Raw genomic sequence first — 72,089 nt, 5'->3', positions numbered from 1 at the left:
TATGTTCTTTTAGATGCCAGTGAGCTGTGTGAAGTTTCACAGAATTTAGAACTAAAACTTGAAAGATAAGGCATTGGATCAATTCTGTAGGAAGATGTGGATTCAGACACACACCAAACATGTCAACTCAAACCGTGACCAGATCCAAAGCTAAATCCAAGTCTATAACCCACTACTTAATTTATTTTGAAGAAATTTTGATAATGCCCCTCAAGATGGCACCAATTATGGAAAAAGAAATATAGGGGCATTTTGCAGAGAAGTTTATAACTATCATGGGTAACAAATGACTAAAACACCCATGCTACTTAAATGAAAGCCGCTTCCTCTATTGAACTCGAAAAAAGATCAGCAAAATTACCAAAATACTCATCTATTAAAATTTGGGGAACATGTCTTCCCACGTTAGTCGTTAACGACATGACATGGAAGTGCCTTTCGCATTTTGAGTGTTTTTGCAAATTTCAAGGAATCTGACTCCCATTTTGTGAATTTAATGAAGCATTGGACGTTAATAAATAAAGCAGCACAAAACCGTCTCTTTTCACCGTATACTAGAACTCCCCTGTTTCTCTTCATTTCCATCCTCGTATCATAAAGCCATTTTAAGTTTTTATTTTTATTATTTTTAATTTTTTTTTTTGCATGTTTGGTTCCGGTTTTTGAAGGTTGCAGCAAGGATGAAGTGATCTTAATTAACAGAATTTTGGTGGTTCAATGCCCGATTCTAAATGTTTCTCCTCTTTCCATCTTAATTGTCTCTCTCTTGTCCTTCTACTAAATCTCTATCTTTTTCCATAGCTCACATCGACTTGCTGCTGTCTTGTAGGAGTCACTTCAAGGTTGGATTATTTATCTTTCTAATCATAGCAGTGAATAGTAGGGCTGCACACGAGCCGAGTCGAGCCCGAGCTTGGCCAGCTCGAACTCGACTCGGCTCAAAGAGCTCGAGCTCGAACTCGAACTCGAACTCGAGTGAGTTTCCTAACACGAGCTCGAGCTCGACTCGACTATATATAGTCGAGCTCGAGCTCGACTCGTTTAACTCATTTAGTTAGGCATTGTCCCAGAGCGTCGGCAATGAGGTTGAGTCCTTCGCCGGTTTGGAGGTCGAGTTTGAAGGCGCGTGGTGGTGAAGGGAGCAGCGCCTCAAGGAGAGACAGACGGAGGGTAGCACTGTGGTATGTGAAAGCTACGTCACCTGTTCCCCCCACCAAGCTGCGAGGGTTTGAGGGAGAAGAGAGAGAGAGAAGGAGCAAGGCTGGAAGTGTTTGAGGGACAAGAGACAGAGCGAGGGTTTGAGGGAGAAGAGAGAGAGAGAAGGAGAGAAGAGAAGGGGCGAGGCTGCGAGGAAGGAGCGAGGCTGCAAGCGAGGGTTTGAGGGAGAAGAGAGAGAGAGAAGGAGAGAAGAGAAGGGGCGAGGCTGTGAGGGTTTGAGGAGAGGGGGAGAGAGAGAAGGAGGGAGGCTGCGAGGGTTTGAGGGAGAACCAATTTCTCGCTTGGTCTTCTTCACAGAGCCATGATTTTTGGGCGCCTTCTTCTCCAAAAAAAAAAAAAATCGGACGCTTCTTTCTCCTTCTTCTTCTTCTTCTTCTTCTCTTCTGCAAAATAAAGTTAGAAATCATTCTGTTCTTGAGACCCTCTCTCGTTTGAGGGAGAGGGTTTCAGTTCTCTGATTTAGGGAGAGAGGGGGAGAGAGAGATAGAGAGGGAGAGAGAGAGAAGAGAAGGAAGGAGGGTTTGAGGATTCCACCGATCGCCAGAAGGAGGAAGAGAGTGAAGAGAGAGAAAAAAAAGATGAGAAATGAATATGCGCGAATGAAAAAAAAAAAATATCATTTCTCGAGTTAAGCGAGCCGAGTTGGGTTAAACGAGCTTCTTAACGGAACTCGTACTCGGCTCGATAAAATAAACGAGTTGAACGGATAACTCGAGCTCGGCTCGTTGAGTATAAAAGCTGGCTCGAATTCAAATTCGAGCCGAGCTTTAACGAGCCGAGTTCGAGTTACTCGGCTCGTTGTTCAGCCCTAGTGAATAGAGGTGAAGCCAGAAATTTTTCTGTTAAGTGACAGTAGTAATGAATTTTAAAATTTTAAGGGGCATCAACGTGTAAATGAGAAAAATTAGCCTAAGTATTAATATAATAATAAGTATTTTTTATGGTTTCATGTGGGTAATTATCTAAATGTCGTCCACACCTGCTTCTGCCCTGGAGGTGAATAAGATTGCAAGTATATACCTCACAGTGATTTGCTTCACCCTATAGGTAAGAAAAATTCCAAATTGGTTCACAATTTTCCAACAATGGAGAGTGAAAGCCATTGCATCATGGCGACTGGATGACTAAGGGGTGTGACCCTTGGCAAGGCCTGTTCAATGAGTCACTCGACAAACTTGACTCGAGCTTGACTTGTTTATTAAACGAGTTGAGTTCAAATTAAGAAATAAGCTCGACGACATAAACGAGTTGAGTTCGAGTAAGTGAGCTCGACTCGGTTAAGCTCAAACAAGAAAATATATAAAAGAAGTGTCATAAAGTTATCAGAAAAGTTAGACTGCTCAAATGGGCATGCATGTGATTGGTAGCTGACAACACCCAAAATAAGTTTCATGAAGTTATAAAATTTTCAAATGCCCAAGACACTTCTTTCTTTAAAAAAGTTAATTTTTAATGAAATGTTCGGCTCGGCTCAAGCCAATCATCAGCTCGAGCTTAATTGAGTCAAGCTCAAGTTTTAAGAGCTGTAGTGGATTCAAGTTTTTCTCAAGATAGTAAAGCTAAGCTGGTTCCAGCTGACCCAGCTAAGTTTGAACTCGGCTTGTGAACAGCCCTACCCTTGGCCTGTCAGCGGCATACCTGAGGGATGTTACAAAAGTAAGAGGTGTCACAACGTTGCCTAAAAGATGCTACTCATAGCTGGCAAACTTGTCAGGCTGACTCAAGAATTGCCTGACTCAGCTTGATCGCCTACAAATTTGGCCTGAGGCCAAGGTTTGGGCAATGTGGAACCTGACTCAATTGACTCGCTCAAAATCAGTCTGACTCGCTCGATTCTGCTGTAGTAAAAAAACATTATGGTTATTTGACCGAGCTGACTTATTGACTGAATCGATGAGTCAATTGAGACGAGGAGTGAACTCGCTGACCAAGTGACCTTATCATCTAGCGATCTGAGGTCGAGACACGAGTTTGCCAACTATTTGTTTTGTATAAATAGGGAGCTGAGCCTTAGCCCATGCATGTCTGGAAGTCTGGCAAGCACACAAGTGAGAAAAACTTGTACAAAGGAAAGATTTAAGAGTTGGATTAATCCATTACAATTGTATATTTGAATAAGTTAATGAAAAAGAGCCTCTAGATGTAAGTTGGTAGGACCATTTATACGCTTGCGAATGTTGGATTGAGACCTTAGTGCTCAGGGTCACTAAGCGTTTGAATGCCACAGACAAATATCTGTGGATGGACATCCATAGATTTGTGTCCATGTCCAGGGACCAGAAAAATACATCCGTGCATGAATCGCATGGACCTGTGTCATTGGTAACTTCTTCCCGTGTTCGACAAAACAAAGATAAAATTTTTGGAGACAAAAATCGGATCCATTTTTTCTCACCACAAATCTTAATGGTAAATGATCAATTCTGATTCTTTGAACATTCCCAATCTTGATGGTGTGCATGTAGCATCAGCGGTAATCAAACGCCTCCTAAGAGACTTGTATGGAGGACTTGGGTCAAACAAATATGCTGTTACCAAGAAATAAATGTGTGACACTTGGCTGCAGCAGGGCTTCCTACATCCTAAAAAAGATGGTATAAAAAATTTGACCTCATAATAGCATGCATCACGGTGGGCACCGATAGTGAAACTAATGAATGTGACCTTTGTCGCTGGTCCACAGCAGAGAGAAACACTAAGGGAGATAAGCAAGTAATACAAAAAATTATACTTAATTACTTTTCACATAGATTCACATAGGTTCAGGCTCACTTACTTAGACATATTAATAATCAAATATATCAAATTAGTAACGCAAAAATAAAAACTTTGTGAAGCTGGTGTCCATCATGCACCTCCGCCACAAACTGGAGTGATGTCCCTCAGTCTATTGCCGACAAAGCGTTCAATTCACGACAAGAGTAGTTGACCCGGCGGTTTAGTCTACTCAATAGAAGTTATAAAAAGAAGATCACAGGCAGGCAGCACATGCACCACTGTCCTTAACTTCCCTTCATTCCCTGCTTCCTTCTCTCTCTTCCTTTGAGAGAGCGGGACATACTGACATTAATTCTCATCATGGTGAGCATTACGTTGGTGCGATTCACTCTCTTCTTTCTCGTGCTAATATCTCTTCCCTTCATCCTTAATGCCGCCTTTAGGCCTTCTAATGCTCTCTACCGAGGCGGCTCTCTTTCTGTGGAGAGGCCTTCCGTGGATGTCCTTATTTCAGAGCAAGGAACGTTCAAGGCGGGGTTCTACCAAGTGGGCCAGAATGCATTCTTCTTTGCCATCTGGTATGCGGAGACTCTCAGCCATCCGACGACTGTCGTCTGGATGGCTAACAGGGACTGGCCGGTAAACAGCAGAACCTCTCGTCTATCCTTCCGGAGAAGAGGCGACCTAGCCCTGCTGGACACAGACGACAGCGTCGTGTGGACGAGCACGAACACGGACAGCACCGGTGCCGGGGTGGTTGCGGAGTTGTCGGAAACGGGAAACCTGGTAGTGCTGGACGGGGAGGGAAGGATGGTGTGGCAGAGCTTCGACCAGCCGACGGACACTTTGCTGCCTGGGCAGCCATTAACGAGGGCCATACGCTTAGTGTCCAGAGCCGCTGAGGGCATTTACAGTAGCGGGTATTACGCTGCCCATTTCAATGACGACAACGTGCTGAGTTTCATTTATGATGGGCCCAACACGTCCAGCGTCTACTGGCCCAACCCTGACTACGATGTCTTCAAGAATGGCAGGACCAAGTACGTACTTAATTTGGAGTCATACCTCTGGCAATTTTTGTACGTGGTTTATTTGTCAAATACTAAGTCATTACTAAATTAATTTGGGGTCAATCTACCAAAGAACTAACATTACCTTCCAGACAAGTTCTACTTCATTAGCTTATATGGCTTGATAATATTAATATACGGCTAATCATGTCCAAATCAGTTTGTTTTTGTTGGCATTGAAAATTATTATGAAATTTTTCCTTTTGTCAACGTCTATTCATTTAGTCTATATAAAAATTTGAAACATCATATTTCTGCTGCTGATAAAATTTTGGAACTATACAAGGGTGAAGCTAGAAAATTTTAGCTAAAGGTCAATGTAACATTTTAAATTTTAAGGAGCACCGAGTAATTGAAAAAATTACCCAAAAATACTAATACAGAATTTAAAAGAAATTGGGTTCCATGTGGACAACTGCCCACACTTAGCCTACACCTCTCTGTGCCCTTGGATCTATAGTTTGACTCCCTTAATGAAAATGTGCCCTTGGATCTATAGTTTGACTCCCTTAATGAAAATTTTGAAAACTCCGCCCATGCATATAACTGTTGCATGGGCATGGAAGCCAGCACTAAATAAATTGTTATGTATGTGATATAATTAATCTTTTAGCAAAAAAGTTTGATTGGTTAGTTTTTATAGTGTTTCAACCTTTTAGTCTGCAATTCAAAATTTTAGTTAATTATCTAAATGTTTTACTTTTGTTTAATTTAGTCGATCATACTATACCAACTCGACCCACTCCTGGGCTCGGGCCCCTGGTTCGATGGATCCCAACCCACCCCGTAACAGTTTCGGCTCCAACCTCAAAAAGGCTAGGAACCAGAACAATCATCTCATTAAAGCCTCCCTTTATAAGTCCTTGAAGATTCCTCACAATCTTCAATACGGGACTAAACTTCGGGGGTGTTACCATCCACCCCCCTTAAGGTACACGCGTCCGCGCGTGTGGGACCCCAGGTCCGAGTGTTGAACCGGCTCTGATACCACTATAACAACCCGACCCACTTACGGGCTCAGGCCCCTGGTTCGACGGATCCCAACCCACCCCCTATCAGTTTCGGCTCCAACCTCAAAAAGGCTAAGAACCAGAACAATCATCTCATTAAAGCCTCCCTTTATAAGTCTTTGAAGATCCATCACAATCTTCGATACGAGACTAAACTTCGGGGGTGTTACACGTACTCTCGCTCTCCCTGCTGTGGAAAATAATATTGTGAAGATGGTTGTTCCTAATTTATGCTTCTACAGTTTATTATGTCAAATTTTGCTTGGAATTCTTTTACAGGTATAATAGTTCAAGGTATGCAGTGCTCGATGACATGGGAATGTTAACTTCAAGTGATAGGTTGCAATTTTCTGCAATAGATTCTGGCTTAGGAGTCAAAAGAAGATTAACAATGGATTTTGACGGCATTCTCAGACTTTATAGCCTCAACCATACAACAAAAAACTGGGAAGTTTCATGGATGCCAAAATTGCAAAGATGTAGAGTCCATGGCCTTTGTGGGGAAAATGGAATTTGTTTTTATAAACCAAACCCTACATGCACTTGTCCTCCGGGTTTTCGGATGAAGGACCAAGTTGACTGGACTCAAGGATGCCAACCAGAATTCGATATTGTTTGCAACAAGACAGAAGTGAAGTTTATGAAGCTTCCACATACAGATTTCTATGGATATGATTTAAACTATCAAACAAAAATATCATTTGAAGCTTGTGAAAACATCTGCAGAAGTGACTGCAACTGTCGTGGATTTGGATATAGGTTGAATGGAGAAGGAAATTGCTACCCAAAGAGTATTCTCCTTAGTGGCCAATCTAGTCTTCTCTTTATTGGCGACATGCATATCAAAATTCCCATACTGATGAACTTTAGTGCCAGCACTGTTGACCAAATCAATCTAGACTGTTCAAAAGTATATTCACCAAAGAAACTGAATAGAGCTTATGCAGAAGGCAAAGCAAAGGGAGACTATTTAAAGTATCCAATCAGTTTTGTTATAGCTTTTGGCGTAGCAGAAATAATATGTGTGGCATTTGGATGGGCTTATTTTCATAAAAAAACAGTTGACCTCCGCAATCAAAATCAAAGCTATGTGGCTATTACAGCAGGTTTTAGAAGGTTTACTTTTGAAGAGTTGAAGAAAGCTACAAACAATTTCATCGAGGAAATCGGAAGGGGAGGATCCGGGGTGGTTTATAAGGGAGTCCTAGAGGATAAAAGAGTTGTGGCTGTGAAAAACCTAGAGGGTTTGAGCCATGGATCAGAAGCACAATTTTGGAGCGAGGTAAGCACAATTGGAAGAATCAATCACATGAATTTAGTCACTATGTTTGGATTTTGCGCTGAAAAAGCAAAAAGGCTGTTAGTTTATGAGTACTTGGAAAATGGGTCCTTAGAAAAGAACCTCTTTAGCAATGGTGCTATGCTTGCTTGGGAAAATCGGTTTAATATTGCGCTAGGTACAGCAAAGGCTCTTGCTTATCTTCATGAGGAGTGCTTAGAATGGGTTCTTCACTGTGATGTAAAACCACAAAATATTCTTCTGGACAAGGACTTTCAGCCAAAAGTGGCCGATTTTGGTCTGTCCAAGCTTTTTGACAGAGGTGGAAATAACATCTCTCAATTTTCTAGGGTGAGAGGAACAAGAGGTTACATGGCTCCTGAGTGGATTTTGAACCTACCCATTACATCCAAGGTTGATGTTTACAGCTATGGCATTTTGGTGTTGGAGTTAGTTACTGGCCAAAGTTCCATTGGATTTCAACGGATCAGTGAAAATGGAGAACTTGGAAACAAAAAATTGATCCCATGGATTAGAGAAATGGTGAGAATGAATCAGAACTGGGTGGAAGAAATAGCAGATCCACAGTTGTTTGGAATGTATGACCACTCAAGCATGGAAATTCTAATTAAGGTGGCTTTGCAATGCATTGAAGAAGAAAGGGATGTAAGACCAAGCATGAGCCAAGTTGTGGATTCCATCACCGTTGCTTGCCTTCTTGATAGAGAAATGCATGACGAAATTGAGTAATCCCAATCATCTGATCATTGCTTGCTTCAGCCACTGCCTTTTGTTCTTTCATTTGTACCTATGTCGTCTCTTACGTTATTGTGGGTTTATTTGGGCAATTGTAATATGCTTAGTGTTTTAATAATTCATAGATGGTTTTATGTATGTGAGGATTGGAAGTGTTTGATTTACCCTTCTGCCGATTAAGTGTTTGAACTTTACGTTTTATTGAGCATTTCCAAATTTACCATTTAAAATTTTTGAAAATAACAATTCATACCATCACTCAGAAAGAAAGTCACGCTTTAAAAACGATGCAAAAAGCGTGTTTTTTTTCGTGTTTTTTAGTTTTTGACGTTTTTTTTAAACGACTTTTTTCCTTTTCTATGGTGTTTCATTTTCATGCATTTTTTTTTGCTTTTTTCGAAAATAATGTATTTTCTGTGACACTGGTCTTACTTTAAACGGAAATTTCCTGATTGATGAAATTACCCATGAAAAAATGAAGAACTCAAAAAAATTAAAGACATCTGCCCCCTTCTACCCAAGTCAAGCACTAAACTTAAGCGATAATTCCGCTTAACAAACATCACTTTCATCTTTGTGGCTCCAACACCATCATCATTGTTTACGGGTTCTAAGTAAGGCCGCACATGAGTCAAGCTAGAGCTGGACCAGGTTGATTTCAACTTGACTCAAAAAACTCGAGCTTGGTTCAAACTCATGTCATGCTTTATAGAATGGGCTAAGCTCGAAACGATAATATAGCTTCAATCTCAATCTTGATTTGGTTAACTCGTTTTTGTGGTTAACTTTACAGTGTAAGTGGTTTAAAAAAAATTAATTCAACTATGAACAACCATCTTATGGAAAATTCCCGAAAAAATGCACATATTCTGCATCCAAATGTCCCCAAAAGAAAGATTTAACGACAAAAAACCTCTCATTCATGACACATTTATGTAGTCAGAGTTGAGCTGAGTTCAAGGGTCGATTTATTACAACGCGAAGTCCACTCATTTAGCATGTCAAGCATAAATTTACACTTAGATCTGGAGATTCCTTTATAAACAGGTCGAGCTTTTATGAGAAAGTTCAAGTTGAGCCCGTTGGTGCAACTTGCTGTGCAGCTCTATTTTTGAGAAGCCTGATTAGACTACTTGGGGATCATTATTTTCAATTTATTTTCCATTACAAAGAAGCACGTGATGTTTGTTTCAATTGTCACTTTTCATCAAATTTCTGCCAACCATACATTTTGGTGGATATGTTTTCCCTATCCATATCGTAACAAAAGCTTATCAAATTTCCAAGAACTCAAGAAGCCAGCGTATTCATGACAAAATTGGTGGCCGTCACCTCAGCTGACGAAATATATTTCCAAAGTAGATATTTCCCCAGCAATATCAATATGAGTAGTTGGTGTTTTTATTGTGATTTTTTGGAGTATTCGATTGATGGGTCTTTCAAAATCTTTTCAACCAAAACCTAAACCTAATAAATGGAAATGCATATACCCAATGCAAACACCCTGTCTGCAAAGATAGATAAATGAAACACTTCCTAATGATCCATATTTACTGATCATATTCTATATTTGCAATAAAGATGGGCTGGTCTTTCAATGATTCAAATCAGTAAGCGCGTGTATCGAATTTTTTTTCTCATAACCACAGTGAAACTGAAACTTTAGAAAAAAACATGTCAAGACGTGATTGTCACAACCAACCAGTCGTCTTTGTTTGGGTTTACATTATGAGACAGTGTCTAGCCTAACAAACTCAGCTTTTTGCTTGCACACATGCCAACATCCAAGCCTTGAACACTCTCAGGCAAGATGCTGGTAAACCAGAATTTTAACAGCATTTTCAATCTTCCCACGTGAAATATAAGCTGGATATGGGTTACGCTTCTGCGCATCAACCCGCTACTTCCTCCTAATCTTCAACATGAGCAATAAAACCTTGAAAGGTCCTGACTTTCTATCAAGGCTAGAGTCTGATTTTTTCAAAGCGGGAAATTCTCTTGGTTAAGGTGAAGAGCAATGAATTTAGAAATTTTGAGAATGAAGGAATAAATTGCAGCAGATATCTAGCTTGGATACGGTGAGAAAAACATAGAAGACGACAGTTCTTTTACAACCTACGTCTATGGAAAACATACAGTTATGGTCATCCTCATTAGGATAGAAAGCATAAAGAGAAAAAATTAATTGTATCCATCAGCAACTTCAAATACTGATGGATTTACACACAAAAGCATTTGCCTATCATTTAATATTTTAGTGTTTCGAGATTGAGTTTGATAATTCTTTTTTTATCAAACTGATAATGGACAATTGGTTACCATCTAGACAAGAGACCTACCCATGGGCCAAAAGCCAAAACCCCCACTCAACCCTTTGTTCCCTAGGATACGAGGCTTGTTTCTAGTGTTTCGGAGTTACCTTCGTTGTACTTCAACTTGCTCGTTGATGGCTACCATTTTTTACAACATGTACAGAGAGTTGATCCCTTCATTTCAACAGCTTGTTTAATAATTATCATGCAAAACTATCATTTCCTTCGACAATAATTTTTATTTCAGAAAGGCTCGTTTGTCTTTGATTTCTGATCATCAATATTAAAACTTTGGAAAAAGCTTTCTTGTTATTCTATGCTTATGTGGTTGTGGTCCCTGGTCTAGCAAACATTCCGTTCCTGAACCTTGGAAAACTAATGACTATGCATTGCTTTCTCCATTGGAAAACGACTCTTGGAACAAATTAAGCTTTCATCATATTTTGACACTTTAATCAGTGGTGTCTCCAAATTAAGTTGCCATCCAAATTAACTTCGTCTTTAAAGGTTATGTGCCGTGTATGTCACGGTTGATAGTGAAACCAGTCAACTCCACCCGACTCGGGTCCATAGCTGAGAGACGCCGTAGGAGAAGAGCAAGTCACAGAAAACACAAATTATACTTATTTTAATTTCACAGAGATTTAAAGTCTCTGCCGATGGATACCTCCATTATTGTCATTATTTTCTTTGAAAATGGTTGGATCGTATTGATTGAGATTGAGGACCGAGAAAAGGTTAAGATTTGATAGATTGTGTGGCACTTGGCCGACCGGAATGACGCCCCAGTACACAGCGTTCTTCAAAATTACTTTATGCAAAAAGGTACAAAGAGATCTTTTAGATGCCTAACCCAAATATCATTTATAGTTGGCTTCACAGGGATCGATCCCTGTATCCAATCATACCCTTACATCAAAGTGAGATTAATTTTCGGTAATCAGGAAGATTAATCTCACTGTCTGAGGAAGAGCCGAAGCCCTCAAGGTCTAAAAGATATGTCCGTAGTCGAAGGTGAAAACTTCACATGATTCAACTTGCACGTAGGAACTCACCCTTTTCACAATTCACAATAGAAGAGAAAAGGTGATAGGACCTCGCTGCCGAGGCGCTATCGCTATCCAAGATCACGCTCAGCAGGGCGGATTGGTCTCATCTTTGTGATCTGCCACAGCTTCTCTTTCTATCGCAGAATCAGGGGAGGCAGATGTTCCTTCGGCCGATTGGGGAGAAGAAGAAAAGAGTATTGAGGACGGGAGGAGGATTCACGCCGTCAGATCGAAGAAAGACACCAGCTGTCGCTGGTCAATGGTGATAAGAAATCAATCCAGCCGCCGCCTGGAAGACGAGTAGACTTGGTTGAAAAGAAGATGTGATGAGAGAGAAAGTGACGCCCAAAATGAAAATTAATTCATTCTTCATTCAAGCGTAATCCCCTAAACCCTAATTACAAAGCTTATATACATGAGAAGTGTCTCGGTTCACTTAACTCCTAACCCAAGACGGTACAAAGAACTTAAAGTAAAGCGATTCTAACACGTCTCAAACCGAGACAATACAAAAGAGTAAATAAATATAGGCAAAATGGGCACCTGGATTGGATCTAGTTGCGCCCGCTCTCTCTACGAATCCGGACCCTGTGGGTCGTTTCTTGGGCTTGCGCCCATCCTTGGCCGCGCGTAGTGCTGCGGCCTACTGCTCTCGGCAATCCTTGCCAAGGTTAACCTCACTAGAAAGAGAGGGTGTAGGCCGGTCAGGTGGTAATCGTCGTGCCCAGCTACACCCTACTCCGCTCGTCTGTTCTGCTCTATGACTCTCGGCCATGCCTTCAGCAGTCATCGACAGTGCCAAAATTAGACACGTATCAGATCCACCCTCCTTAGATCGAGCTTGACCCCAAGCTCGTATGAGACTATCTTCTTGGATGATCTGACCATGCCCTCAATTCCAAGGCATTGGAACAAGCTCCTTCTTTGTATAGGCCAGAATCTCTTCGACCTGCTCTCCTTGGTCACTTATCAAACTCGTGACCATCTTCCACGTTGCTGCCCTTTGTAGACTGCTCAACAAGCTTTCCGAAGTACCACTACCACCCTCCTTAGGCTCGACCATACACTGAGGAGTGAAGGACCGTAGTAACAATGGCCTTCTTATGGCTGTGGTGTCATTCTCAACCGTCGAACCCATGGCCACTTCAGCTTGCTTCCATTTTGCTTGCAGCCGGTTGATGGCCCCAATGATTTTCTCACAAAGCTGCTGCATTGCTTTTGCTTTTTGGCTTTCCTCGTAAGACTCTTTTTGCTCACAGCCATGACCTTCTTCTTCTTAGTTTGAGATCGAGGGTATCACCTCCAGCTTGTAGCACCAGTTTGAGTCTCCGACATTGAGGATCTCACCCGGGTAGAATGGCTCGGTGTGCGAGGGTCTTATTACATACCCAACAACACTCAGCTTTCCCGTTAGCGTCACGTTTGTTACCCAAGCTCGCCGACTCACCTTGTCGACCTCGAGTTCAAAGTGGAACCCACGGATGCTAGGTTGTTGGAACACCAAGTCGCAATTAGGGTTTCTTCCTACCGTCCAGACCTCCCTTCTCGGTTCTTGGTTGATTTTCGAACCCGGAATCAACACTATATCTTCTAGGTGCTTGTCCCCCACGTAGACGCCAAGAACTAAGTCCATTGCACTCTTATTCTCTGTTAGCCGCTTCATAGACCTTTGCTTCTTCAAAAATCAATATCTTCTCACAGGATGGTCCAAAATTCACGAAACTTGAACCAAAAAAAAGAAGACATCTGTAGGAATCCAGCGCCTCCAAGATCGCTATCGGTGTCATCTCCTATCCAGATCCATTGAGCCCCAAAGTCACGCCTCAGGCCAAGTTCTCAGTCATAGGGTACTACTCAGAACAGGTTCTTGGTCAAACATTCACTGTGCGTCGTGGTGCACTCACTAAAAAATCTAAAAATTGGTGTGCAGATAGCCAACACGAAGACGATTCCAACACATATCTACTCGACCAAATCAGAGTTTGGAGCTGAAAACGCTTGCCATTTGAAGTTGATAAAGATTCGGGCCTCTTCGTCTTCTGAAAAGAGAAGAGCAATGTAGAATCGGGTGGTGTCCCAATCAGACACGTGTGAAAATCTCTGAGGACACGCTGACACGACGGCGCCCTGTTTTAATCTTCCCAACTCGTGTGAAGCGGGACTCATCAAATGTCAGGACGCGTGTAGAGTGGGATTCTTTGCGAGACACGACGATGAACGCCGCTAATGTTGCGTGAGACACAATGAGACACATGTGTCTGTGCGTGTCTGCTTTTGTTCTGACACGAAACAGCTGACACCACTGGGGACTGAAGAACACGGTGCTGGAATTCGTCGGATTCGCTGGATTTTTCCTTCTACAGCCAGAAAAACGACAGAATTTCTGGAGATCTTCAAATAGTTATATCTTCCTCATTTGTCAACGGATTTTGACATTCTTGGGCTCGATTTGCTCGAAAATTTGTCAGGAATCTTATGAAGGGATCATCAACACTTTTTGAATCTGAAATCGGTCGGAATGGATGCCGGAACGCTCAGTTGTCACCAGAATTGGGGAAATCTGTGCCTGAGATACAACCCGCTCTTCAAAAATCGATTTCTTGTCAATGACTGCCTCATAAATTCTGAAAAATTGCCTGAGCGTGCTTCAGACGCAAGCGATTCCGATGGTATATTGCCTGACAGACGAATTTCCCCAGAAAAACAATGCCGACAGTTTTCGTTCCAGAGTCTGGTCTGCCAGAAAACGGCTGCTAGCATCAAACTGATCCTGCGCTTTTTGCTCCGCCGCAGTGAGCGTCGGCTCTGATACCAAATTGATAGGACCTCGCTGCCGAGACACTATCACTACCCAAGATCACGCTCAGCAGGGCAGATTGGTCTTAGCTTTGTGATCTGCCACAACTTACCTTTCTATCGCATAATCAGGGGAGGCAGATGTTCCTTCGGCCGATTGGGGAGAAGAAAGAAAAGAGTATTGAAGACGGGAGGAGGATTGACGCCATCGGATCGAAGAAAGACACCAGCCGTTGCTGGTCAATGGTGAGAAGAAATCAATCCGGCTGCCGCCGGGAAGACAAGTAGACTTGGTTGAGAAGAAGATGTGATGGGAGAGAAAGTGATGCCCAAAGTGAAAATCAATTCATTCTTCATCCAAGCGTAATCCCCTAAACCCTAATTACAAAGCTTATATACATGAGAAGCGTCTCAGTTCACTTAACTCCTAACCCGGGACGGTACAAAGAACTTAAAGTAAAACGATTCCAACACGTCTCAAACGAAGACAATACAAAAGAGTAAATAAATATAGGCAAAATGGGCACCTGGACTGGATCTAGTTGCACCCGCTCTCTCTACGAATCCGGACCCTGTGGGTCGTTTCTTGGGCTTGCGCCCATCTTTCGCCGCGCGTAGTGCTGCTGCCTGATGCTCTCGGCAATCCCTGCCAAGGTTAACCTCACCAGAAAGAGAGGGTGTAGGCCGGTCAGGTGGTAATCGGAGTGCCCAGCTACACCCTACTCCGCTCGTCCGTTCTGCTCTATGATTCTCGGCCATGCCTTCGGCAGTCCAAGACGTATCAAAAGCCCACACAAGAGTTAAAATTTAAAACATTATCTCTCAAACCACCCATTTGAGCTATGCCCCACTAGACAAGGTGAAGTAAATTTCTTCAAACCCAAAATCATGATACTATATAGAATGTGATTTTTTTCTACGTTAAAAATCCTGTAAAGCATTTCTTCAAACCCAGAATAATGACACTATATAGAATGTGATTTTTTTCTATGGTAAAAATCATGTAAAACATTTCTGGTGGTTCCAGGCAACTGAAACGTGGGTTCCTGTCAAATCAATTGCATGATGCACTTACATCATTAGATTAGTGAAAAGAAAACAGGCCATCGAGTTTTGAGAACTTTTCTTTTGCATCCCATTTCCCACAACAGAAGAACGGTGAGTTGATTTCCTCCAATTTCCATGAACTCAGAGTCACGGAATGGAAACATTAAACTCCTTATCTGTCGATCGAGGCGTTCATTCACGTCAAGAATAGTCGGCCCGACTGTTAGTCCACTCAACACAAATGGTAAGGACAAGATCACCGGTCTCCTCCACGAGCCGCCAGCATTCTTTACTTGCCTTTCGTTGGGTTTTTTTTCCTTTTTCTGCTATTTCTTTTCCTTAAAAGGATGTAGCATAGTTGGTAAAAAAAAAAAAACTTAACTTGTCAAAATAGTCAGTTTGATTTTAGTGGATGGTATTTTAAATGATAGATGTGCGACAATTAAGTTGGTCACAGCCCTAAACCATCGTTCGGAGAGCTTCAGCCGTTCTCATCATGAGGATCATTGTGTCGGTAGGATGCAGCTATTCCTTTCATCCTTGCCTTGAACGTCCCTTTCTCTGAAACAAGGACATTCACGGACATTCGGAGGCCGAGACGAGGCAAGGATGAAAGGAATAGCTGTTACCATGACAAAGAGCAGACCTCTCCTTGGTGGACGCAGATGGCAGCGTCATGTGGACGACCACCAACACGGATGGCACGAGTGCGGGAGTGGTTGCAGAGTCGCAGGAAACGGGCAACCTGTTACTGTTGGACGGCGAGAGGAGGGTCGTGTGGCAGAGGTTCCACCACCCGATGGATACGTTGCTGCCAGGGCAGCCATTAACGAGGTCCTTGAGATTAGTGTCGATAGCAGGAAAAGGCATTTCCACAAGGGTTATTACGTTGCCCACTTCAATGACGACAATGTGCTGAGTTTCATTTACGATTTTCAGGATGTGGACAGAGTTAACATAAAAACAGAGTATGAAAAGTTAAAGGCGAGTGAAAAACAGAGCCTCTCGCTCATTCATTCATTTGATCAATGGATATTTATACACTTTTGAGAAATAATGAATGGAAAATAAAATTTTCTATATTTGAATACAAAAAATTACAATAAGATTCCAAGATAAACAGAATAGTTCTAGAACCTTCCGCAATCTGCCACATCGTCAATTCTGCTAGGGATATTTTGAGGCAGCCTTACAAGACGGCAGGTCATCTAATATTCCAGCATGGAGGCTGAGTCGTATAAGCATAATTTGTATATTCATGATGAATAATCTTCAACATAGGAAACAAGCCAATCTGAATCACATATTAATAGTACTGTTTGGAAAATATATTACAAAATCCGATTCTCCTCCCTTTTCAAAGTTGTCCAATGAATAAACAACAAAATCATGTCGACCCACCAAAGTAAACTAAAGTTCAGTGGTTGGCTTTTCTTATTTTTTTACTTTTCTACTTTTTAATTTTTGTAATTCAAACTTAATCCATTAAAATTTTCAATTTTATTTGACTTAGCTGACTTCTTCATCTTTAGGCTAAAATGATTCAATAAAAAAGACCATGATCTCAACAACATTATCGGTCTTTCATGTAAAGTGAAAAGAAGTAACAAAACAGAGCCACTCGCTTCAACAAGACTATTCGTCTTGGATCAACGTCATAGGTGTTTTTACTGGAGTCTGGCCCCACAAATTGCCTATACCGGACTCTATATATATATATATAGATATATACAGTGCAGGTCCTATCCTTTCATAGACTGACCCACTCGCGTGCTTAACCTTTATATTTGGGAGCTTTGCGGATCTAACAACTGTGGCCTAGATTAACAACTGTGGCGTAGATGAAGAGCAAGCTACGCAAGGAACAAGCCTGCGGCCAAAGAATTTGACTCCTTCCCTTCACCAAACTTCAAACACCATTGACCTCCGATACAGCGCCCCGACTTACATCACAACCAAGGCGTAGAGCTCCCCTGCGGAAATGAAAGGCCATTCGTTCTCCCGCCAACCTCAACAGCCACTCTGCTTGCTCATGACTTCAACCAGCCAGTGTAGCCTAGCTTTATTAATTAAGACACATTCAATATGTCACGGCCTATAATCCTGCACCAAATGGCCTGGCAAAAGCCTTCAACAGGACTCTTGCCAATCTTCTGAAGAAGACTACCGGAAGCACTATGGGCTTGCCGAACTCTACACACACACACATATATAACAGAGAGAGAGAGAGAGAGAGAGAGTTAAATACAATTATTAGTTCTTTTCAACACTTTGATAACTCTTCCAAGTCACATGCTAAGTCTTATATAAAACACCCAAATAATTACTCTAGCATGGCCATTAATGACGATAAGTAGCACTAATCACTCTGCAAGTTGTTCATTTCTAACATTAATTATCAAGACAATGAACCTAATTTATACTACGCAATTCTTGATGACATGGGTCGATTTACCACAAGCGATAAGCTGGAATTTTCGGCATCACATGTTGGTTTAGGAGTCAAGAGAAGATTAACAATGGATCTTGATGGTATGCTCAAGGCCTCAAGCTATATAGCCTTAATCCTACAACAAAAGACTGGCAAATTTCGTGGTTGCTGAATTTGGACAGATATGACGTCCACGGCCTTTGTGGGCAAAATTGAATCTGTGTTTATAGAGCAAACCCTACATGCACTTGTCCTGGTGGCTTTCAAATGAAAGATCCAGCTGACTGGAATCAAGTATGCAAACCAGAATTAGATATTGTTTGTAATAGGACAGAAGTGAAGTTTATTAAGCTTCCATAGACAGATTTCTATGACTACGAACTAAACTACCAGCCAAAAATATCACTTGAAGATTGCCAAAAGATCTGCAAAAGTGACTGTAACTGTCATGGTTTTGCATATAGGCTGGATGGAGAAGGAAATTGCTACCCAAAGGGCATCCTCCTCAGTGTCCAATCTAGTCCTCACATTTTTTGCGACATGTATGTCAAAATTCCAATACAGATAAACTTTAGCACCAGCACTATTGGCCAATCCAATTTAGATTGTTCATATGTACGTTCACCTAAAGTCGGCAAAGCACATGGAGATTATTTAAAGTATCTGACCCGTTTTGCTTTTGCATCTGGGATTGCAGAAATAATATGTGTGGCATTTGCTTGTGCTTATCTTCATAATAAAACCATCGACCTCCACAATCTCAATCAAGGCTATGTGGCTGTTACAATGGGATTTAGAAGGTTCACTTTCAAAGAGTTTAAGAAAGCCACAGACAATTTCAGCAATGAAATCGGAAGGGGAGGATCAGGGGTGGTCAATAAGGGAGTCCTAGAGGATATGAAGGTTGTGACTGAAGAAGCTAGAGGGTCTGAGTCATGGATCAGAAGCACAATTTTGGAGTGAGGTAAGCACCGTTGGAAGAATCAATCATATGAATTTAGTGACTATGTTTGGATTTTGGGCTGAAAACAGAAAAGGCTATTAGTTCTTGAGTACTTGGAAAATGGGTCCTTGGAAAAGAACTTGTTTAGCAATGGCGGTACGCTCACATGGGAAAATCAGTTCAATATTGTGCTTGGTACAGCAAAGGCTATAGCTTATCCTCATGAGGAGGGTTTGGAATGGGTTCTTCATTGTGATGTGAAGCCACCAAGATTTTCACCCAAAAGTAGCTGACTTTAGTATGTCAAAATTTTTTGATAGAGGTGGAAATAATATTTCCAAATTTTCAATAGGGTGAGAGGAACATGAGGCTATATGGCTCTTGAATGGATTTTGAATCTACCCATCACATCCAAGGTTGATGCATACAACTTTGGCATTTTGGCACTAGAGTTGGTGACTGGCCGAAATTCCACTGGATTTCAACAGATAAGTGAAAATGGAGAAGTTGGATGCAAACAACTAATTCCATGGATTAGAGAAATGGTGAGAACAAATCAGAACTGGGTGGAAGAAATAGCAGATCCAATGTTGTCTGGAATGTATGACAACTCAAGCATGGGAATTCTAATCAAAATGGGTTTGCAGTGTGTTAAAGATGAAACGGATGTAAGACCAAGCTGTGGATTCCATTGCAGTTGCAAGTGCATGAAGAAATTTAGTAATCCCAATCATCTGATTGCTTGCTTCAACAACTATCATTTGTTCTTTGTTATATACCTATGATATCTCTTAACATTATTGTACATTTATTTTGGCAGTAGTATTATGCTTAGTCTTGTCGAAAGAAGCATATATGATCGTAATATATATATATATATATATATATATATATTATTGGTCAAGAGAGAGAGAGAGGAGATGGGTCAAGAGAGAGAGAGAGGAGATGGGGGAAGAGGGAGGGACAAGAAACAGTCCACTTAGCCTCCATAATGGCACACTTTAATCCCAAGCTCAACATTCATCAATACCATCAAGCGATCGGTCAACCATATGATCTCCTTATGGTTAGATAGCCTTGTTTTTAGGAAGTTTTAACAAAAAATTCTCAAATATCTGTCAAGTTCAGTCAAGAACCTATTTTTCTTTCTTCCCTCACCGGATTTTCGAACCAAAAAAGTCCTTCTCCTCCCCCTCAACCTCACACACTGTAGGCTTACCTCCAATTTCAGGGCATCAGAGCCACTGCCACTATTGACTCAAAAGAGCCATTGTCGGTGCTTATCAATGCTGGTCAACTGCCGGAAAAGCCGTCACCAACCACCACCTTTACCCTAAAAATCACGTATATAGCTCAACCGTGTCTCCCTCCTCTTTCTATCTGTCTTATTGCCTGTTTGGACAGTATGAGTTGAGTGCATAACTTAGGTATGCAGTAAAATAAAGGTGATATTTTAGCAATTTAAAAAAAACATGTCCCTTATAGTCATTTTACTTTTTTGATTTCTATTTCTATCTTGCCAAAAAAGTTATCTTTTTGTGTGAAAGGAAGGTACTTTTGTCATTAACCATATTGAAGCATGAAATTTCGTGCACCACTAGGGCCCATATAACCAGTAGCCTGTTTCCATGAAGAAAGAGGAAAGGAAAGAATGAAAAGGATAGCTAATATTCTAGTTGGATGGTCAATTAAATAGGAGGGGAAGGAAAAAAATGTTAAAAATTGTGTTTGGATGTGACAGAAAGGACAAAGAATAAAGAGAAAGGATCGGATTTCTTAATGTATTTCAATCCCTCAAAAAAGGGAAGAGATTGGAAAAGGAAAAGACTTTTTTGCTATCAATATTGCCCTCTAACAAGACCATAGTATGTGGAATCTATTTCTCATTCTCTCTCTTTCTCTCTACTATAGTAGTAAGTGGATGAGAATAGAATAACTTGATAATCTGTGAAATAAAAGTCTGGGTAAACTTTCTGATCCTACGACTCATATCTTGGCCTTTATATATGGAGTTCATATCACATACATAAGTAGAAGACCCTGGTTTTCATCCATACATTCATGCAGACATAGTTGACGTGTGAGTGGTTCTACTTCTAAGTGCTCTAACAATTACATCTGCGGCACCTGGCATTTAATTGGAGACAACCAAACTCTTAACTTATATTGTAAGATGTTCATATATCTTTAGGGAGTTAGTGCAGTTAGTTTTCCTTTGTTTGTTTAATGAGATTATGATTTGAAAGTAGCCTTTTGTGAGTTTGTGATGCTCTGAGGCCTCGTTGTCATTGACTAATGTATGGGCTAGAGCATGGATGGTTGTTGAGTTTGCTACTTCTCTGTAGTTTTCAGGAAGAATATATAGGTAGTGCATCATCCCTTTATTTTGTAGATAGGCAGGTAAAAGTTAAGATTTCAATCCAATTATAGACTTATTGTATTATTATCATTTATATAGATTTATGTTCTTGTTTATTGATTTAATCTTTCCTACAGGTTTTGTATTTGCTAAGCTATAATGTAGGTATGGGTTCAGGAGAATGTGACTTAGTGTTTGAACTTTGATAAATTTCTAGTTACTAAGTTGCCATCAAATTCTTTGAGATTGTTGTTTGCAATTTGATTAGTAACCATGGAGCATATGCGATCTGTGGCAGGAAATTATTCTTGCTCTCATGAGGCTTGGTGCTGAGATTGGACTGTCATCGCGAATTTAGTGAAGACATCATAACAAACTATCTAGAGGACTTGAGCACTAAAATTAAGGTTTGAAGTAATAAATACTTGGATATTACTTTAGATTCAACATATTTTTAATGCTCTATAATATTTTCTTGATAGCTGAAATATTCTAGTTATACTGTATTGCTTCGTTCAAACTTGTTGGAGGCCTACTAAATTATTCATTTGGATTTCAGGCTTTCCTTCTTGTTTGTGGTCTGAACTACTTCTAGCATTGTGATATGAAGTATTACTCCTTTTCAGGCTTATGGGCATTGTGGTGTAAACTACTTGTTTGTCACACATGTGAGGTGTTATTTCAATATGAATTAATAATTTATTGTTTATACATGGTTGCAAGAAGGTCATCAGTGATATTCCACAGTTATAACTCAACTGCTTGTAATATTACAAAGAAACTTGACATGTTTGATGACACAATTGAGTATGTGTCTTTACAAAAGGTTATTGAAGAGCAAACATGGATGAAGAAGAGATGAAATTGGAGGAAGTGATTAATATGAAGGAAGCAATTACTTGGGAGTGGAAACTGATGTGGACAAAGATATTCATGTGATGTGACAGATGAATGGAGAGATCACCCCCACAGCTGAAAAAAATTGGTAAAATAAGCTAACGCGTGGACAAAAGTTTTACCATCATCCAAATCAGTCAACGGTGAAGCAAATGTTGATGAAAACTATCACTGACATTCCAGCACATGCGTTGGTGTAGAATCAAGCACCGACTAGTCATGTGTGTAGGTAAATAAAATTATTAGCGACACATGATGGTGTTAGTGATAATACTTTACCCGACATGTAATGGTCATGAGTCAAACTTTTTATCGACACAATTTTATGCATCGGTGAAGATTTGTGAGTTTCTTTTCTTAACCAGTGAATGACATAACTAGTATTCAATATAGGTAAAGATCTATAATTGACGAGAAGAAACATTAATTACAAACAATAAAAAGTATTGTGCTCAATCTATCAAATAAAACCTGATACATAGAATCTGATGGAGAAACACAGTAATAAGCAAAATCGTTACTAATTTCTGTCATCATTGTTAAGTTTGTTCGTATGGAGGATCGGGTCTGTTCAGACCCGATCCACTTCTCTTATATCCACACACCTAAACATACTAGGCGGTGGCATTCTTGTAAATGTTCATATATTTTTGTACATTTTTGTTGTAACCTAATTAGGTTAATTTTATAATAGAGATTAAGGAACGCAGGGCTGTATTGGCCGACTGCTCCCTTTCCTCCATTGTCTTCTCTCCTATCCTCTCTTCTCAATCTATCTGATTTTCAGACGGAGAGACCTGATTTTGTGAAGATTCTTACACGGTATCAGAGCCAGGTTGCATCGTCCTCCTCCGATGAGTGATTTCAGTTTGATGTGATTATCCCTAATATGCCCTAAATCCTCTTTTCTGGCGTGGTTATCCCTCATTTCAGTTTCTGCCCTAAATCTTGCGTGATTTGCCCTAATCGATTAGCCCTAATCTGTCGTTGCCCTAAATCTTGCCTCACGCCTGCCCTAATCATCTCCTTTTTAGTTATGGATCAGCCGACTCCCTCTCTTCTATTGTCCAGCTTTTTCTCTCAACTTATCTCTCACAAACTGAATCATAGTAACTATTTGACTTGGAAACATCAAATTGTCCCATTTATTAAAAGTCATAGACTCTACGGGCATATCGATGACACAACTCCAGCACCTCCAAAGTATATTGACCATGAAGTGAAGAAGACCGTAGTGGGACATCAAGTTGCTGGGGCTTCGCCTGTGAGTGAAATCAGATTTGAATATGAAACTCTTACTGAAAACAATCCTGAATATGAAGTTTGGCTGGCTCACGACCAGTCTCTTATTTCCTATATTACTTCTACCTTGTTAGAGGAGGTATTAGGAGGCATTGATGATGATTTAACAGCCCTAGAGTTGTGGTCTACCCTTGCCACAACGTATTCTCAAGTATCGGAAGCACGGTTTCTGCATTTAAGAAGGCAATTTCAGGACATCAAGCGTGGGATGCGTACAGTTTTGAAATATTTGAATGAAATTAAAAGTATAAGTGATCAGCTTGCTGCCATTGGACATCCCGTCAGCGACAATGACAAAGTGCAACAAGCTTTGAGTAGACTGGGAACAAATTTTGACATCTTTTGCATAGCCTTGGAAGTCCTACCTGTCCTCCCATCTTTTGAAGATCTGAAGGCCAAGCTTTTTCAACACGAAGCTAGTTGTGTTCAGCGACAAAATTTGATTCCTTCCAACAGCCACAATGTACTGATAACAGGGACACATGCACTGCAAGGGAATCGCACTCGTCCTTGGACTTCTGAGGCAGGAATGGGAAAAGGGATTCTCCCAATACCACCAAGCATGAATACTACCTCTGCCACATCTAGAAGGGTTCCAACTTGTTTCTATTGCAACAAGAGGGGATATGTAAAATCAGAATGTTGGCACAACCCTCAGAACAAAAATAATCAGGTTAGGCATGAGAACAAGGCAGCAGCGGACTCAGCTTCATCATCATCTGGCTCAAATCAGACATCAAATGTTTCAGCAGACGAGCAGCAACTTCTCATGACGGTCCTATCTAAGCTCCACTTGAAACAAAACGAGCAAGGAGAGTGTTATGTGGATTCCAAAGCAACAGCCCATGTTACTGGTGACACATGTAATCTTTCTAGTGTTTTCCCTTATTTAGATCAAGGCTCAGTTGTCACGGGAGATGGTTCCGATCACACAATAGCGCACATTGGAAATGCACAAATATCTATGGGCTCTTCTTCCATTCCATTAAAGAATGTCCTTGTTGTTCCAAGTGTCAAGAAAAATATTATCTCAGTGTCTAAACTTATTGATGATACTCACTCCTCTATTGAATTCACAACGTCTTCTGTTTATGTTAAGGATGCTCGAACCAAGAAGACATTCGCTGAGGGCACTCGCAAAGGAAATATGTATGTCCTTGAAGAAGCCCCATAGCTGTCAAAACCTCACCCTTCAGATTCATGTTTTCCAAATCATAGTGAAGTCAATGTCGCAGAGTATAATAAGCCATCCATTTGACATGGTCGGTTAGCTCATTGTGGTCAGTCTTTTGTTCGAAGTCTTGTTGCAGACGGACTCTTAGATAAGTTCAGACTAAGTTCAGTTAGTGAGTCCAGCATGTGCTCAAGTTGTCATATTTGTAAGAGCCATGCCCTTCCCCTTCAATTAATCAATAAAAGAGCTTCAAAGGTTTTTGACACTATATATTCCGATGTTTGGGGGCCTGCTCCAATTCCTTCTTCTTCTAGGAGTAGATACTATGTCATTTTTGTTGATTCATATTCCCGATATACTTGGATCCATTTCATGAAACACAAATCAGAAGTTTTCCGCTTGTTCACTCAATTTCATGCCTTGGTTCAGAATAAATACTCCAGTAATATTGTGCATTTTCAATGTGATAGTGGTGGTGAATTTATTTCTAATGAATTTACTGAGTACTTACTAGATAATGGGATCACTAAACAAATTTCATGCTTGCATACACCTCAGCAAAACGGAATTGCTGAAAGAAAATATAGGCATATTGTTGAAAGCACGCTCAGCATGATGCATGAAACAGACTTACCTATGACATTGTGGACCAAGGCTTTTCATACGGCTGTCTATGTTATAAATCGACTGCCATTGGCGTTGCTTGATGGAAAGTCACCATGTTTTCTATTACATCAAGAACAACCACATTATGAGGAGTTGCTTGTTTTTGGATGTGTATGCTATGTGCATGTTGATGTTTCCTTACGAAACAAATTTCAAGATCGTGCTGTTTTATGCAAATTTATAGGGTATGCAGAAAACTACAAGGGTTATAGGTGTTATAACCCTAAAACTGGGCGTGTACATATTTCACGGCATGTTGTTTTTGATGAAAGCAGGTTACAGGATTTCAAGGCTACTTCTGTGACACTCAAGGACAAAAATGAGGTTTATGATACTTGGCTACATGCTGAAATCTTAAGACAAGGGGCAGAAATGTTGACTGAGCACAAGGAGGAAGCTGTTAACGAGCCCGAGACACTTGTAAGCAGTTCCTCGAACAACACTACTTCCTTGAACAGCATACCTTCATCTTCTCAGCCCAATGATCCACCTACACGTAATCGGTTCTCAGGCCTGGTGTATTCTAGGCGATCAGTTTCTACTGCAGTTCCATGCCAATCACAACGCGTGCGACATCCTATTGATAGATGGGTGAGCTATAACAATTTTTCTTTGGATTTTTAGTTGTTTATGACAAAAGTCAGCAAAAAGGTGGAACCAAAATTGTATCACCATGCCAGTAAGGAAAAATGTTTGGTTGAAGCTATGAATGAGGAAATGGCAGCCTTGCATGAGTGTCAGACGTGGCAGATTGTCCATCGTCCAGCTGATAAGAATGTTGTGGGGTCCAAATGAGTTTACAAACTGAAATATAAGCCAGATGGTAGCATTGATGGACATAAAGCATGTCTTATGCGCGCGGTTTCACTCAGCAATATGAGGAAGATTATGATGAAACATTCAGTCCGGTCATCAAGATGGGAACAATACATGTGATTATTTCTCTTGCAGTCTCATATAGATGGCCTCTTTATCAGTTAGATGTCAAAAATGTCTTTCTTCATGAGATTCTTAGGGAAGATGTATACATGGAGCAACCTCCCGGCTATACTACTCATGATCCTCAAAAATGGGTTTGTAAATTACACAAGTCTTTATATGGGTTGAAGCAAGCTTCTAGATTATGATTCGATTGGTTTTCTCATCATATACGACAAGTTGGTTTTCTCCGAAGCTACCTCGATCACTCCTTGTTTATCTATCATACCGGAGAAGCTACCACTTGGTTACTTATATATGTTGATGATATTGTTATAACTGGAAATTCTTCTTCACATATATCTTATGTTAGAGACATGTTGAAACAAGAATTCAAGATGAAGGATCTCAGCGAATTACGGTATTTTTTGGATGTTGAACTTGATAGAACGAATGATAGATTTACTATTACACAACACAAGTATATTCTTGATGTTCTAGACAGGGCAGATATAACTAATTTCAAACACATTACTACTCCTAATGTTCTGAACACTAAATTAACTGCCTCTGATGGAACTGCTGCATATTCCAATCTTATATTCTATCGCAGCATTGTTGGTATGTTACAATACCTCACTTTTACTCGCCCAGACATAGTATATGCTGTAAATCAGATCTTTCAGTTTGTGCATGCACCCACTAAAGGACATATGGATGCCGCTAAACGGATCTTATGGTATCTCAAAGCTACTCTTGGCGATGGACTGGTCTACACAAAGTGTCCCAACGTTTCTCTTGGACATAGCATATATACATATACTGATGCAGACTGGCCAAGAGATCCCAATGATCGATGATCAGTTTCAGGTTTCTGCCTGTTTCTTGATTCCAATCTCATTTATTGGAGCAGTAAAAAGAGCATGCGGTTACACGATCTAGCACTGAGGCAGAGTATAAAGCAATGGTTGCAGGGACAGCTGAAGTGTCATGGTTACGACATTTGCTTGAAGAGCTCAATCTTCCTATTGTTCAGTCATCGTTACTATGTGACAATCAAAGTGCGATAAAAATTGCCTTCAACCCCATTTTGCATGATCGTACCAAACACATAGAGATTGATCAACACTTCATTCGTCAGAAGGTTGAAGAAGCTGAAATCTTGCCTACTTATATATCCACTAGTGAACAGATAGCTGATCTCTTTACCAAAGGACTCACAGGCAGCATTTTTGGCAATTGAAGAACAAGTTGTGCATGATCAAATCTCATGCACAACTTGAGGGGGGCTGTTAAGTTTGTTCGTATGGAGGATCGAGTCCGTTTAGACTCGATCCACTTCTCTTATATCCACACGCCTAAACATACTAGGCGGTGGCATTCTTGTAAATGTTCATATATTTTTGTACATTTTTGTTGTAACCTGATTAGGTTAATTTTATAATAGAGATTAAGGAACGAAGGGCTGTATTGGCCGAATGCTCCCTTTCCTCCACGGTCTTCTCTCCTATCCTCTCTTCTCAATCTATCTGATTTTCAAACGGAGAGACGTGATTTTGTGAAGATTCTTACAATCATTACCTTTGAAGGAAGTTATCAATTACCCTTCGTTATGCCTACCGAATGTCAAACTCAGCAACATTGGGAACTCCACAAACTTCCTGAAATAGTGAAGGGCACACCAGAATTAACCACCTATGTATCAATTATCGAGAAACATAGTACTAGAAAGCTTTGGATGATTGTCAAAATCACTTTGCTGAAGTACCCGTCAAGCAAAATTCCCTTTGCATAAAGAATTATTGCTGCATTTGCTCAATGGAAAATAAAGAAGAAAGGTCAGAGACAGAACAACGAACCTTGTTAAACAACCAATCTGTCCATGTAGATGCTTTGCATAGAGGGGAAACAAGTATTAGACCAAGAACATGCCCCCTGTACTTCATCTGTATAAGCATTAAAAAAACAAACCAAAAGAAAAGTCAAGACAAATAAAGAGTAATATATATAATATAAACAAGCCTTAGCCCAAGGCAGACATACAGCAAAAAGAGTGAGAATGTAGGCACCAGCTGTAACCCCCATGCATAGAATTGTGCATGCCTATTACAAAAGAAGCCATTCATAAGCAAGTCTACAATGACATTTGATATATTAATAACCTAAAAACATAAAATCAATATTTTTTAGCAGCGACATGCAACCATTTATAGATTTATTTATATTTCAAAAAGTAACTTTAATGGAGTTTAAATATTTCCTAGGTCCCCAAAAAAATCCAGAACTTCAGCAACTTGATCTGCTAAGTCATCAACAGATGGAATAAAGACATCAGAAGAAATGGAAGCTGCTCCTATTTGCAAAAAATAAAAAAAGGGTAAACGATGCAATGAGTATTGAGTATAGTATCTCATGGGGAAAAAAACTGAGGGCTCCTATGTTCAGAAATTATTGTGCTCAATCTAAGATTAAGGGTTTTGTATTTGTGCAGATATTTTTATGCAATTAATATATCAAATTGAAAGCCATAATCTCAACAAACCTTATTAGTAAGATTTATGGTCAAATACTACCGAAAAACCCTAAAAAATAGGGTACATTCCCTAGAACGATATCATAACCTAAAATCATTCAAAAATAGGGGAAAACTTAACATTAAGTTTAAACACTGATGTGAGCATGACCACCTGCTAATAAACTTAACTTCTTTTTTATGGACATTTACCAAATGGACGTTTGGATTTAGCAACGTCTTCGACCTGGATGTCAGCAAAAGCCCACTTTCACTGATATCTTATTGTGGAAGTCGGTAAAAGTAAAATGTTTGGCAACATTGGCATGTTGGACATCGGTACAAGCTCATCTTCAATGACATCTTAACGACATGTGTCGGTGAAAACTAATTTCACCGACATCTTGTTTTGGACGATGACAAAAATTTATCTTCACCGACATTTAAAGCGGAATGATGGTAAAAGTAGACTTTCATCGACGTCCCTTTTTCCAACACGTGGGTGAATCCATCTTTTCTGTGGTAGAGTGAATAAATAAATAAAAGTGGATGATGAGATTATTGTGAATGAAGAGTTAAATGTGGATGAAGAGTTTGTCAAAGACATGACATTGAGCAATATGTTGAGAAAACTAATTTAATTCCAAATGATATCTATGACCTTATGTCTAAATTAGAATGAAGTTTGATTGTAAAAGGAAAGCGATTAGTATTTATAGGATATATCCAAAACTAGGCGGTTTTGTTACATGTGTATGCGTCTTAAAAAGAATAAGCATGAAGTTATGTATTATAAACAATTTACCAACAAAAAACATGACTTTAAGAAACAAAGAAGTTGAAATATGAAAAGGAAACATGCAAGCACCAAATGTAGTTGTAAGATATGCATGTCCAATGAACTCGACAAAAGCTTTTTTCTTTTTTACTACTTGTTAAGTACTTTCTTTTTCCTCTTTATTTAACATGACCTGAAGATGAGAGAGCTAGACTGACAAGGAGTGTGCGAACTTTTCCAGCTCCAGAGTCAAGACATTTTTTTTTTCATTTTTCGTATGGACCTTAAAACAAGGTGATGGATATCTCAGATATTGTGATGCCGTCTTCTCTGATGATCCTATCCTTAAATTTAAAATTTTAAGACACACCTATATGTAAATAAGTAAAATTTTGATGGCGTATCAATATGTAAACATAGCATTGGGGTGCCACTATATTAATATTATTGAATATAGTTGTATTGGGTTGAATGGTATTTAATGTAGTTTAAAGCTCCGCCCTTCCCCTTTTCTCTTTCTCTTTCCAAGGGTCCTTTAAGCCACATGTTCATAGGGGTGGAAGGATTTTCACCCCCATCAACTAGGGCTGCACACGAGCCGAGTCGAGCTGGAGCTTGCCCAGCTCAAGCTCGACTCGGCTCATAGAGCCCGAGGTCGAGCTCGACTCGAACTCGTGTCGAGCTCCCTGACACAAGCTCGAGCTCGAATCGATTGTATAGAGTAGAGCTCGAACTCGACTCCCTTAACTCGAATAGAAGGAACCAATGTCGAGGAGGCAACGAAGCTCGTCGAGCTCAGCTGGTGGCTTCCGGAGTTTATTCCCAGCTTCGGCGAGCTGTTCCTCCAAATCCTTCTCCCAGGCTGATGCCATCTTTCCTCCGACGACTGTGTGCAAAAACCTTCACCCTGACCCACCCACTTCCACTTGTTCAACTATTAGGCTAACCCCAACACCATCCCCAGCGAGGAGGCTCTAAAAGCTGGAGGTCCTAGGGCAACAATCACAAGTGAACGGCAGAACAACAGCCAGGTAAAAATGCGGGCTAGGGTTTCACGGAGGTAACTCAACACACATTTGAGATGGAGTCTGAGAGAGAGAGAGAGAGAGAGAGAGGGTGCGGAAGGGCAAAGAAGAAGGAAAGAGGGGTTTTGCCCCTTTCTTTTTTTCCTTTGTGCCGCTCATTGGGTGGTAGAGAGGAGAGAGGGCGTGGAAGGGCAAAGAAGAAGGAAAGAGGGGTTTTGCCCCTTTCTTTTTTTCCTTTGTGCCGCTCGAAGAAGGAAAGAGGGCGGCGGTGAGTCGGTGCAGCCATGCTCCAGGCGCAGTAGGGAGGGGATGGAAATGATCAGGGGCTGCGACGCCCCCTCTTCTCCAGACGCGATATAGAGATAAGAGGAGGTTAAGGGCCGTGACGCCCGTCTTCTTTAGACGCAATACAGGGAGGAGGGAGGAGGTTAATGGCTGTGAAGGTGGGGGCACTAGGGGCTGCGCCAAGCATCTGTTCTCGAGACACAACAAACATTGAGAGGGAGGTGGAGAGAAGGAACCTCGTTAGAGAAGAGGGAATTCAGGGGGGCAGATGGCCAGCAACTCTGGGCGGCACAGTTGCAGGGACAACGGCAGTGATGAGGAAGAAACCTTTCCCCTATGTCATTCTCTCTTCCCGCCGCGGTGGAAATGAGAGAGACAGGGAGAAGTTTAGAAAATGTTAAAAATGAAAACATAACAAACAAAAAAGTTTAACCTAAATTGGTGAATCGGTTTTGGTGACTCGGTGAACCGGTTCATATAATTAAAAAAAACGATTTTCAGTAATCGAGCCGAGCCGAGCATAAACGAGTTGGGTTGTAACAACTCGAACTCAACTCGTTTAATATTTTGAGTATAAGTTTGAACTCAAGCTCGGCTCGTTTATAAACGAGTCGAGTATTTCCGAGCGAGTTCGAGTCGAGCCCGAGTTGGCTCGACTCATTGTGCAGCCCTACCATCAACTGTTATGTCATAAGACAGCTCCATCTTTTTATAGGGACAAAAATATTTTTCATTCCTTAACCATGAGTTTTGTGAATCATTTTATGAACTCACGTTATTTTTAGTAATTCTTTCAGAAGCATGTGAATATTTGAGCAATGATCTATAAATTTCATTTATACTTGGCATATTAGGATGACGACATCAAATTGAAGGGTGTATCGCATCCCACATGGGCCTCGATGCAGCTAAAGACCCTAGGGTCGGCAAATGAAGATGGTGCGGTGAGTTGTTAACCAATTGTTCAATTGAAAAATGGTGCACCATACTTCACCCAGGTTTTGATGTAGCTTAAGTCGTCAAAGGCATGAGAAGTGAGACAATATTTAGGTCTTTTTGAAATGGTAGAATGTTAACCTCCTGCTCACCCAAAATAACAATTTTACAGTTTGCATTGAGAATGATCTATTTAAAATATATTAGTCATCGTAAATATGCTGCAATTGAAACTTAGAAGGTGGTCTAAGATGACTGTTTAATAAAAGAAATCTAATTTGGAATTGTAAGTGGAACTTGAAAAATGAAATGTGCATATCTATAGCACATTCAAGGTTCGATAATCATGAATGCGCATGGGTCGAATCTAATTTATTTTCTTTTTGTATTTTTCATATTCAATGGTGGATCCATCTGATTTGATTCTCTAGCTTATTCTATTTGACTGGATCTTGCCAAGGATCTGGCCAAAGTGGATCGGGGTTTAATGCTAAGGGTTCCAATCAAGTAAGCGAAAAGAGAAGATTTTAGGAAATGATAAAATGGGTTTGGTTCTTCCGTTTCATGCCAGATTCAGATTTAGTTTCAAAAAGTATAGTTCAACTTTGCATCTAGTTGGAACTGCTTAACCCTTGTCGTGTAAGGCGGCCAAATTCATTAATTGCTGATCAAACCTGAATCCGAGCATTCACATTTACTCAACCAAGTAACCAGAGATGTGCTGCTTCTCTGCTTAACGATCAATGCCTAAGTAATGCAAAAAAAAAATCAAAAGAAGAAGAGTTCACATTGGAAGAATTTAGAGAAAATCTGCAACAAATTTCATATTGCAACAAATACGCAATAATCAGTAACAAATTATGTCATATGACGGCTCCATCCTTCCTTTAATAGGGACAAAAATAATTTTCACTGTGTAACCATGAGTTTTGTGAATCATTTTATGAACTCACGGAGTCTTTCGTAATTCTTTTATAAACATGTGAAATTTTGAGTAATTATCTATAAATTTCATTTATACTTGGTATCGCATTCCACACAGGCCTTGATGTAGCTCAGGACTCTTAATGCAGGCCAAGTATTGAGAATGTAATGAGGATGTTGGGGGGTTGGTAAGTTTTTGTGTTTTCTTTCTGCGGTGGTGGGTTGTTAACCTCCCGCTCAGTTGAAGAATGGTGCACCATACTTCATACAAGTCTTCTGAGGCAAAGGAAGTGAGACGACATTTGGGTTATTTTAAATGGTGGATTGCTAACCTCCTGCTCACCGGGAGAACAATTTTACAGTTTGCATTTACAATGATCTATTTGAAATATATTAGTCATCGCAAATATGCTGCAACTGAAACTTCGAAGGTGGTCTAAGCTGACTGTTTAGTAACAGAAATCTAATTTGAAATATCTAAATGGAACTTGAAAAATGAAATGTGCATCTCTATAGCAGATTCAAGGCTGGATAATTACTAAATGCGTATTGGTCGAATCTAATTTATTTTCTGTTTGTATTTTTCATATTGGATGGTGGATCCGTCTGATTTGATTCTCTAGTTTATTCTATTTGACTGGATCCTACCATGGATCTGACGCAAGCGAATCAGGGTTTAATACGAAGAGTTCCAATCAAGTAAGCGAACGAGAAGATTTTAGGAAATTTTGCAAAGTATTCAACATTTTAAAATCAATCTCGCGTCAGTAATAACTCACAACTCACATTCATGCCAATGGTAGAGATCAACACCGTGATCTGAACTAAGAGATCAACGCCGTGATCTGAACTAAACTTTAATGCCAATGATAGAAGTTTGCTAGAGATCAACACCGTGATCTGAACTAAACTCAAATGGGTCCAAAGATGTGGCGGAGTATGAGTCAAAAGGTTAAGTAGACCTACGTTTATTGGAGATTGGTTCTCTCTCTTTTTCTTCAACAGAGACGGCCTTAAGTACAGAGCACACATGATTTGTTTGGGTCACTAGTTCTGGGCTCTAAGAACTCATGGATTTTGGTTCTTGAGTTGACTTAATAAAGGTAAAGAGTAGGGTTTCAAACCGACTATTTATTCAGATTTTAAGACATAGGAGGTCAAAATGATCCATTTTGACCGGTTTGGATTCCATGGTTGGTTTTGTCTCCTGATCTTTGTAAAGATAATTCTAACCTAAAGACCCAAAATCCGGAACACGGTTGATTCAGAACCAATTATCAAAATAGGAATCATCTGGGTGGTCAATTTTTGTAAGATAAGAGGTAGAGATTAAGTTGTAAATACCAAAATTTTTTTCAAGAGTATCAAATGTTCTTCACAGGAGGAGAGATCAGGAGAAAAAGAGCGAAACAAATGAATTTACTTAAATGGAACTCTTTAACTCTTTTGAGGAGCATTTTTTACTCTTCATGAAGAAATAGGTTAACTTTTATTTTGTAACTTAATTTTTACCGTATATCCGTCAAAATTTGGTATATGAATGTTACGTAGCTGCTAAATTTGGTATATGAATGTCATGCAGCTACTCTTCACCCTAGAGAAAGTTGTGCTTGTCGTGCACATAGTACGCAGTAAAAAGGAGGGAAGGACGTATTGTTAATTTGCTAAGAAGAAATGTCCGCAGTAATTATTTTATTTTTTTGTTTTATTTTTGTCTTTACAAAAAGTTATATATATATATATATATATATATAGGAAAAGTGGAACTTGAGCGGATATCTATAGAAAGGGAGAGAAATGGACCATTTAAAGCCAAAGCTTTTCATCTTAATGATGCACGAGGGATAGATCATACAAGCGAGGAGCTCCTCTTTTCATTAGCGTCGGATCCTACGTCGCCTGAGACACCCATGTCTTGGAGGACCGCGTATTCGTCTTGGTCTTGCAAAGAATAAACGAAAATAAAGGCGATGTTGTGAATGCCCTGATGAAAGTAGGAGTTGAGGCGAAGGGGTGCTACGAAGGGGCGAACATCCCGCTAGAAGGATTTGAAGACAACAACGAATTTGTGACGACGTTGGCAAGAGATGGGTGCTTCTTACTAGAGCAGCTGCACATCTTGGCTACGGAGGCTTATCCTTTTCGCACCATGGCTGCCAGGTTATCCGCGGGCAACATTTATCCTATCAACACCACCTTGCTCCGCCACATTCTACTAGACCTGCTCGTGATGAGGAACCAAATCCCATTGATCTTTCTTCAACAGCTTCATGTGCAGTTAGTGTATCCAACTCCATTTGAAGGTATGTTAATAGCTTCTTAAGTGGCTATTTTATGGAAACGTTTGAGGCGCAAAACTTGGCCGGCGCTTGCCATCTCCTCGATGCTTCACGGATCAAGTTCCAACCGAAGATCATGGTAAAACCAGAACTCGCAGCCGGCCGGGAACTAATATTAAAGTTCTCACCGCACAGTGATAAACAATGAACAAAAGAAAACTAAAATTGATTGATTGTATGGTAATCAAATTACAGTATTTATACAACAGTGAGCATAACGTCCTCATCCTCAGAAAAAGGAAAGAAAGGAGGGATTTTACAACGGTGAAATCTTTGGAGAGATTCAACTTGCCTATATCGACTAGATTTGCATAACATCTAACACTCCCCTCCAAGTTGGAGCTCCTGGGTCAATTAAGGCCAACATACCTCTTAACTTGAAAAATGATTCCTTTTCTAAAGGCTTTGTAAAGATATTAGCAACTTGATTTTCAGACAATACGTGTTTGGTGTAGATTTCTTTACTTTGGATTTTCTCGCGAACAACATGACAGTCGATCTCTATATGCTTAGTCCTTTCATGAAACACCGGGTTTGCAGCGATATGTATTGCTGCATTATTGTCACAATGTAACTCCATAGGCTGCTCATGAATGATTCCAAAATCTTTGAGAATATATTTTATCCAAGTCATTTCACAAGTGGCTAGAGCCATGGCTCTATACTCATCTTCTGCGGAAGACTTTGATACAGTGGATTGCTTCTTGACCTTCCATGATATTGGGTTGTCTCTCATAAATATGCAAAATCCAAAAGTTGATCTCCTTGTCATTGGGCATGAGGCCCAATCCGAGTCGCAAGATCCTTTAACAAAATGTTGCTATTAGATGATAAAAGAATATTGTGTCGAGGCGATGATTTAATATATCAAAGGATGCGAAAAGCCATATCCAAGTGAGTGGTTCTTGGGTGTGCCATGAATTGACTTAAAATATAGACACTATGAAGAATATCCGGTCGTGTGATGGTCAAATAGACTAGACGACCAATAATTTTTCTGAAGAAAGTAGGGTCTTCTAATAGTTGACCTTTTTCATCATCTACCTTTAGATGTTGTTCCATTGGTGTGTCACTTGGTTTGGCCCCACTATATCCAGCTTCATGGAGAGTGTCCATTATATATTTCTTTTGAGAAAGAAAAATTTCACGTTTTGATCTTGCAACTTCAATGCCCAAAAAATATTTAAGTTCTCCTAAATCTTTCTATTGAAATTTACCATTGATGATGACCTTCAACTGATCAATGGCTTGTTGATTATCCCCTACAATAATAATGTCGTCAACATATACCACGATAAAAATACTGCCATTCTTGTTGACCTTAGAGAATAAGGAGTAATCTGCCTTAGATTGAGAAAAATCAAGGCATTGAAGGAACTCAGTCAGATTGAAAAACCAATTCCTAGATGACTGTTTCAACCCATAAAGAGATTTCTTTAGCCGACAGACAATGTTCTCCCCTTGTCGGGTAAAACCAGCTGGAAGAGACATATAGACTTCTTCCTGCAAATCTCCATGAAGAAAGGCATTATTGACGTCGACTTGGTAAAGAGACCACCCTTTAATAGCAGCAATGGATAGAAGGCAACGAATAGTCGTAATTTTGGCAACAGGAGAAAAAGTCTCGATGTAGTCGATACCTTCGGTTTGTGTATATCCTTTAGCAACGAGTCGCGCCTTATATCTGTCAACAGATCTGTCGGCTTTATACTTGATTTTGTAAACCCAGCGACAACCAATGGGTTTTTTGCCTGGTGGAAGAGAAGTGATTTCCCAAGTACAGTTTGCCTCTAACGCTTGAAGCTTAGCATCCACATCATCTCTCCATTCCTGATATTGTATTGCCTCATTGAAAGAAGACAGTTCTCGGTTGTTGAGAATAGTTGTTAAAAAGGCTTGGTGACATTGGGAGAAATTATCAAGATGAAGAAAATGGTGCATTGGGTGATGTGTTGGTGTTGTAGAGTTAGTACCATTACCCGAGTTAGAGGATTTGAGCGAGGTAGAGTAGAAGTACCGATAGTCTTGTAGACGAGATGGTACCATGCGCTGCCGAGTAGAACGCTTTAATGGTATGTGACTAACAGTGGTATCGTTGGGGGCAGGTTGTGGCATAGTGGGTGGTCGAGGTTCGTTTGGTGATGTTGACAGAGAGTGTTCATGTGACAATATGGTGGTAGTTTCGTGAGATATGGAATCAGGACTAGGAACCATGTACTCATATTCAAGAGATTCACATGTAGGGAGAGGCAACACAAGCCGATTATCACTATCTTGGATGCAAGAAAAAGAAAACTCATGTTCTTCAAAATGAACGTCACGACTTGTAAAGACTTCATGTGTTTCAAGATCGTAAAGTTTATAAGCACTTTGTCCAAACGGATATCTAATAAGGACACATTTTCGCGAACGAGCATCAAATTTATGACGTTTTGAAATATTATATGCATAGCATAGGCATCCGAATGTCCGAATATGATTATAAGTTGGGCATTTGCCGTGAAGAATTTCGAAATCAGTTTTGTCCTTCAATGGTTTTGTGGGCAAACGGTTTAATAAATATGCTGCAGTTAAGACACAATCTCGCCAAAATTTCAAAGGAAATTTAGCTTGAAACCTAAGGGCGCGAGCTATGTTGAGGAGCTCCTTATGCTTTCCCTCGACAACTCCATTTTGTTGTGGGGTGCCGACACAAGAGTGTTGTCTTTCTATGCCCTTGGTTTGTAAAAATTAGGTCATATCATTGGAAAAAAATTCTAGGCCATTGTCACTACAAAACCTTTTTATCCTTGTGTGAAACTGATTTTCAACCATACAAATAAAATTTTGAATTACAAAAAAGGTTTCATGTTTGTAACGCATCAAATATACCCATGTGGATCTAGAAAAATCATCGACAATAGTCAAAAAATAATGTGCACCAGAAAGTGACTCCGTTTGGTAGCCTCCCCAAATATCACAATGAATCAATTGAAAACATCTGATAGTAGAGATTGAACTATTGGGAAATGGTAAACGAGATTGTTTGACAAGACGACAAATTGAAACAATGTTCATCAACATGAGACAAATCAAGAGAACTAAATAAAGTTTTGAGTCTAGAGAATGAAGGATGACCAAGACGGTAGTGCCATAAGGTTGAAGAATCCGGCATCACATGTGCAGCGGCTGGTTTCGCAATCTCCAAAACATATAGGCCATTCTCCAATTTACCCCGCCCAATCATCCTCTTCGAGTGATGGTCCTAAACAATGCAACAAAAATCATTAAAAATAACATCACAGTTATTTTCAGTGACAAGTTTAGGGAGTGAAACAAGATTAAATGAAAAGGCTGGGACACAATGAACATTGGACAACGTGAGAAATAGATTTAATCGAACCTGTCCTCTATGAGTGACAGGTGTGGTTGATCCATTTGGCATTTTAACATGATTACAATCAGCTGGAATAGGAAAAGAGAGAATAGAAATGGAGCTTGCCATATGATGGGTGGCTCTGGTATCTATAATCCACTTTGGTGAATAAATAGAACAAGCTATAGGCTGGAGTATCATACCTGCAATGTTAACTTTGGGGGTTTGTGTGTTTAAGAAATCCATGAATTGGCGGTACAAATCTGGAGTGAAGTTGACGCCACCGGTTGGAGATTTTGATGGTGAATGAGTGGGCAATAAAGCATCAGAAGTTGAAAAGTTTACCTTAGGCTGCTGGCTTTGAGAATTAGAGACGCCCCTCTTAGGAAAACCATGGATGTGATAGCAGCGGGCCTTAGTGTGCCCCATTCTTTCACAATGCTCACATTGCATACGTGGTTTGCCTTTAAACTTAACATTAAAGTCCCTATCATTATTTCGTCGTTGAATGGCTGCAGTAGAAATACTTTCAGATGGCAGAAATACTTTCAGATGGTAGAGAAACGTGGACTTCTCGTTGACGCTCTTCTTGAACAAGTAAAGCATAAGCACGTGGAATAGAAGGCGATGGCTCCATAAGAAGAATTTGGCTGCGAATAGCAGTGTAGCTTTCATTGAGCCCCATTAAAAATTCAAGCAAACGCTGTTGTTCATATATCTCCTTAACTTGTCGCATGGCACCACAATCATATGTAGGCAAAATAACATATGAATTATACTCATCCCATAGAGATTTAAGTTGAGTATAATAAACACTAATGGAGCACTGCAATTGTTTGCAGTTAATAATCTGCATTTGTATCTGATAAAGTCTAGGAGCATTGGACTGAGAAAACCGAATTTTAAGTTCAGTCCAAACATGCACTGCGTTGTTAGCAAAAACCACTATTGACGACAAGGTTTTATGAAGAGAATTCAGCAGCCAAGACAAAACCATATTGTTGCATCGCCCCCAAGAAACAACAAGAGATTTAGGAGATGTTGGTTTAGGAATAAAACCATCGACAAAACCAAGTTTGTTCTTGGCTGCCAAAGCAATTATCATAGCACGATGCCAAACTTCATAGTTTTCACCAGTTAAGGGTTGGGAAACAAGAACCGTATCAGGATTGTCTGAATGATGGAGATAAAAGGGATTGTCTTCGTCATATGCGTGTTGAGATGACACTCCTTCGTGAGGAAAATGTCCATCACCGGCTGGACTCTGCATCTGGTCTATTAGCTCAGATTACAGAGGTACTCAAATCTGTTCGCATCCCCCTCGATCGGTGGCCTGCCTGCGGATGCAATGGCCTGTTTAGTTTCCAAGGGGATCTTCTCCTCTGTCGCCTGAAATTTGGGCATTTTCCCAAATTCGGAGAGAAAAAACAAGGCGGAGAGTAGGAAGCAGAGGCGATTCTGCTGTCTTATAACGAGGTCGGCTGAAGCAAGGACGCAGACGCAGCAACAGCCGTTAAAACGTCTCACCCAAAACAGGGGAAATAAGGGTCGCCCAAAAACAGGGGAAATAAGGGACAGGCGGCCGAAAAAATTGCGATTCCAGCCGGCACCGGTGTCGGAATCGGTCGAACAGCGGACCGTTGGTAGCGCAACAGAGAGGCGATGATTCCTGTTCAGTCTCAGGGTGAGAGATGGTCGGTGGAAATAATGGCGAATTTCTGAAATTGGCAGGCAGTGGTTTGTGAAGAAGAAAAAAAGGTGCTGGGAAGGCGGCCGGAAATCTGGAGATTCCGGCCGGCTCAGGTGTCGGTTCCGGTCGAGCTTGGGCTCGTTAGAACCAGAACGAATAGAGGGTGCTGCCTGAGCACTATGGAGGCCAACGTTTGCCGGCGCCGGTGGTGGTAAACAGAAGAACAGGGGCTGCGTGCAGGATTTCTATTGAACATAGGAAGAAGGGTTTCTGCTGCAAGGAAACACTAGCAAGGCTTCCGTTGCGGAATCCTCTGGTGCTGCGCAAGATTAAGCACGAGCAGATGCTGCCCATGCTCGCCCTGGTCGACTTCGACCAGGCTCTGATACCATGATAAACAATGGACGGAAGAAAACTAAAATTGATTGATTGTATGGTAATCAAATTACAGTATTTATACAAGAGTGAGCATAACGTCCAAGAGTTATAGAGATTCAACTTGCCTATATCGACTAGATTTGCATAACGTCTAACACACAGGCTTGGTGAAATGACTGACTTGGTGAAATGACTGACTTGTTCGGTACAGCTTTGTTGATCTTCTGGACTCACGAGTTACCATCTTGCCATTAGCTGAAGGAATGGTCAGATGGGAAAACAGACAGCCATGGTGGCTTACGAGCAACGCATTATGGAAGACGACGGCTGCCAAGCGCAGCCGGTGTCATCGTACCTCCGACTTCTTAGCGACCTGGTGCTCACTGCTGCCGACGCCCGAGCCGTGACTTCCCAGGGAATCATCGACAATCAGCTCGGCAGCCTCGACGACGTCGTTGTGTTCTTCAATCGTCTCGGGCTAGGAGACACGCATGGGATCGACATGCTCTCGGAGATTCTAAAAAAGATTAATGAGCACTGTCAGCAGAAATGGATTTCATGGTGGGGCTGACCTGACGCGCACTTGTTTCAGGAGCCCGTGGGCGCACTGCACGTTTGCTGCTGCCATCATTCTACTTGTTCTTACTTTCGTCCAGTTTCTCTACGCCATCTTAGTCTATCACCTTCCCAAAAAAATTTAATGTCAAACCAAATTAAAAACTGCACTGTCAGTTTTTGTCGATCGAAAGAACTTGAGTAAGACGCAGACCTTTGAATCAAGTTATTTCTTTTATCATTCGTCTGTCTGAGCTTTCAATTGGTCCCATCTTCGTAAGGCTTGTCATTGAAGAGACTTAAAAGATTCTTTTGTTCTTTGTGAGCTTTAATTTCTTGATCTTTCGGTAATCAGGCTTTCATTTAATCACTGTCTTATTTGGACTTGATAAAATTGGGTTTGGTTTGTAAGCTTCATGCCAGATTCAGATTCAGTTTGACGTTTAGTTCAACTGTGCTTCTAGTTGGAACAGCTTAACCCTTGTTGTGTAAGGCGCCCAAATTCATTTCGTGCTGATCAAACCTGAATCTGAGCACTTACATTCACTCAAGCCTGTAACCAGAGCTGTGCAGCTTCCTGCTTAGCTATCAGTGCCTAAGGCAAAAAAAAAAAAGATATCAAAAGAAGAAGCGTTCACATTGGAAGAATTTAGAGAAAATCCGCAACAAATTTCATATTCCTAAATCATGAATAATCAGTAACAACTCATGGCTGATTTTCATACACTTAGATGACAAGATAACGCTTTCTAACTTGTGGCAGACATTCCTTTCTTAGCAAGTGCTTAAACATGACAATTGCCTCTTCAATTTTAAACTTGAAATATGAAAGATTCAGACCCAAAAATATTGAGGTAGCAGAAATAATGTGTGACATTTGGTTGGGTTTATTTTCATAAAAAAGGCAGTCGACCTCCACAAAAATCTCAATCAAGGTTATGTGCTGTTAATGGGCTTTAGAAGGTTCACTTTTGAAGATTTGAAGAAGGCTACAAACTATTTTAGTGATGAAATCCAAGGGGTGGATCAGGGTTGGTTTATAAATGAGTCCTAAAAGATAAGGGAGTTGTGGTTGTAAAGAAGCAAGAGGGTTGGAGACACGGATCAGAAGGACAATTTTGGAGTGAGATGAGCACCATTGGATTCCTTTACTGTGATGTGAAAGGACTCCTTTATAAACAAACCCCGATGCAGTACCCCTTAACAGCCACAACTCTCTTTATCTTCTGGGATTCCTTTACAAATTAAACCACCCCCCATCAGAGCCACAACTCTCTTATTCTCGTTCATCACTATGATTTGAAAGCACAAAATCTTCTTCTGAACAAGGATTTCCTGCCACAAGTGGCTGACTTTGGTCTATCCAAGATTTTTGACAGAAGTGGAAATAACATTTGAATTTTATAAGGTGAGGGGCACAAGATGTCCAGTGGACCCTAAGTGGATGTTGAACCTATCTAGGTCGATGTATACAACTATGGCATTTTGGTGCTGGAGTTGGCGACTGGCCAAAGTTCCACTGGATCTCCACAAATAGGTGAGAATGGAGAAGTTGGATACAGACAACTCATTCCATGGATTAGAGAAATGGCGAGAAGGAACCGGAAGTGGGTGGAAGAAAAAGCAGATCCACAGTTTGAATTTTATAAGGTGAGGGGCACAAGATGTCCAGTGGACCCTAAGTGGATTTTGAACCTATCTAGGTCGATGTATACAACTATGGCATTTTGGTGCTGGAGTTGGCGACTGGCCAAAGTTCCACTGGATCTCCACAAATAGGTGAGAATGGAGAAGTTGGATACAGACAACTCATTCCATGGATTAGAGAAATGGCGAGAAGGAACCGGAAGTGGGTGGAAGAAAAAGCAGATCCCCAGGTCTCCGAAATGTACAACTCAAGCGTGGAAATTCTAATTGGCTTTGTAGTACACAGAAGAAGAAAGGAATGGAAGATCAACCATGAGTCATGTTGTGGATGCCATCACAGTTGCATGGCCTTCTCCAATAATACTTAATCACAGTTTAAGGGATTTGAGAAGCCCGATTAGAGTACATGGAGATGATTATTTTCAATTTCTTTTTCATTACAAAGAAGCACATGATGTTTATTTTAATTGTCACTGTTCACCAAAATTTCTGCCAACCATAAATTTTGACGTATCTAAGCTTTCCCTATCCATATAATGACACATGGTTATCAAATTTCCAAGAATTGATCAAGAAACAGGTGTATACATGACAAAATTGGCGGCCCGCCCAACATGTGATAAGCAATGTACATAATTTTCAAAATAGATATTTCCCCTGGAATATGAATAGTTGGTGTGTCCATGGTTCTTTTTGGAGTATTCGATTGATGGGTCTTTTCAAGATCGTTTGAACAACTAGCTGAACCAAATAAATGGAAGTGCATCCATTGCAGGCCCGCTGTCTCCAAGATAGATATATAAATGAAACACTTCCTCATGATCTTTATACTTTACCTTTCATACTCTATATTTTGGGTAAAGATTGGCTCAAATCAGTAAGCGCATCTCGAATTTTTTTTGTCTTATAACTACAATGAAACTGAAATTAAAAAAAAAAGCATGTCAAAACATGATTGTCACAAGCAATCGCTCGTGTGTGTCTACGTTTACATTTCTGAGACGCAGTGTCTAGCTTGACAGACACGGTCTTAGGGTGCACACAGTTCAACAACTTATAAGCCGTGCACTTCACGGTTGAGAGTGAAACTAATGAACTCCAAAATGGAAATTGATTACGTCTCTACCTGCCAGCATAAGTTTATACGTTGGTCATTAATAGTAGGGACCTGAGCATCATTTCCATCACGAAGCAGCTTGAGTTGAGGGACCAGAGCTAGATTCCATCAACTCTGCTATAGAGAATTTCAGGCTACCATTGAAAATCATCAAAACCTCTGGTGTCATGGCTGAATACAAGCACACATTTGCCCCTTTGGCGATGAATGATAAAAAATTAGTTGTCTTTCCATGTAAGTGACAGCTAATAGTTGCTCAACTATGGAAGTTGGAAAGATGATAATTTTGATCCCTTGAATATTTCAGCAGCTTGCTTATTAATTATCATGAAAGCTATCATTTCCTTCAACAATAATTTTCTTTCAGAAAGGCTCGTTTGTCATTAGATTCTGATCATCAACATTAAAACTTTGGAAAAGGCACTCTTGTTATTCCTGTGCTTCTGTGGTCGTCGTCTAGAATTAAAAGCCATTGTTGGACATTCGGTTCCTGAACTTTGGAAAAATCACGACAATGCATTGGTTTCTCCATTGGAAAATGACTCTTGGAACAAATAAAGCTTTCATCATATTTTTGGCACTCTGGTGCTCTCTAGTTCAAGTTGCCATCACCAAATTAACTTCGACCTCTAAACCTGACCCTCCGTGCACTTCACGGTTGAGAGTGAAACTAACGAACTCCACCTTACTCGCTGGTCCATGGCAGCGAGAAACGCCAATGGAGATGAGCAAAAGTCACGGCATGCGACAAATTATACTTGCTATTCAGAGAGACTTAAGTCTTTGCCGATCGGTACCGCCATTGTTGTCATTATTTTCCTCGAAAATAGACATAATTTTGATAGATTATATCCGTGGCACATGACTGACAGCGTATTTCAAAAATATTTTATGCAAAACAGTACAAACAGATCTTTTAGGATGCCTAAACCAAGTCTACATTCTAGTTGACTTCATCAGGGTCGATCCCCGAATTCAATCATATGCTACCTTTTAGTTGCATCAATGTGTGGTTAATTTCTTGAAACCGAAGATAATAACACTATAGTATGTGATTTTTTTTACGTTGAAATCCTTAAATCAATTCAGATTCCAGGCAACTCAAAAGTTGATTCCTGTCAAATCACCTCCATGATTGCATTTATATCATTGAATTATTAAAATGATCATGACTTATGGAGTTTTGATGACCCTTCTCTTGTATCCCATTTTTCAAAACAGCGGACAAGATGGTGAGATGGACACAACAAATATACAATAAGGAAAGGGAAAAAAAGGAGGCTGAATATTTTAGATTTTTATTTAAGAAAATGTACATTTTGAACTTTTAACTTTTTTCATAACCCATTTTTGTCATTTTAAAAATCTTCCTTTTTAATGTTTAAAGATATCTTGGCCATTACATTCCTTATGCACAATTTTTATGCAAAGGGTGTGAACAAACAGTGAATTTCCTCCATGAATTCAAAGTCAAGGAATGTGTCCTTAAATTTCTTATCCGTTGATGGAGGCGTTTGAGTCAAGTAAAGAGTAGTTGACCCGCTGTTTGTCTACTCAATGCAAGTTATAAGGACAAGATCACCGGCCTACTGCACCAGCCACCAGCATCTTCGTTCCTTCTCTACTCTCTTTTTCTCAGAGAGAACTTAGAGGAGTGTCCCATAACTGGTTGAACTAATGAACCAGTGAAAATCTGGTCCTCAGTTTGATTTTCGTGTGCCCTATTATTTTTTAACTAACCGGTGTACTGCTTCTCTTTTCACGAAACAACCCTAAGTTCTCTTGGCGGAGAAAGAGAAAGGGCTTCAGCTGTTCTCATCATGAGGATCATTACGTCGGTGGGATGCAGTAGTCTCTTCTTTGTCATGCTAACAGCTGTTCCCTTCATCCTTGCCGCGTCTCGGCCTTCGAATGCCCTGTACCGAGGCGGCTCCCTCTCTGTGGAGAGGTCTTCCGCAGACGTTCTTATTTCAGAGCAAGGAACGTTCAAGGCAGGGTTCTACCAAGTTGGCGAGAACGCTTTCTCCTTTGCCATCTGGTTTTCTGAGACGCTCGACCGGCAGAAGACGGTCGTCTGGATGGCTGACAGGGACTGGCCTGTTAACAGCAGGGGCTCTCGGCTATCCCTCCGAAAGAGAGGCGATCTAGCCCTGCTGGATGCAGACGCCAATGTCGTGTGGACGACGGCCACCACCACCACCAACACCACCGCCGGTGCCGGAGAGGTAGCGGAGTTGTGGGAAACCGGGAACCTCGTGCTGATGGATGGGGACATGAGAGTGGTGTGGCAGAGCTTCGACCACCCGACGGATACATTGCTGCCAGGGCAGCCATTAACGAGGTCCTTGCGGTTAGTGTCGAGAGCAGCCGAAGGCATTTACACCACGGGGTATTACGTTGCTCACTTTAATGACGACAATGTGCTGAGCTTCATTTACGATGGGCCCAACACGTCCAGCATCTACTGGCCCAACCCTGACTATAGTGTCTTCCAAAACGGAAGGACGAGGTACTTACTTCATTACTTTGAAGGCATAACTGATGCATTTTTCATTTTTTATTCTTTTCGTGTGGCCATGCATATTAGAAGACCTAGAAGGAATATGGGATCATTTGGATGCCACAAAACTACTTTTTGAGAAAGAATCCAACTTTGATAGAACTTGATTTTCAAAAGGGAAGTAAATAACCTTGCCTTTCGTATATAGATGACTTATCTGTCAACTTTTCCATTACCGCGACAAAAAACTTTGCCTTACGTAAAGTTGCTAGAGTAGGTTCTTCACTCAATACTGCGTTTTAGGTATGTTATTGGAACAAAAAGACCAATTGATAGAAACTCACTAAATACTGTGGGAGTTTTTGGATGATAACCAAAGACTAGTTTTGGAGGTTTTTCTTTTCATTTTTTCCATCGAATCTTGGTTTTGAGATGTCATCCAAACACCGTCCAAAAGGCCTCATAAAAAAAGGGGTTAAAAGAAAACCAAGTTATAATTAAACGTGAGAGTGAAAAAAACCTAATTCCCCTCATATTATTCATATAAAACCCTAGCTTTGGATATGACATTGAAGAAAATGAATCAACTGGTTCATTCACTTCTTGAAACCCATCATAACACTACAAAACTGAGTTTCACTAAAAATTTTTCATAAAATTGGGTTTCATGATGATGTGTCAGCCAAACACCCCCTAATTTTGGAAAACTTTGCGTTTGAGGGTCTCATCCAAATGTCCCTATATGTTTGCAGTAAGAATCATGCCATAATAATTTCTCACGAAACAAACCATTCTAAATCACATAAGGATAGTACTGTTAGAAAATGTATTTCTTAATCCGATTCTCCTCACTTTTCAACGTTAACTATTAAATAAACAACAAAGAGAATCCAATAAAGCATACTAATGTTCAGTGGTTGGTTTTTCTTCCTTTTTTCTTTTTAGTCTTGCACTTTTTAATTTGTACTTCAAAATTTTAATCAATTAAAATTTTCAATTTTATTTGACTTAGCTGACTTCTTCTTTCTTTACGCTAAAATGATTAAATAAAAAAACCATGATTTTAACAGCATTAGTAGTAGTCTCGCATGTAACGTGAGGAAAAGTAAGAACATACAAGTACTCCCTTCAACGAGCCATTTTGCCTTGGGCCAACATCATAGGTGTGTGTATATATATATATATATATACACACCTATGATGTATATATTGATGACACTAGCTTTTCAGAATCACTCAACTTTCTAATTAATGTCATTTGATCCACCATGATGGATGACAAAGAGAAAAATGTGATTGGACATTTTCGTTATATAACATTAGGTTATACATTTTTCTCATTGTTTTCCTATCAACCATTTATTTTCTTTAGATGGACAGCCCTAATTAGATGGCTAGGTGACTCTGAATAGCTAGAATCATCATTCACTTAAAATATAATTATAAATTATCTTAAGCACTTTAATGACTCTTCCAAGTTACATGCTAAATTATAAAACCCCCAAATAACTCTAGCTTTTCTGTTGACAATAAGTTGCAGTAAATATTTGTGATTCGTTCATTTCTAGCATTAATAATCAATGTCACTGCACCAAAATCATGTTACTTTAGTAGGTTACAATTTGATTAGAGTATTTAAATAACCCAAAACTCTCCAACTGACCAAGTAAAATGATTCCTGCTCTTTAAAATATTCCCAAAATGCTTTATATATGCCAAACTGAAATGCCTTTTCCCTTGGGCTTCCTTCACAGTTATAATAGTTCAAGGTACGCAATTCTTGATGACATGGGACGATTTATCTCAAGCGATAGGCTGAAATTTTCTGCATCAGATTTTGGTTTAGGAGTCAAGAGAAGATTAACAATGGATCTTGATGGTATTCTCAGGCTCTATAGCCTCAATCATACAATAAAAGACTGGGAAGTTTCATGGATGCCGGTTTTGGAGAGATGTAGAGTACATGGCCTTTGTGGGGAAAATGGAATATGTGTTTATAAACCATCCCCTACATGCACTTGTCCTCATGGCTTTGAAATGAAAGTTCCAACTGATTGGAATCAAGGATGCAAACCAGAATTCAATATTGTTTGCAATAGAACCGAAGTGAAATTTATTCAGCTTCCACATACTGATTTCTATGGCTATGATCTAAACTACCAAACAAAAGTATCATTGGAAGCTTGCCAAAACATATGCAAAAGTGACTGCAACTGTCGTGGTTTCGGATATAGGCTGGATGGAGAGGGAAATTGCTACCCAAAGAGCATTCTCTTAAGTGGCCAATCTGGTTCTCACTTTTTTGGCGACATGTATATAAAAATTCCCAAACAGGAGAACCTTACCGGCACGTTTGACCAATCCAATGCAGGTTGTTCAAAAGTAAGTTCACCTAAAAAATTAGATAGAGATTATGCATCCGGCAAAGCACAGAGAGACTATTTAAAGTACCCAATTGGGTTTGTTATAGCTTTTGGGGTGGCAGAAATAATCTGTGTGGCATTTGGATGGTTTTACATTCACAAGAAAACAGTTGACCTTCGTAATCTCAATCAAGGTTATGTGGTTGTATCAATGGGCTTTAGAAGGTTCACTTTTGAAGAGTTGAAAAAAGCAACAAACAATTTCGGTGATGAAATCGGAAGGGGAGGGTCCGGGGTGGTTTATAAAGGACTCCTAGATGACAAGAGAGTTGTGGCTGTAAAGAAGTTAGAGGGTTTGAGCCATGGATCAGAAGCACAGTTTTGGAGTGAGGTAAGCACCATTGGAAGAATAAATCATATGAATTTAGTGACTATGTTTGGATTTTGTGCTGAAAAGCAGAAAAGGTTGTTAGTTTACGAGTATTTGGAAAATGGGTCACTGGAGAAGAACTTGTTTAGCAATAGTACTATGCTTACTTGGCAAAATAGGTATAATATTGCACTTGGTACAGCAAAGGCTCTTGCTTATCTTCATGAGGAATGCTTAGAATGGGTTCTTCACTGTGATGTGAAGCCACAAAATGTTCTTCTGGACAAGAATTTTCAGCCAAAAGTGGCTGACTTCGGTTTGTCCAAGCTTTTCGATAGAGGTGGAAATAACAATTCTGAATTTTCTAGGGTGAGGGGAACAAGAGGTTACATGGCTCCTGAGTGGATTTTGAACCTACCCATCACATCCAAGGTTGATGTTTACAGCTATGGCATTTTGGTGTTGGAGTTGGTGACTGGCCGAAATTCCACTGGATTTCAACAGATAGGTGAAAATGGAGAAGGGTACAAACAACTGATTCCATGGATTAGAGAAATGGTGAGAACAAATCAAAACTGGGTGGAAGAAATAGCAGATCCTATGTTGTTTGGATTGTATGACAAGTCAAGCATGGAAACTCTAATTAAGGTGGCTTTGTTGTGCATTGAAGAAGAAAGGGATGTAAGACCAAGCATGAGCCAAGTCGTGGATTCTATCACAGTTGCTTGCCTTGTTGTCAAAGAAATGAATGAAGAAATTGAGTAATCCCAATCATCTTACTGGTTGCTTGGGCAACTACTTTTGGTTGTTTGTTTTGTGCTGATGTCATACCTTATGTTATTGTGAATTTATTTGGGCAATTGTAATATGCTTAGTCTTGCATTAATTCATGGATGTCATTATATATGTGACGATATGTAGGGGGGTGATTGGATTAAGTTGAGGTCACCTATTACTTAAGTTTCTCCATTAGCTATAAGTTTGTATTCTCCTCCCAGCAACTTCCCGTTGGAACTCTTTTCTGTACTATTCCATTTGGCTTCACTAATCAATTATATATATATATATATATATATATATATATATCCACTACACATGCCCTCCTACCAGGACAAAAAGGTATAAGTGTAAAAAGAATTTTCCTAGAAGTTGAAATTACCCTTGAGAAAATGAAGAACTCAAAAAGATTAAAGGCATCTGCCCATTTTCTCACCCAAGCAGGGGCGGAAGGAGGGGGGCACCCGCCAGGGCCATGGACCCACCCCAGCCAATTGAAAAAAAAAAATTACATTGAAAACATTGAAAATTTTTTGTTGCGCCACATATAATTTGGATTCGAATTTAGTTTGGCACTATCCGGATCCAGAGGTAGGACTGTTCTTCTCTCTCCTAAAAAAAATCCTGGCTCCACCCCTGCACCTAAGTAAGCGATATTTCCACGTAACAAGCATCGCTTTCATCTCGTGGCTATGTCTCAAGCATCAAGTGGCCTTCTCCAATAAGGTAATCATAGTTTAAGGGTTTAGAGTAGGACTGCACATGAGTCCAGCTTGGGGCAGCAGGTGGAGCTTGAACCAAGTAAAAAAAAAGTCGAGCTGGAGCTCGGCTTGAACTCGATTCATGCTACATAGACCATGCTCAAGCTCGAGATTGATTTGGGTAACTCGTTTAACTTGTTTCCGTTTGTTTAATTTGTCTTGTTTATTTTAACCAATTTAACTCATTAAATAGTTTAAGTGCTTTTTTTAATTAATTCAACAATGAATGGCCAACTAACAGAAAATTCCAGGCAAGAATGCACATATTATGCATCCAAATATCCCCCAAAGAAAAACTTAACAACAAAAGGTCTTTCGTTCATGACACAGTTATGTAGTCGCAGCTACGCTAAGATAAAGCCTGATTTGGCTCAACTCATTGTGCAGCCTAATCTTGAGAAGCCCGATTAGAGTACATGGAGATGATTATTTTCAATTTCTTTTCTATTACACAGAAGCACATGATGTTTTGTTTCAATTGTCATTTTCATCAAATTTCTGCCAACCATACATTTATACTGACAGAAGGTGTGTTCCTGAAACCAGTAGCGTATTCATGACAACATTGATGGCCTTCAAGAAACCCGTGTATTCATGACAACATTGGTGGCCATCACAGCATGTGACCGGGAATATGTTTCCAACACAGAATATTTCCCCTGCATATGAATAGTTGGTCTGTGCATAGAGATTTTTGGAGTATTCGATTAGTGGGTATTTTCCCGGATCATTTCAACCACTAGCTGAGCCAAATAAAAGTAAATGCATATACACAGTGCAAACATCCTGTCTGCAAGATAGATAAATGAAACACTTCCTAATGATCCTTATTTACCGAGCATATTCTATATTTTCAATAAAAATGTTGTTGGGTGAACTTGAAATTTCATTCAATATTGAATCAAATCAGTAAGCACATGTCTCGAATTTTTTGTCTCATAACCACAGGGAAACTGAAATTTTAGAAAAAAACATGTTAAAACTTGATTGTCACAACCAATCAGTCGTGTATGTTTCGATTTACATTATAAGACACAGTGTCTAGCCTAACAAACATGCTATTAGGCTGCGCGCATGCCAACATCCAAGCCATGGACACACTCATACAAGATGCTGGTAAACCAGCATTTTGATAGCGTATCAATCTTCCCCTGTGAAATATAAGCTGGATTTTAGGTCGCTGTTCTGTGAATCATCCAGCTACTGCCTCCTAATCTTCTCCATGAGCAATAAAACCTTGAAAGGTCTTGACTTTCTACCAAGGCTAGAGTCTGATATTTCCAAAGCGGGAAATTCTCTTGGTTAAGGTGAAGAGCAATGAATTTAGAGAATTTGGGAAAGGGGATAAATTGCGGCAGAAGAAGGAGTGGGTACTGGAGCAGCCTAAACTATCTAGCTCGGATACGATGAAAAAAACATAGAAGATAACGATTCTTTTACAACCTATATCTATGGAAAGCATACAGTTATTATCATCCGCATTAGGATGGAAAGCATACAGTTATGGTAATCCGCATTAGGATAGAAAGCATAAATAGAAAACATTAACTGTATCTATCAGCATCTTCAAACACTAACGGATTTACACACCAAAGCATTTGCCTATCATTTCCTAATTTAATGCTGCGAGATCGAGTTTGATAAAATTTTTTTATCAAACTGATGATGGACAATTGGTTCCGACAAGGCAAGTGACCTACCCATGGGCGAAGGACAAAACCCCCCACTCAACCTTTTGTTCCATAGAATACCGGGCTTGTTTCTTGTGCCTGAGTTACCTTCATTGTACTTCAACTTGCACGTTGGTGACTACTTTTTGTTTACAACATGTACATAGATTTGATCCCTTCATTTCAGCAGCTTGCTTATTAAGTATCATGCAAAACTATCATTTCCTCTGACAATAATCTTTCTTTCAGAAAGGCTCGTTTGTCATTGATTTCTGATCATCAACATTAAAACTTTGGAAAAAGCTTTCTTGTTGTTCCTATGCTTATGTCGTTGTGGTCTATGGTCTAGGTGAGAAAACATTAATTAAAAGCCATTGTTGGACATTCGGTTCCTGAACCTTGGAAAAATCATGACTATGCATTATTGCTTTCTCCATTGAGAAACGACTCTTGGAACAAATTAAGCTTTCATCATATTTTAAGCTTTTATCATATTTTTGGCACTTTAATCGGTGGTGTTCTCCAAATCAAGTTGCCATCCCCAAATTAATTTCGTCTTTGAAACGTCTTTGAAACGTTACGTACCGTGTACGTCACGGTTGATAGTGAAACGAATCAACTCCACCAGACTCGCTGGTCCATAGCAGAGAGACGCCGTTGGAGAAGAGCAAGTCACAGAATACACAAATTATACTTACTTTAATTTCAGAGAGATTTAAAGTCTCTGTCGATGGGTACCTCCATTAATATTGTCATTGTTTGCATTGAAAATGGTTGGATCCTATTGATTGAGATTGAGGACCGAGAAAAGGTCAAATTTTGATAGATTGGGTTGCATTCCGAACTGCTTGTCTTTACTCGAAGGTATACTCCAATTTCGATATAATATATCGGATTGGGTAAATAAACCAAGAACCAGATTTGGTTTTCGATTGCAGATGTTGCGCAATTGGATCTAGGCAGAAGCGATTTTGAAAAAATGAAATTTTAACATTAATATTTTCAAACATTTTATTTGGCATTTGCAGTTTTAAATTTGAAAAATCTTGGTAGAGCACTATGGTATTTGACCCTTGGACCGCTCAGCCCCTCCAGGAAGAAAAAAAAATTGGATTCGCCCCTGGATATAAGTTTGGTTTCTAAAAATCAAGTGAGATTTTGATACAGGAACGGAACTGCGCTAAGGGTCGACATGCATTCGGTTTAGATTTTTCTTATGCAATTCCCGATTTGGATTTGCACAAATTGACCCTGAAAATTTGAGTTGTTAAACGTACAAAAAAAAAATCAGTTGAATTCTATAGATTGCCAAGCTTTTATTCTTTGATGAAAAAGTTGCAAACCATTCGCGTGTGCCCCTTGACGAGGGGCAGAGATCAGAAACGTCCTCCTCTTCTTACGCGTGGAATTTGCTTGGAACGGACGGATTTTTGACAGAAGCCTGTTAAGAAAAACAAACAAATAAACTCTCCTCTCACACTCACAAGAGGGGGTTAGAAGCAACAAGGAAGAAGACAACGATTTACGTGATTCGGAACAATAATCTCCTACGTCCACGGTCGCACAGATCTCTTGTATTCTCTCTCTCAGATGAACACACAGAACAGACACTCACAAGCGGCGGTCATCCTCAAAACTTAAGGATTAGGGCAAACCCGCATTTGTACAGAATGACATATATGCCCTTACATATGAAAAAAAATTCCGCGGTATTGTAAATGAGTGTCCAGTATGGATCAAGTTCCATACACCAACAAAGCCTCCTTCAGCCTTTCAAAATTTTTTTATGCAAAAATAGTATAAACAGATCTTTTAGATGCCTAATCCAAATCTAATTCATAGGTGGCTTCGTAAGGATCGATACCTGAACCCAATCATACTCTTTCTTTTTTGATGCATCAAAGTGAGGTTAATTTTTGGCAATCAAGAACATTAATCCCATCATCCAAACAAGGGACGAAGACCTCAGGATCCCGAGATATGTTAGCATTAGACGGTGAGAAGTTAACTTAACTTGCATGTAACTGCTCATCCTAACAACCCCCGCCGGTGAAATTTAAGAGTCTAAGACATGCGACTTATCGAACCACCCATTTGAGCTATGCCCCTCTAAGCAAGGTGAAGTAATTTATTCAAACCCAAATAATGACACTATACATAATGTGATTTTCTATGGTAGAAATCCTGTAACCCGTTTCAGGTTCCAGGCAACTCAAAAATTTGGTTCCTGTCAAATCAACTCCATGATGCTGCACTTACATCATTGAATTAGTGAAAAGAAAGTGAGCCATAGAGTTTTGAGGACTCTTCTTTTGGATCCCATTTTCCAAAACGGAGGAGCAACAGTTGGATTTTCCTTGAACTCAGAGTCAAGGAATGGGTCACCAGCGTCCTTATCTGTCGATGGAGGCGTTCGATTCACGTCAAGAATAGTCGACCCAGCTATTAATCCACTCATCACAGCTTACAAGAACAAGATCACCGGTCTACCACACCAGCCACCAGCGAACATTCCTTGCCTTTACTCCTATTTGGCTTTCTTCTTTTTCTTTGTTCTTACCTTAGTTGGTCAATGAAACTTTAATAGTCAGTTTGAGTTTCCTGGGCAATACTGATGAAACTTAAATAGTCAGTTTGATTTTCCAACAGACCAGTGTACTGCTTCTCATGCACGTTTGGAAACAGCCCTAGACCACCCTTAGAGGGGCATCCGCCGTTCTCATCATGAAGATCATTGCGTCGGTGGGATGGAGTAGTCTCTTCTTTGTCATGGTAACAGCTCTTCCTATCATCCATGCCTTGTCTCCGCCTTCCAGTGTCCTGTACCGAGGCAGCTTCCTCTCTGTGGAGAGGCCTTCCGTGGATGTGCTTGTTTCGGAGAAAGGGACGTTCAAGGCAGGGTTCTACCAAGTGGGCGAGAACGCTTTCTCCTTTGCCATTTGGTTTGCCGAGACGTTCGACCGTCAGGCAACAGTCGTCTGGATGGCTAACAGGGACCGGCCAGTAAAGAGCAGGGCGTCTGGGCTGTCATTCCGGAGAGGAGGCGACCTCTACCTGGAGGACGCAGACGGCAGCGTCATGTGGACGACCACCAACAAGGATGGCACGAATGCGGGAGTGGTTGCAGAGTTGCAGGAAACGGGTAACCTGTTACTGTTGGACGGCGAGAGGAGGGTGGTGTGGCAGAGCTTCGACAACCCGACGGATACGTTGCTGCCGGGGCAGCCATTGACCAGGTCCATGCGCTTGGTGTCCAGAGCAGCTGTGGGCGTCTACACCACCGGGTACTTCGTTGCCCACATCAATGACGACGGCGTGCTGAGTTTTATGTATGACGGGCCCTACACGTCCAGCGTCTATTGGCCCAACCCTGACTATGATGTCTTCCAGAACGGAAGGACCAGGTACTTACTTAGTTTGGAGCCATAGCTCAGGCGATTTAATTTGTATATGTAGTTTATTTGCTTCATATCGCTAAAGTTACATGTAAACTTGACGGTATAATTAATAAAAATTATTTGTCAATTAATCCTAAGTTCTTACTGACATAAGTTCAGGTCAGTATACCAAAACACTAAAACTATCTTCAAGGAAAGACACATTCAAGTTCATTAGCTTATATTATCTGAATTATGTCCAAATTAATTAGTTTTTATTAGCATAAAAGATAATTATTTTTTTAGATTGACTAACTAAAATCTCATAAATTGTTATTTGATTTTATATCTTTAACCTTTTAACAAAAATTGTAGATTTGTTAATTGTCATTATTTTCGTACTTTTTTGTCTGCAATTCAAAAATCTAATCAGTTAAAAGTTTTAACTTGTTTTTTATTTAACTCATGACCTTTTTATGTGTTTATGTTAATGATTCAATTAAAATGCGTTGGCAGGTCCATACATTGCCCATAAAGTAGTCAATGCAAAGCCATATAGGGTCATATGTAGTTATAAATATAATCCCTATTATCAACACATTCAGAGTCAGATTCAATCGAATGGTCCGTTTGATTAAAGTTAATAAAGAGAACATAAGAAGCCTCTTCATAAGGACAAAACAATAAAGCAACAAAAATACCATTTCTTCTCATCCTTTAACTTGTTTATTTTGCAGTAACAATATTAATGTCCCTGCACCTGATTTACTTGATTAATTATCAGTAGTATTACAACATGTAGTCTTTTAATCTCCCTCTCTTTCACACACTACCATACCTGTAATATGATTCTGCTGTCTAAATTATTACATATTGTTAAGACGGTTGGTCTTAATTTAAGCTTCTATAGTTTATTATGTCAATCTGTAACACCGTTTTGCTTGAAAATCTTTCATAGGTATAATAGTTCAAGGCACGCAATTCTGGATGACATCGGTCAATTTATTTCAAGTGATGGGTTGCAATTTTTTGCACTAGATTTTGGCTTAAAAGTCAACAGAAGATTAACGATGGATTTTGATGGAATTCTGAGGCTGTATAGCCTCAATAACACAACAAAAGACTGGCAAGTTTCATGGATGCCAAAATTGGTAAGATGTAGAGTCCATGGCCTTTGTGGGGAAAATGGTATTTGTTTTTACAAACCATCCCCCACATGCACTTGTCCTCCTGGTTTTCAAATGAAAGATCCTACTGACTGGAGTCAAGGATGCAAACCAGAATTTGATATTGTTTGCAACAAGACAGAAGTGAAGTTTATTAAGCTTCCACATACAGATTTCTATTTGTATGATTCAAATTACCAACTACAAACATCAATTGAAGCTTGCATGAACATCTGCAAAAGTGACTGCAACTGCCGTGGTTTTGGATATAAGCTGAATGGAGAAGGAAATTGCCTTATAAAGAGCATTCTTTTTAATGGACAATCTGGCCCTCACTTTGTTGGCGATATGTATGTCAAAATTCCCATTAAAATGAACTTTACAGCCAGCAGTATTGACAATTCCAAACTGGATTGTCCAAAGTTATATTTACCTAAAGTCGGCAAAGCACATGAAGACAATTTAAAATATCTACTCGGTTTTGTTATAGCATTTGGGATTGCAGAAATAATGTGTGTGACATTTGGATGGGTTTATTTTCATAAGAAAACAATCAACCTCAGAAATCTCAATCAAGGCTATCTGGCCGTTACAATGGGCTTTAGAAGCTTCACTTTTGAAGAGTTGAAGAAAGCCACAAACAATTTCAGTGATGAAATTGGTAAGGGAGGATCCGGGGTGGTTTATAAAGGAGTCCTAGAGGATAAGAGAGTTGTGGCTGTAAAGAAGCTAGAAGGTTTGAGCCATGGATCAGAAGCACACTTTTGGAGTGAGGTAAGCACCATAGGAAGAATCAATCACATGAATTTAGTGACTATGTCTGGATTTTGTGCTGAAAACCAGAAAAGGCTGTTAGTTTACGAGTACTTGGAAAATGGGTCATTGGAGTAGAACTTGTTTAGCAATAGTACTATGCTTACTTGGGAAAGTCGGTATAATATTGCACTTGGTACAGCAAAGGCTCTTGCTTATCTTCATGAGGAATGCTTAGAATGGGTTCTTCACTGTGATGTGAAGCCACATAATGTTCTTCTGGACAAGAATTTCCAGCCAAAAGTAGCTGACTTTGGTCTGTCCAAGCTTTTCGATAGATGTGAAAATAACATTTCTGAATTTTCTAGGGCGAGGGGAACAAGAGGTTATATGGCTCCAGAGTGGATTTTGAACCTACCCATCACATCCAAGGTTGATGTTTACAGCTATGGCATTTTGGTGCTGGAGTTGATGACTGGCCGAAATTCCATTGGATCTCAGCAGGTAGGTGAAAATGGAGAAGTTGGAAACAAACAATTGGTCCCATGGATTAGAGAAATGCTGAGAACAAATCAGAACTGGGTGGAAGAAATAGTAGATCCACAGTTGTCTGGAATGTATAACAGCTCAACCATGGAAATTCTAATTAAGGTGGCTTTGCAGTGCATAGAAAAAGAAAGGGATGAAAGACCAACCATGAGTCAAGTTGTGGATTCCATCACAGATGCATGCCCTGTTGATAAAGAAATTTACTAATCCTAATTTTCTAGTTGCTTGTTTCAACCACTTCATCATTGTTACTTATTTCATCATGTACGTTAGTGTAGATTTATTTGGACAATATAGTGCGCTGAGTCTTGCAATAAAGCAAAGATGGTTATCATGCCGGCGGAGCGCTCCTATCAATTAATAAAGTCTATCTGTGAAGTGTAATTCTGTGTTCCATTTGTTGTTAATTACTGTTATGTATATATATATATATATATATATATATATATATATATATATATATATATATATATATATATATGTATGTGTGTGTGTGTGTGTATATATATATATATATACATCACAGTAATTAACAAGATATATATATATAGAAGTAAATCTTTTGGTACAAAGATGTAAGTGCCCTTTTGGCGTCTGCAGGCCTTCCTCACCAATGAAATGCATGCCTCTCTTGCCAACAAAAGTTCATATTGCTTACTTTCCCTTGAGCAAATATTGGCAATTATGGTAATCTCTTTATGTCATATTTTTGCATTTCTAACCCCAAAGAATTGCATTGTAAAGCTCAAGTACTTTCTATCCACAATTTGGTACACATAGGAAAAAATGACCTAACACATGTCCTTTTCGTTTAGAAGTTATCGATGGTAAAATCGTCAAACATTGCCCTACTGAATCCAAATTTGATCGAATATTTTTGCATATTTGAATCTGAATCTGATCAGATATCATTTCTTAAATCTGAATCGGCCTAATTTCTTAACCTGATGTTAAATTTCTTTTTAATTTTAGCAGAATAGTTTGATATGATAATGAAACCAAACTAAATAGGATATATTGACATACTTATTCACAATGCGCCATGATGTGTAAAGTATCCTATAACTTTTCAACACCCACTTAGGTGCTTAGCAATGTTGTCCCTCGATACTGGTCGAGGAGGACCATCCCTTGGCACTATGAGAGCCGACCTTAGTCAGGCAACTTCAGTGGGTAGCTATAGTCCAAATTGAGAAGTATAATTCGACAGTGAGGGAGCTCCAGCTAAAGAAAATATATAGACCAATGTTGATCTTTGTATTGCTTGTGGTTTGAATTTGTTTAGCTCAAGCCTTAATATTTTCTATATGTGAGATTTGTAGGTGGATTTGCAATTATTTTAAACACAAATTGAGAGGCATTGAGAGACAGACAGGGGGTGCTGGGCAATGGCCCTCCTCAAATTTTCAAAAAACAAAAACTTGCTTGTAATATAAGAAAATTATTTAGCACATGTAAAAGTTTTAAAAAATTATATTTCGGCCCCTTTAAAATTTAAAAACTATAGTTTAACCCCACTATTGAAATTTCTACCTCAACTACCGAGTGAATGTGCATGTTACTTAAATAAGTTAGTCTGTGGCATTAGGGGCACAGGTAGGAAGGCTGGCAGGGGCCTTGTTCCCCTTCCCCTCTCAAATTTTAAGAACTTTTGAAAATTTATATATAAATTTCAAAAATTTTACTTTAACTTATATAAAAAAATTTAAAAATTTTTATGTTTGCCAGCTATTAAAATTTTGAAACTATAACTTGGCCCCTGATAAAAAATTCCTTGCATGTATTGTATCAGTCAGAGCATACGTGGACCTCTTTTTCCTGCAATTTAACTTTTAATTTTGGTATTCATAGTAAAGATGGTTGAATTGGGCCACTCAATTATGTTTTAGTGACGGTCCAGTTCCACTAACTTATCTGTTTGGGCTAGCTTACAACATCTAAGCTGAAGGGCTTAAGACTTCAGTACAAAATTGCCAAGAAAATAACCACTCTAATATTTTAGCAGTTTGACCGTACAATTCTTGTTCAAATTACATAGAATTCAGCAAAATCTTCGAAAATTTTAAAAATTACATGTAAATGTTACAAAATTTCATTTATCTTATATAAAATTTTTAAAAAATATATATTTTATTAAAAATTTGAAACTATAATTCAACCAAAGCCGCTTCCTGTCTCGCGGCCATCTGTTCGCAAGGAGCAGTCTTCCAGGTGCCTGGCTTTAGTACCTCTTAAGCATCTTCCTTAAAATCTGAACTCACCGAAGGAATGTGCATCCACTGCTTTAGAAGCGCTTCAAAGAAGAACAGGTAGTCCATCCTGCCGTTACCATTGCCACCTGCTAGGGCAACTATTGCCGTGAATTTCGAAGCCTTCGACATTGTCATGTTGAACTCATTTGAAATTAACACTGTTTTTCTGTTAAAAAAGATTTTCCTTATCTCATCTCCTCCTTATTTGCTGCTTAATGATAAGCATTTCATTTGGATGAACTCGCGTGAAGCTGCAGCATTGGATGAACCTGAAAGTTGTGGGAAAAGATGAGCCAAATGTTGTTGAAATCTTGTATATAAGTGTGAAAGATCAATGAAAGGAAGCAAGCTATTCTCTTTTTCTCGTCTCTTCTCTATTGAAACGGTTCTACAGGAGGCTCATTATGGCAATGCTATTCATGGTATTACCATGATTAGTTGGATAGTGTTACTTAAATTAAAAGTTTCCCACCATGGATTGCTCTTAATTTTTCTTTCCATGATTTCTTGCTTTGTAATTGTTGTATTCATTCACGTTAAATAGTGATTGTAGAGTGAAACAATGAACATAGAGAAAATATACAATACTAGCTCTCCCTTGCTTCTCGTGGACGTAGGCATACATGCCGAGCTACGTATATTCTGTGTTTTCTCATTCCTCTCCCTAATCTTTATTCTCTTTCTCTCTATTTCCCCTCTCTCTGTGCCCAATTCGTTTCTTTTTCTCCTCGATCTCGTTGAGCGCTCGTCTAGTCTCTTTCACAAGTTTTTTCATCTGGTATTAGAGCTAAAGAGTGAAAGGGGAGATTCCACAGGGCTGCCTGTGTGCCATCCTTTCTTGTTTCAAAAACTTGAAGGCCATCTCTGCAGATGATCAACCAACGCCCTCCTTTTTATCTGCTGCCCAATTAAGCCTGCTTTCAGTAACGCCAGATGACATATACAACGCTAACTGTCGCCTGATTAGGGCCGTTGTTGCCGCCGTTGCTCCTTGTACTTCCTAGGACTTCCCTCCTTTCAATGAGGTGTTCCAACGAGAGACAATAAATATCCAGCCTCTCGTCTGCTGCGTGCTGCTTCCGCTCAAATTTCCTACGATCTTCGCTTTGTCAGACAAGAGGAGACTAGAGAGCGCCCGACAACTTTCTCATCGCTTGCAACTCAGGAAGCTCTCTGTGACAGCCGGCGACCGATTTCTCTTATGCTTCCCCAATTGTGCCAAAGATGGGGTTTTTCTGAGAAATCCGGTGACGTTTCCAATCCTTATGTTCCACTTGATTATTCTCATGTTCAAAACATGATCTTTTGTTGCTTGGAGGTGATCTTGCTATTCGTGAGTCTGTTGTCGAAGAAGGAGCAGGAAATAGAGTTAAGAAGCAGAGCCGTAAAGGAACCCTGCGACTGCCGACGCAATTCCGGCGATTGAATCCCCAATACTCATTCATGTTGGGTTCCTCTTGTGCTCTGAACACAAGCAAATATGACTGCTTAGTTTGCGACTGGTGAAGGGTTGAGAGAACCTGCTACCAAGTTAACCTGTAAGCTGAGAACAAGAGCTGCTGAGAGGAGATTCCTGTGTCCACCAGATCTTCTAGATTTCTGCCGCCTTCCTTGCGGCGTTTCTCTTCTCTTGTGCGTAAGAAGTCGCTGTCTTCTCTGCAGCGTGGTTTTTTTCTGAGCGTTACGTTTTGCATTTGCCTCTGGCGATAGAATCCAAGTTTTTTTGGCGTCCAGAAACCACGACTCTGCTCCATCACAGCACAAATAGCACAGGCTCTCTGTTTTTTTTCATCAAGGAGCAGTCATGGCATCGACAACAAAGAATATTGGCAGACCGAAAGATACTAATGGCTATGAAAGTTCCCATGTGATATCTGATCCCAACTTTCAGCCACCACTTGTTGTCAAAGGCCGGTGGACCCCCACTCAAGCCATGGTACTAGTTTCTTTGGCAGGAACCGTCAATCTTCCAAGGAAGTTGTTCCCTAGTTCACTATGGATGAGTATCATAAACTCTTATCACTTGTTAGAACTTAGTCTGTCTCTATCAATTTCACATGTAATCTACATTCATACCATCTTCCTTGGATTATCGATTCTGGAGCAAGTCAACACACTTTTTGCCTATAGTTCTCTACTTCAAAAACCAACAAATTGACGAGTACCTATAAACTTACCTAATGGACATACAATAAATGTTCATCAATCTGGTGATGTTAAACTACCACCTTTCATTCTTGAAAATTCCTTGCATATTCCTTTTTTCAAAGTGAACCTACTCTCTGTGAGTCAATTAACCAAAGCACTAAATTGTTCCATAACTTTCTTTCCTACCCATTGTGTCTTGGAGGTGGCATCGATGATGATGATTGGTCAGGGTAAAGAAAGAGAAGACATATATGAACTCGATCCAATGACTTCATCTACAAGCTACTTTACCGTGTCCTCTTCCCAAGATCTTTGGCATAGGCGGTTCGGTCATCTTTTTCTTTCTCGTCTTAAACTTGTTGATTCTTATATAGGTTTGAATTGTGATTTGAATGAGGAAATTTGTTGTGATGCTTGTCATCGCGCAAGGCAAACTCGCTTAAAGTTTGATTTAAGTAGCATTGAAATAACAAAGCCTTTTGAATTAATACACTGTGATATTTGGGGGCCGTATACTCAGTCCACTCTTACTAGAGCACATTATTTTTTAAGTATAGTTGATGACTATACAATATCTACATGAGTTTTTCTAATGAGACATAAAGATGAAACATTTCATCTCATGAAAAAAAATTTTGCCATGATTAAAAATCAGTTTGGAGTCTGTACTAATAATGTGCACTCTGATAATGGGTCTGAATTTTTTTCATATGAGATAAACTCTTTCTTTCAAATGCAAGGTACTTTACAACAACATAATTGTGTCGCTACTCCACAACAGAATGGAGTAGTAGAGCGAAAACATTTACATCTTTTAGAAATTGCTAGAGTATTGCGTTTAGAAACAAATTTACCAAAACGTTTTTGGGGAGAGTGTTCACGAATGCGGGAGTGGTTGCAGAGTTGCTGGAAACGGGCAACCTCTTACTGTTGGACGGCGAGAAGAGGGTGGTGTGGCAGAGCTTCGACCACCCGACGGATACGTTGCTGCCGGGGCAGCCATTGACCAGCTCCATGCGCTTGGTGTCCAGAGCAGCTGTGGGCGTCTACACCACTGGGTACTTCGTTGCCCACATCAATGACGACAGCTTGCTTAGTTTCAAGTATGACGGGCCCTACACGTCCAGCGTCTATTGGCCCAACCCTGACTATAATGTCTTCTAGAACGGAAGGACCAGGTACTTACTTAGTTTGGAGCCATAGCGCAGGCGATTTTAATTTGTATATGTAGTGTATTTGCTTCATATTGCTAAAAATACCTGTAAACTTGACGCTATAATTAATAAAAATTATTTGTCAATTAATCCTAAGTTGTTACTAACTTAAGTTGCGGTCAGTACACCAAAATACTAAAACTATCTTCAAGGAAAGACAAATTCAAGTTCTTTAGCTTTTATTATCTGAATTATGTCCAAATTAATTAGTTTTTATTAGCATAAAAGATAATTACTTTTTTAGATTGACTAACTAAAACATTATAAATTGTTAGTGATTTTATATCTTTAACCTTTTGACAAAAATTGTAGATTTGCTAATTTTTATTATTTTTATACCTTTTTATCTGCAATTCAAAAATCTAATTAATTAAAAACTTTAACTTGTTTTTAATTTAATTCGTGACCTTTTGTGTGTTTATGTTAATGATTCAATTAAAATATGCGTTGGCTGGCCCATACATTGCCTATAAAGTAGCCAATGCAGAGCCATATAGAGTCATATGCAATTATAATTATAATCCGTATGATCAGCAGATTCAGAGTCAGATTCAATCCAATGGTCCGTTTGGTTAAAGTTAATAAGGAGAACATAAGAAGCCTCTTTATAAGGACAAAACAAGAAAGCAACACAAAATACCATTTTCTCATTGTGCAATTTGTTCATTTTGCAGTAACAATATTAATGTCCCTGCACCTGATATTCTTGATTAATTATCAGTAATGTTACAACAAGGAGTATTTTAATCTCCCTCTCTTTCACACACACTCACAACTGTCATATGATTCTGCTATCTAAAATATTATATATTGTTAAGATGGTTGGTCTCAATTTAACCTTCTATAGTTTATCACTTCAATCTATAACACTGTTTTGCTTGGAAATCTTTCATAGGTATGATAGTTCAAGGTACGCAATTCTGAACGACATGGGAAAATTTATTTCAAGTGATGGGTTGCAATTTTTTGCACTAGATTTTGGCTTAGGAGTCAAGAGAAGAATAACGATAGACTTTGATGGATTTATGAGGCTATACAGCCTCAATCACACAACAAAAGACTGGGAAGTTACATGGATGCCAGAATTGGAAACATGTAGAGTTCATGGCCTTTGTGGGGAAAATGGCGTCTGTTTTTACAAACCAAACCCCACATGCACTTGTCCTCCGGGTTTTCAAATGACTGGATTCAAGGATGCAAACCAGAATTCGATATCATTTGCAATAAGACAGAAGTGAACTTTATTAAGCTACCACGTACAGATTTCTATGGAAATGATTTGAACTATCAAACAAAAATAGCATTTGAAGTTTGTGAAAGCATATGCAGAAGTGACTGCAACTGTCGTGGCTTTGGATACAGGCTGGATGGAGAAGGAAATTGCTACCCAAAGAGCGTTCTCTTTAATGGTAACTCTGGTCCTCACTTTTTGGGTGATATGTTTGTCAAAATTCCCATACAAATGAACTTTATCGCCAGCAGTATTGACCATTCCAACATGGATTGTCCAAAAGTATATTTACCTAAAGTCTGCAAAGCACATGGAGACTATTCAAAATATCTACTCGGTTTTGTTATAGCATTTGGGATTGCAGAAATAATGTGTGTGACATTTGGTTGGGTTTATTTTCATAAGAAAACAATAATGCTATATGGCTGCTTCAATGGGTTTTAGAAAGTTCACTTTCGAAGAGTTGAAAAAAGCAACAAAAAATTTCGATGATGAAATCGGTAGGGGAGGATCCGGGGTGGTTTATAAAGGAGTCCTAGAGGATAAGAGAGTTGTGGCTGTAAAGAAGCTAGAAGGTTTGAGCCACGGATCAGAAGCACAGTTTTGGAGTGAGGTAAGCACCATCGGAAGAATCAATCATATGAATTTAGTGACTATGTTTGGATTATGTGCTGAAAAACAGAAAAGGTTGTTAGTTTATGAGTACTTGGAAAACGGGTCATTAGAGAAGAACTTGTTCAGCAATGATACCATGCTTACTTGGGAAAATCGGTTTAATATTGCACTAAGTACAGCAAAGGCTCTTGCTTATCTTCATGAGGAATGCTTAGAATGTGTTCTTCACTGTGATGTGAAGCCACAAAATATTCTTTTGGACAAGAATTTCCAGCCAAAAGTGGCTGACTTCGGTCTGTCCCAGCTTTCCGATAGACATGGAAATAACATCTCTAAATTTTCTAAGGTGAGGGGAACAAGAGGTTACATGGCTCCTGAGTGGATTTTGAACCTACCCATCACATCCAAGGTTGATGTTTACAGCTATGGCATTTTGGTGCTGGAGTTGATGACTGGCCGAAATTCCACTGGATCTCAACAGGTAGGTGAAAATGGAGAAGTTGGAAACAAAAAATTGGTCCCATGGATTAGAGAAATGGTGAGAATGAATCAGAACTGGGTGCAAGAAATAGTAGATCCACAGTTGTATGGAATGTATAACAGCTCAAGCGTGGAAATTCTAATTAAGGTGGCTTTGCAGTGCATAGAAAAAGAAATGGATGGAAGACCAACCTTGAGTCAAGTTGTGGATTCCGTCACAGAAGCATGCCCTGTTGACAGAGAAGTGCAAGAAGAAATTTAGTAATCCTAATTATGTAGTTCCTTATCTCAGCCACTTTATTTTTGTTACTTATTTCATCATGTACGTTAATATGGATTTATTTGGATAATATAGTGCGCTGAGACTTGCAATAAAGCAAAGATGGTTATTATTTGAGGGGAGCGCTTGAACTAAGCTGATGTTAAGTCTGCGTTCCACTTGCCGTTAATTACTGTGATATATATATATATATATATAAGTAAATCTTTTGGTACATAACAATGAAGACCCACGATGCATAACTCTCTTGCCAACAAAGGTTGATATTGCTTACTTTCCCTTGAGAAAATATTGGCAATTATGGTAATCTATTTAGGTCATATTTATGCATTTGTAACCCCAAAAAAATTGTGTTGTAAAGCTCAAGTACTTTCTATCCACAATTTGGTACTCATAGGAAAAATGACCTAATGCATGCCCTTTTTGTTAAGAAGTTATGGATGGTAAAATCATCAAACGTTACCCTACTGAATCCATGAATATTTATGCTTATTTGAATCTGAATCTGATCAGATATCATTTCTTAAATTTGAATCTGGTCCGATTTCTTAACCTCATGTTATATTTCTTTTTAATTTTTTCAGAACAGTTCGATGTGATATTGAAACCAAACCAAATTGGATATATTGACATCCTTAGGCCATGTTGTGTATAGTATCCTAGACCAGTTTAAGACCCAGTTGGGTGCTTAGCAATGTTGACCCTCGATACTGCTCAAGGAGGACCATCCCTTGGCACTGTGAGAGCCGAGCTTGGTCAGCCAACTTCAGTGGGTAGCTATATTAGCAGACCAACAACAACGTCCATGTTGAGGAGTATCATTCCACGGTTAGGAAGATCCAGCTAGGGAAAATATGTTGACCAATCTTGATCTTCTTATTGCTTGTGGCTTGAATCTGTTTACTTCTAATTAAATTATTGTTGTACAGAATGTCATTGTAGTTTAAACCATAGTCACAAATAACAACTTGGAGTTTTGAGTGGTTTTTCTCGACTATAATACGACAACTTTGAAAAAAATAGAAAAAATGCCATAAATTTTTAAACAATTTAATAAACGAAAAAATGAGGAAAAAATAAAACAGGTGAGAAACTAATAACACAAACATCAAACAGTAACTAGATTTGCAACAAATAAAAAATATAAAATGAAAAAGAAACTGTTTGGCGTTAAAAAAACTGAAAAAAATAGAAAAAAGTGAAAACGTGTTAAAAGTGCATTTTTTTCATTTTTAATGTTTTTGTCAAAAAAATGCATCTTTTAAAGTTTTAAATGGCCATTTTATGTGACTATGGTTCAAACCTTAATATTTTGTGTTTGTAGGTGAATTTGCATTTATTTTAAACACTAATTAAGGGTTACAGACAGGGGTGCCAGCAGGGGCAATGGCCCCTCTCAAATTTTCAAAAAACAAAAATTGTAATATAAAAAAAATTATTTAATACATGTAAAAGTTTTGAAAAATTATATTTCGGTCGTGTTAAAATTTAAAAACCATAGCTCAACCCCATTATTGAAATTCCTATCTCCACTATTGAGTGAAAGTAGATGTTACCTAAGTAAGCTTGTTTGTGGCATCAGGGGCAGAGGCAGGAGGGCTGGCAGGGCCTTGTCACCCCCCCCACCCCCCTCCCTTGAAATTTACATATAAATTTCAACCTTTTTTTTTAACATATATAAAAAATTTATTCTATTTCAAGTTGACTATTAAAATTTTAAAACTATAGCTGCTTAGCTCGGACAAAAAATTGTGTGGCATGTATTGTATCGGTCAGTGCGTGCGTCGACCTCTTTTTCCTGCAATTAACTTTTAAGTTTGGTATTGATAGTAAAGATGGTTGAATTGAGCCACTCAATTATGTTAGTGACGATGGTTGGGCTTGCTTACAGCATCTTAGATGAAAGGCTTAAGACTAAGAGTTCAGTACAAATGTGCCACGACCATAACCACGCCAATATTTTATCAATTTGACCGTATAATTCTTGTTCAAATTAAATAGAGTTCAGCAAAATCTTTGAAAAATTTAAAATTTACACGTAAATGTTGCAAAATTTCATTTATATTATATAAACGTTTTAAAACATTATATTCATATTATATAAACGTTTTAAAAAATTATATTTCTATGCTTATTAAAAATTTGAAACTATAATTCGACCAAAATCGCACCGGCCATCCGTTTGCAAGGAGCTGTCTTCCAGGCGCCCGGCTTTTGAGTACCTCTTGAACGCCTTCCTTATAAAATCTGAACTTACCAGCAAGTTCCTTTTCTGATCGTGGTAAACTTCACCGAAGGAATGTGCGTCCACTGTTTTAGAAGCGCATCAAAGAAGAAGAGGTAGTCCGTCCTGCCTTTGCCATTGCCACCTGCTAGAGCAACTATAGCCGTAAATTTCAAAGGCTTCGACATTGCCTTGTAGGACTCATGTGAAATGAACACTGTTTCTCACCCATCAGTCAATCTCTCTGGTTTCTAGAGGTGGCAAGTCATTTTGTTGATGGGCAGCTCAGCTTCCCCCTGCACAATCGACAACCATGGATGGTTGGGGCCCTGTTTTGTCGAATCCGTACCCGCTCTTCTTGTTCCTGCTACTCCTCCCGCCCTCTTCAGATTCCTTCTCCCTTTCTGCGTCGCTCATCTCCAGGTCTTCCTTCAAGTGATGGGCGGATGCTTTCTTGCTCCAAGATTGCTTGCTGAAGGCTTGGGAAACGGGCCCAAGCCTTCCCCTGCCATAAGCCCTTTCCTTTCAGGCAGGGATTCCTTTTTGCAGATGTCCATGTCCGTGATTCTCATTCTTCTCAGCAACATCTATGAGCTTCCCTGAAGAAAGGGAGGAGAACCAGTGATCTCCCCTCCCTTCGAAACCCTAGCCCATGGCAACTCTTTTTTTGTCGACGGTCGTTCGCCAGACCTTCGCTCTCTTCTTTTTCAGCCGTCAAGCATGACATGAATCTGCAGACTGTAAATTGTTTTATCTTGAATAGATAGAGGAAGTTATTTGTTGATTAAGCGGTTAACGTGCATGGAGCAAAAGTCGAGTGATTATTTGTAAATTAATTATATTCTCATTCTGTCTGGCCACAAAGGAATTGCTTATTAGTTTAAACCTAAGGGTCCGTTTGATTGTCGGGTGAAATTTAACGTGGTAAATTTATCATGGTAAAAATTTACAGGATGAAATTTTTCCTTTTTCCAATCTGAGGCCCTGTTTGATGCACAAGAATAATTTAATGCGGTAAATTTAACCTTGTTTGATGCACAAAAACAATTTAACGTGGTAAATATTGTTTTTTTTCTTTTCTCGTCCCCAATGATTTTATTGCAACCACTAAAGCAGTTGATCGGCGTGATATAAATTTTATTGCAACCACTAAGGCAGTTGATGGACACGATATAGGTACGTTCTTCCCAAGTATTGATGAAAAGAGAGCTAAGTATTGATGAAAAGAGGGCTAGCATATGCAATACAAAAATCAATGACTAAGTATTGAATGAAATTGTTATGGAACATATCTTACAGATTGGATTGACCACCATATCAGACAAATTTTTAGTTGTAAAAATCAATTTGGTCATCTTCCTCTCCTCCCCCTTATTAGAACTGCTCTTCTTCATATTGTAGCCTTATGCCCAACAATGAATGTCTTCGTTCTTTTCATGGAATTCCAATAGCCAACATCTCTCCAAAACATTTTATCAAACACTTTGTGCACGTCCCAAGCAGCCCCACATTTCCCATACAAATTGATCAGAGAAGAAGCCACATACACATCCTAATGAACACCCAACTTCGCAGCCCAACAATAATGCTTTTGCCTAACAATAATGTCTACAACATCCGTCGAAACATAAACCAACTTTAATTTGCTGAAACTGACCCTTCAGGCATTTCATCAAACTAGTGTTCTGCACTTCGGACTTCATCACAAGCGGCATAAAACCTGACCAACTTCATCCTCAAACGCGAGTTTCCCCTTGATAACTCCCATCCACCATTGAGGCTGCCGTTCAGCAATTCCCCGCTCCCTCCTCATCCTGTTTCCTCTCCACAACTTCCCCCTCCTCATCCTGTTTTCTCTCCACAACTTCCCCAACCAACTGCTCCCCACATCCAGTCCTCTGCCTCGCCTGCTTCGAATCAGGGTGCCACAACTGGTTGCAACATAAACTGTGGAACAGAGGGCTAGCGAGAACTGCATGTAATCAATTGAGAAAGCACCACAGAGGGCCAGCCAGAACTGCATGTAATAACTATGCATCGGTAATTTTGAAACATACTGAAGGGAGAAAAGAAGAACAGACACAAATTCTAAAACGATGAACCAAGGAATGCCAAAAAAAAATAATTTATTGCAGATTTGACAAAACTGACTTCTCAATCTTGGCACCACGAACTTCATTGACGTCATGGGGATCCCTCGCCTCCATCCCTGACCTTCATTCTGTTGTGCCGCTCAAGTCCTCCAATTCCCTTTCTTCGTCTCCCATCTCCGGTTCTGGCCTCCTCTTTCGCCGCAAGCTCCTTTACCTCGAGAGCCTACGGGTTAACTCCTCGGCGGCCATTGCGAAGAACCCCAATCTCTGCACTGTCGAGTCTTGCTTCCCATGGCCTCATCTCCGGAAAGCCCTAACCCGATGCCCGCGAGGGAGCTCGTCGACTGCGGAGGAAGCTCCTCAGCTGCCACCCACCATTGAAAGCGCCTCTCTCAACCCCATAACCTCTGGACTCAGTTGCTGAGGACGCATGGGAGGCTTGGTGGGGAAGAAAGGCCTTCTGCTCGAAATGGCTCGGCCCGAGGAGGGGAGCTGCGACGGCAGAGCAGCGATGGTGAAAGCGGCAGTCCAGCGGGGTGAGCGATGGTGAGAGCGGAACTCGAGCGGAGTGAGCGACGGTGAGAAGTGAGAATGCGAAGGAGGAAGAGCTGTGGAGGAAGTCGAGCGGGTGAAATTTCACCGGCTCCCTTTTGCGTTGAGCGGGTGAAATTTCACCCTGTTTGTTGGGTTACAGATTTTTTTCCCCTTTCCACAGGATTTCACCCGCCCATCAAACGGGCCCTAAAAGGTGATCTAAGATAAGTCCAATTCTTTTTCAATATCTCTTTCTTTTTAAATACCTCTCTCTTGTTGATTGTGAACTAATAACTAATTGAGAGTTATTAAGAGAAATGAACCAAAAAAAGTCTAACTGGATAATTGGTGAAAAACTACATGTTCTTTTTTTTTTGCTACTTTGTTTAGTTTTTTTTTTCTCTTTACTAAAATCACGGGGAACAGATAATTCCAATCGGATCAACCTGGTGGCAAAGCAGAAATTTTTAGCTAACTTCATTAAAAGTTTAAATTTAAAATTTTTTGGGTATCTCTCTCTAAATAGAAAAAAAAAAATTAATGAGGCACCAATAAGGGTGGGAGGCCGGGCTGGCCCGATCCGGCCCGATAGCCTGGGCCTGGTCCGATATTTAAAATATTTTTTTTAATATAAAATATATTTATTAATAATAAATATATATTATTAAAAAAAATTTAAAAATTATTTTTTTAATCTAAACGAACCGGGCTGACCCGGGCCCGGGCCAGGTTTTTATCAGCCCAGGCCCGGGGCCAATCGGGCCGAGCTCGCCTGGCGGTGGCTGGGGCCCACCCTTAGGCACCAACATATAAATATAGCAATGGTGTGGACAATTGCACACATCAGACCATTCGTGCATCATTGGTTGGGCCCGGATGGCGTGTCATGGACGCCCCTTGTTCGATTCAGGGATGCTGCTGTACTAATATTATTGATATTATGATGGTATTATGACGATGAATCCGAGAACTAATGGATTTTGGTTCTTGACTTCGCTTGAAAATAATCCATGAATTCCATAGTTAGCATTAAGTCATAAGTCCATGTTAACATGGTAAAGGTAAAGAGGTGGGTTTGAAATCGACTATTTATTCAGATTTTAAGACATGTAAGGTCCAAATCAATGATCCATTTTTTTATGGATTTGGATTCAGTCGTTGGTCTTGACTCCTCATCTTTGTAAAGAGATAATTCCAATCTCAAGACCCAAAATCCGGGACTCGCTTGATTGAGAACCTTCATGCC

At 39.7% G+C, this 72,089-nt stretch overlaps 4 protein-coding genes and 2 pseudogenes across 4 annotated transcripts; 5 read left to right on the top strand and 1 right to left on the bottom strand.

The window, feature by feature from the left end:
• The first annotated feature begins 4,284 nt into the window (after positions 1-4,284).
• On the top strand, positions 4,285-8,135 carry LOC116266132 (putative receptor protein kinase ZmPK1). The gene is made up of 2 exons (XM_031647233.1): positions 4,285-4,976; positions 6,296-8,135. Exons 1-2 carry the CDS (start codon positions 4,297-4,299, stop codon positions 8,043-8,045), a joined length of 2,430 nt encoding a protein of 809 aa, XP_031503093.1. The 5' UTR covers positions 4,285-4,296; the 3' UTR covers positions 8,046-8,135.
• Positions 8,136-38,628: 30,493 nt separating this feature from the next.
• LOC116265326 (uncharacterized) lies at positions 38,629-39,369 on the bottom strand. The gene has a single exon (XM_031645875.1). It carries the CDS (start codon positions 39,367-39,369, stop codon positions 38,629-38,631), a length of 741 nt encoding a protein of 246 aa, XP_031501735.1.
• Positions 39,370-45,306: 5,937 nt separating this feature from the next.
• LOC116265325 (putative receptor protein kinase ZmPK1) lies at positions 45,307-49,579 on the top strand. The gene is made up of 3 exons (XM_050080731.1): positions 45,307-45,995; positions 47,741-49,277; positions 49,344-49,579. Exons 1-3 carry the CDS (start codon positions 45,307-45,309, stop codon positions 49,482-49,484), a joined length of 2,367 nt encoding a protein of 788 aa, XP_049936688.1. The 3' UTR covers positions 49,485-49,579.
• Positions 49,580-54,569: 4,990 nt separating this feature from the next.
• Positions 54,570-58,070, top strand: LOC116266121 (putative receptor protein kinase ZmPK1; annotated as a pseudogene).
• Positions 58,071-61,828: 3,758 nt separating this feature from the next.
• Positions 61,829-64,987, top strand: LOC116265323 (putative receptor protein kinase ZmPK1; annotated as a pseudogene).
• Positions 64,988-65,038: 51 nt separating this feature from the next.
• Positions 65,039-65,974, top strand: LOC126410591 (putative receptor protein kinase ZmPK1). The gene has a single exon (XM_050080730.1). The coding sequence runs from the start codon at positions 65,039-65,041 to the stop codon at positions 65,972-65,974; it is 936 nt and encodes a 311-aa protein (XP_049936687.1).
• Positions 65,975-72,089: the final 6,115 nt, after the last annotated feature.

Source organism: Nymphaea colorata, chromosome 12 (assembly GCF_008831285.2).
Source record: "Nymphaea colorata isolate Beijing-Zhang1983 chromosome 12, ASM883128v2, whole genome shotgun sequence".
NCBI lineage: Eukaryota > Viridiplantae > Streptophyta > Magnoliopsida > Nymphaeales > Nymphaeaceae > Nymphaea > Nymphaea colorata.
This window is presented reverse-complemented; position numbering and strand designations above follow the sequence as displayed.

Excerpts from the sequence above, each read along its gene's own strand:
- LOC116266132 (XM_031647233.1), top strand. The coding sequence starts at position 4,297 with ATGGTGAGCATTACGTTGGTGCGATTCACTCTCTTCTTTCTCGTGCTA. Across the intron at positions 4,977-6,295 it reads TTCAAGAATGGCAGGACCAA|GTATAATAGTTCAAGGTATG; the intron begins GTACGTACTTAA and ends ATTCTTTTACAG.
- LOC116265326 (XM_031645875.1), bottom strand. The coding sequence starts at position 39,369 with ATGCAGAGTCCAGCCGGTGATGGACATTTTCCTCACGAAGGAGTGTCA.
- LOC116265325 (XM_050080731.1), top strand. The coding sequence starts at position 45,307 with ATGAGGATCATTACGTCGGTGGGATGCAGTAGTCTCTTCTTTGTCATG. Across the intron at positions 45,996-47,740 it reads TTCCAAAACGGAAGGACGAG|TTATAATAGTTCAAGGTACG; the intron begins GTACTTACTTCA and ends CTTCCTTCACAG. Across the intron at positions 49,278-49,343 it reads TTCCATGGATTAGAGAAATG|TCAAGCATGGAAACTCTAAT; the intron begins GTGAGAACAAAT and ends TTGTATGACAAG.
- LOC126410591 (XM_050080730.1), top strand. The coding sequence starts at position 65,039 with ATGGCTGCTTCAATGGGTTTTAGAAAGTTCACTTTCGAAGAGTTGAAA.